This window comes from Taudactylus pleione, unplaced genomic scaffold (assembly GCF_031769625.1).
Source record: "Taudactylus pleione unplaced genomic scaffold, aTauple2 ptg000012l, whole genome shotgun sequence".
Lineage (NCBI taxonomy): Eukaryota > Metazoa > Chordata > Amphibia > Anura > Myobatrachidae > Taudactylus > Taudactylus pleione.
In genome coordinates, this window is record NW_028284415.1 from 19,802,574 (window position 1) to 19,874,662 (window position 72,089).

At 42.3% G+C, this 72,089-nt stretch overlaps 1 protein-coding gene across 1 annotated transcript; it reads left to right on the plus strand.

The window, feature by feature from the left end:
• The first annotated feature begins 23,098 nt into the window (after positions 1 to 23,098).
• On the plus strand, positions 23,099 to 46,753 carry RNF222 (ring finger protein 222). The gene is made up of 3 exons (XM_088468478.1): positions 23,099 to 23,146; positions 42,171 to 42,239; positions 43,955 to 46,753. Exon 3 carries the CDS (start codon positions 43,974 to 43,976, stop codon positions 44,604 to 44,606), a length of 633 nt encoding a protein of 210 aa, XP_088324604.1. The 5' UTR covers positions 23,099 to 23,146; positions 42,171 to 42,239; positions 43,955 to 43,973; the 3' UTR covers positions 44,607 to 46,753.
• The last annotated feature ends 25,336 nt before the right edge of the window (positions 46,754 to 72,089 follow it).

Below are 72,089 nucleotides of genomic sequence, written 5' to 3' on the forward strand. Positions count from 1 at the left end.
GGTTACATTCCCTGGGGCAAAATAGCAGCTTCATGATACAACAGAGATATTAAAAATTCCACGCCCCTCTCTTCCAACAATTGCTGTCATTTATCATATGGATCACTCAATGTTACCTTTTCAGCACACATTGTGTAACCTCAGCCTAATCTTGCCATATTTGTATACAAGCTGTACACGTGCCGACCTTGGCTGGGTCAACAGAAACAGGGCTGAATTTGACCTCAGATCAAGTTAAACCAGTTTAAGGAACAGGTTTAAAGTGTATTAGAAACCAGTGTGTAGAGGATTCATTGTAAAGATATAAAGCCAAATGCCAGTTTATTGTAGCATGCTAAAATGACAATGTAACTGCAGCCTGCCCATCTTAGCTCTTCTATCCCTTAGTAACAAGCATTTTTCTTTTTTTAATACTTATACCACCAGCATATTAAACATTAATCATGCTTATCAGTGCCACTGGCAGAAATCAGAGGAGTGTGAGGGCTTCTTTTAGACTAGGTTGCTGCCCAAATTTACAGCTGCAACATTGTGGCTTAATGTGGATTTAGAGTTGCATGTACACTGTAAATATGTGACTGGAGTAAACATGATAATGATGACTGCTGCTTTAAAAATAGAATAAATAATTACATTTATAAATACTACAGGTGCGCGGTTCGGTTTTGCTGAAAACCGAACACATCCGAACTTTTCCGAGTCAAACTGAGTCCCGGCTCAGATCACTTTGGGGTCCTAAGTAGAGCCAAATCCCGACTCGGGTCTTCTCGCAAGCTCAGAACTCATCTAAAAATTGGATCTTGCATATTTTAGATTGCATTCTAGATAAGCTTATCTTACCATCCCTTTAAACTGGGACACTCATGGATTACACAGGTTCTGTGGTCATTAAAACCAGGTGAAATCCATGTTTGAAGTCAGCCAACCACAGAGAATCGGTATGGACGGAATGCCGGCTATCAGTACACTGACAGCGGCATCCCGATGGTTCAAATCCCGATAGGAGAACGGTGAGTAATGTTCCCCTGTCCTATTTACCCCCTAACCCTCCTTTCCTGCCACCCTTATACTAACCTTCACTACCCCGCACCCTAACCCTCCCCCCTTAGTGCCTAAACCTAACTCTCCCCCTTAGTGCCTAACCCTAACCCTCCCCCCTTAGTGCCTAACCCTAACTCTCCCCCCATAGTGCCTAACCCTAACCTCCCCCTGGTGGTGCCTGACCTAACCCCCCCAGTCTAGAGCCTAACTCTACCCCCCCCCCCCCCGCAGCCTTACCCTAAGTACCCCAGGGGTGCCTAAACCTACCCCCCCCACGGCTGATACTTACATTTCCTCGGCCTCCTTACGATCGGGATGCCGTCTGCCAGGATCCCGGCATCGGCATCCCCAGTCATGTCAGGGATTCCGTCACCGGTGTTCTCTCGGTGATCGGGATTCCAGTGTCGGGGTTCCAGCAGACGGCATCCCGGTTGTTGGGATCTTAACCGCATCCCAGCCACAGAATCTGTAAGCCTAATTTTAGTCCTTCCCTCGTGATTTCAGGTGCTGTGAGGTTGTCAATGTTATTGGGCTAGTTGGATGGCCTCATGATTCTATTCTTCATGCAGACCACTGGTGGCAGTAGAGGGAGTCTAATGGTGCAGAAAGGTATCCACGACCAGAGTCAAGAGGAGTGGGCCAAGGGACAGAACTGAGGTAAGATTCAGGCTTACAGGATAGCCTATACTTGGCAGTTGCAGATTTGCAGGATCTGCCTGTTGGAATATTGAAAAGTACTGGTTTTCAGGATTTGCCAGTTAGATTGAATATTATGCAAATGCAGGTTTTCATGATTTGCCTGTTTGCAAGATTATTAGGCAAGTGCAGGGTTTTCAGGATTTACCCATTTGCTTGATTAGGTAAGTGAAGGATTTCAGGACTTGCCTGTTTGCAGGAATATTAGACAGGCATTCAGGGTATGCCAGAATGCTGAGAAGCTGAAACAGAATGCAGGAAGGAACTGGAACAGAATGCTGGGGAGCAATACAGAACCAGGAGCAGGGTACTAGGTCCTCTAGATGAGAAGTTGTACTGGCAATGTTCTGCCAGCACTTCCTGCTTTAAACAGGGCATCATATAACCTGATTGGCTTAGTGAATCATGCGACCAGGACCTGCTGAATTTTGATTGCCCGAATGATTAGGTGACATCATTCCAAAATAGCGGTACTCCGGAATTGCAGGAACCTCCAGGAGGAGGAAACCAGCCATGTTTCAGATAAGTGACTTTGGGACTTGAGAGCACTGCATGTGGTCAGCAGGGGCACAAATGGAGACTAAGGGGTAAATTTACTAAGAATCGAGAATGGTCGAGTTTAGTTTTTTTTTATCTCGATTTGCATCGCCGAATCACGGGTGATTTTCCCGTTTTTCTACTCGCAAATTTACTAGGAAATGAGTTTAGCTGCAAGTGAGATTGCCGATGGTGATGCAGATCGAGATATCTCCCCCGAGTTGCAAGTGAAGATGAGATTACTCACCCGAGATTGCAGTGTTTTCTCTCTGCAAATCTCTCCTGAGCTAGCAGCCTGCACATATCAGTGAGATATGTGTATGCTGCTTGTGTTGTACCTGTAAAAAAACAGGTTAATTTAAAAAAAAAAATTAAGTGAGGTCCCCCCCAAAAGACTAACCAGCCCCGGACTTACCAGTCAGCCCTGGTCCTTAAAATGAGAGGGAAAAAAATGTGTAGGGTTCCATTGTAATTTAAGAACCAGCACCAGGCAGCAGGGACAGAACTGGTTTTAAATATACAGAGAAAAAAATTGGCGTGAGGTTCCCCGTATATTTAAAACCAACCGTGGACCCTTTCTAGTGGGGGATTGATGCCACAGCCAGGGGTGCCCTTTCACTGGGCCCCCCAGCTGCAGCATCAGCCCTGACCGCTAGTCAGCCCAGGCCAGGGATCCCTGGGGAGTTGGGGACCCCTGCAATAAAGAGGTCCCCCTCTCCAGGGTACCCCTGGCCTAGGCTCATAGACCGGGGCTATCCCCGCCATCCCTTGGCGGTGGGTGACGGGTTGGTAGTGTAGATGTAGTGTAAAACAAATGGTTAAATATTGTCTTTAGTTGTGGAACTACACATACCAGCAAGCCTCCCCGCATGCTGGTATTTGGAGAACCACAAATACAAGCATGCGGGGCATTATGGGCCCACTGGTACTTGTAGTTCCACAACCAGAGCAATACAAAAAAAACACGACATAAACTGTGAAAGTAAAAAATTTTTTATAACATACATGCACACTCACACTCACCATCGCACATACTCACCTAGTGTCCGAAGTAATCCATAGGGGTGCCTATAAAAAAATCTAAACTCACCTCATCTATGCGTAGTTCACGTCTTCTTCTCCAAGTAGGCATCCATGGGGTTAAAACAAAAAAACGGGTGCTCCCGAATCCAAACAGACTGAGTAAAGGTATGTGTTTCCACATACCTTTACTCAGCCCAAATGACCAGGGCACACATGTGCCCCATCATTGAAGGAGCCGCCAGCCAATCAGCGGGCATCTCCGTCGAAGCAGCTCGCTGTTTGGCTGTGTGCGGTCAGCCTGTCTCCCACATAGACTTCAATGGAGAGAAATCTCCATTGAAGTCTATGCTGGGAACTGCTACATTGTATCATTGATGTAACCACAAGGTTACTTGAGGTTACATCAATGATACAATGTAGTGGTTCCCACCATAGACTTCGATGGAGATTTCTCTCCATTGAAGTCTATAGGGGAGACAGGCTGACCGCACACAGCCAATAGCGAGCTGCTCCGACGGAGATGCCCGCTGATTGGCTGGCAGCTCCTTCAATGATGGGGCACACGTGCACCCTGGTCATTCGCGGGGAGTAAAGGTATGTGGAAACACATACCTTTACTCAGTACGGCTTGGATTCAGGAGCACCCATTTTTTTTTTAACCCCATGGATGCCTACTTGGAGAAAAGGACATGAACTATGCATAGGTGAGGTAAGTATGGATTTTTTTTATAGGTACCCCTATGGATACTAGGTGAGTATGTGTGATAGTGAGTGTGCCTGCCCTGCATCACCGCCAGCAGGTTGCTTAGGATACCTAAGTTTTTTCCTTGCAGCCCTAGTTGCGGGAGAAAATGAAGAAGGAGCTGTTGACGTGTCACGTTCCACTTCAGCTGACAGTGTTTTCACCAGCAGGTCTTTGCACCTCTGCAAACTTGTGTCGGCCAGAAAGAGAGGCACCACATAGGCTTTAAACCTAGGATTGAGCACGGTGGCCAAAATGTAGTGGTCTGATTTCAACAGATTGACCACCCTGGAATCCTTGCAAAGCGAATGAAGGGCTTCATCCACAAGTCCCACATGTCGAGCGGAATCGCTCCGTCTTAGCTCCTCCTTCACTTTCTCCAGCTGCTTCTGCAAAAGCCTGATGAGGGGAATGACCTAACTCAAGCTGGCAGTGTCTGAACTGACTTCACGTGTGGTAAGTTCGAAGGGTTGGAGAACCTTGCACAACACGGAAATCATTCTCCACTGCGCTTGAGTCAGGTGCATACCCCCTCCTTTGCCTTTGTCATAGGTGATGTATAGGCTTGAATGGCCTTTTGCTGCTCCTCCATCCTCTGAAGCATATAGAGGGTTGAGTTCCACCGCGTCACAACCTCTTGCTTCAGGTGATGGCGGGGCAGGTTCAAGAGTGTTTGCTGGCGCTCCAGTCTTCGGCACGCAGTCGCTGAATGGCGAAAGTGGCCAGAAATTTTTCGGGCCACCCAAGCGTCTCCTGTACGCCCCTGTCGCTTTTCAGAAAATTCTGCACCACCAAGTTTATTGTGTGAGCAAAACATGGGACATAATGGAATTTGCCCAGATGTAATGCCCGCACAATATTGGTGGCGTTGTCAGATATCACAAATCCCCAGGAGAGTCTAAGTGGGGTAAGCCACTGAGCGATGATTTCCCTCAGTTTCTCTAAGAGGTTGTCGGCGGTGTGCCTCTTACTGAAACCGGTGATACACAGCGTAGCCTGCCTTGGAACGAGCTGGCGTTTCTGAGATGCTGCTACTGGTGACGCTGCTGTTGTTGCTGCATAAGGTGATACATCTACCCAGTGGGCTGTCACAGTCATATAGTCCTTAGTCTGCCCTGTTCCACTTGTCCACATGTCCGTGGTTAAGTGGACATTGGGTACAACCGCATTTTTCAGGACACTGAGGACAGGACTTCGCCTGCCTAGTGAAGTGGAATCTAGACGGGATTTGGAACCGGGGACACACTACCTCCATCAATTGTCTAAATCCCACTGCACTAATGGCGGATACCGGACACACGTCTAACACCAACATAGCAGTCAAGGCCTCAGTTATACGTTTTGCTTCAGGATGACTGCTGTCGTACTTCATCCTCCTCGCTAAGGACTGTTGGAGGGTCAATTGTTTAGTAAAAGTAGTGGTGTTTCTACCTCCTCTCTGGGATGATGAACGACTCCCAGCAGCAGCAACAGCGGCAGCAGTATGCGTAGCAATGCAGGATCCTCCGGAGGAATCCCGGATAGGAGAGTCAGTCATGCCAGAGACATGGCCTGCAGGACTACTTCCGATCCTGACTAAGGAGGAAATTGACGAGGAGGGAGTTGACGGTGTGGTTTGCAGGCTCTTGGATACAACAGGACAACGGGATTTAGGTGTCCCTGGACTGCTTACGGTCTTAGCCAAAGTTTCTGAACTTGACAGTAATTTTTTATAAACGCGCTGCAGGTGCCGTATAAGGGAGGATATTCCTATGTAGTTAACGTCCCTACCCCTACTTATTTCACCTTTACATATGGTACATATGGCAAGACAGTTGTTGTGCGGATTTGGATAGAAATATTGCCAGACCAAAGAGGTGGAATGTTTGGTCTTCTGCCCAGGCATGACCGTGATGGGCTTTTTCATCCCACGGACAACAACTGTCTCCCCTGGAGCCTGATTTAAACAAACCACATCACCATCAGAATCCTCCACGCCAACTTCCTCCTCAGCGCCAACTACACCAGTATCCTCATCCTGTTGTACTTCAACAGTGACATCTTCAATTTGCATATCAGCAAGTGGACTGTGGGTGCTCCTTTCAGCACTTGCAGGGGGCGTGCAAATGGTGGAAAGAGCCACCTCTTCCCATCCAGTGCTGGGAAGGTCAGGCATCGCAACCGCCACCACACTTGGACTCTCCTTGGGGATTTGTGATATCTTCTTAGAACGCAGAGTTCTTCACTGTGCTTTTGCCAGCTTAACTCGTTTGATTTTTTTAGTGGGAGGAGGGCTTCCATCGTCATGTGAAGCTGAACCACTAGTCATGAACATAGGGAAAGACCTTAGCCGTTCCTTGCCACTCCATGTCATAAATGGCATATTGGCAAGTTTACGTTTCTCTTCAGATGATTTAAATGTTTTTTTTAAGGTCATTTTCCTGAACTTTGTCATTTGGGATTGTACGTGCCCTCTAGTATGACATTGGGCATCGGCCTTGGCAGACGACGTTGATGGCATGTTATCGTCTATGTCATGACTAGTGGCAGAAGCTTCAGCACTAGGAGGAAGAGGTTCTTGATCTTTCCCTATTTTATTTTTATCGGAGAAAGTTTGGTCCTCCATTTATGTTATATTGATTTGATATATACGTGCGACTAAGGCGCACACAAACACAGAAAATATTTTTTTATCTTTGTTGGAGACTAGTGCACTTTGTGGGTTACACCACGCTTTAAGAAATGAGCCAGCCGGCCCTTTACTTATGGGACACAGGCGCACGCTTGACGCTGCTCCTTTGTTGATGCACGTGCAGCCACAGTGCACACAATTCACAAATACAGAAAATATTTTTTTAGTTTGTTTGGAGTGCCCTTTGGGGCTTACAGCACCCTTTAATGGTCAAGCCAGCTGGCCCTTTACTTATGGGACACAGGCGCACGCTTGGCGCTGCTCCTTTGTTGATGCACGTGCAGCCACAGTGCACACAACTCACAAACACTGAAAATATTTTTTTATTTTGTTTGGAGTGCCCTTTGGGGGTTACAGCACCCTTTAACGGTCAAGCCAGCCGGCCCTTTACTTATGGGACACAGGCGCACGCTTGGCACTGCTCCTTTGTTGATGCACATGCAGCCACAGTGCACACAATTCACAAACACTGAAAATATTTTTTTATTTTGTTTGGAGTGCCCTTTGGGGGTTACAGCACCCTTTAACGGTCAAGCCAGCCGGTCCTTTACTTATGAGACACAGGCGCACGCTTGGCGCTGCTCCTTTGTTGATGCACGTGCAGCCACAGTGCACACAATTCACAAACACAGAAAATATTTTTTTATTTTGTTTGGAGTGTACTTTGGGGGTTACAGCACCCTTTAACGGACAAGCCAGCCTGCCCTTTACTTATGACACAGGCGCACGCTTGGCACTACTTTGTTGATGCACGTGCGGCTACTGCGCACACAATTCACCCCTAAGGGTGGGATATATACTATTAAACCTGGGGGACAGATAAAGCGGAGTCATTGCCCAAAGCAACCAATTAGCTTCTAACTGTGGCACCCCCAGAGAAATAGCTTAGCCTGGCAGTCCTTTCATGCGCACAATGAGTGTTGCTGAGGATTGACTCTAGGGGCCATATTCAATTTGGAGAAAAGCCGTTATTGGCGAATATTTTTCGCCGATGATGTCATTTTAGCCGTTTTCACTTTTCCCCATATTCACTTTCAAAGACTTTTCGCAGGTGCGGAAAGTCTTTGCCAAAAACCAGGGAAAAGTTTTCACCATAGAATAGGTGGAGAAAAAAAGTTCAGAATTTCGGTTTCGGGATACAAACTAAAAAAAAAGTACCCTGCACCCCTTGGACTGTCCCCAAAGGTATTCTGTGTCAAAAACTTTTTTTAAAGCTCCACAGGACACCCCAAAAAATGTATTTTAATTTTGGGGGCGACAAAAAAAAAAGTTGGGGGCAAACTTTAAACTAACGAAATAGACTGTGGGGGAGTCCCCAAGTATGCCACAGGTGTTTTTTTGATTGTGGTTGGTTGCAGCAGGTGGATTTTTAACAATTTTTAAAAGTTCACTTTAGGGACTTAAAGTATGCTTGCACCCATTTTCATGTACCCCAAATTTGATGGGACTAGTTATTTTTCCCAAAAAATGTTGCTCAATGATTTTCTTCACCACTTTGTCAAAGACCCATAAAAGCACCTATTCAGACCGTTTAAAGACCCCAAATACCTTTAGCAGGGCTATTCGGGGATACCAATAGTGATCCCCCATGTCAGTGCATCTTTTGGGGGGTGACAGGCTGATTTCCCCACAAATGACAGGACTATTCACTGATTACCTTTTCGCCAGGTCCCGTTTTTGCCTATTTGAAATTGAATACGGGGATACGCAGGCACACGCCTGATACTTTTTCACCCAGAAAAGCTCTGATGACTGCAAAAAGTCCGGCAACAGATTTTTCATCTCAAATTGAATATGGCTCTAGCACCCAAGAGCAGCCAACAGTGAGCAGCACTGCTGAGCCATGGATTGAAAGTGAAACTAGAGAAGGCAGAGGAGAAGCAGCCAATGTGGAGCATGACAGGAGCAGTGTTGTGTGTGTGCTGATGGAGAGAAGCAACTTCCAGGAGTGTGTGTGTGCTGCACTGAGCCTTGACTGAGAGCACAGAGAGTGGGGATCAGCAGCAGATCAGGGGTAACAGTGGCTGTGAGGAGGAGACCCCCTCCATGTCAGGCAGCAAGACCAGAGAGCTTGAAAGTGCTCAGTTTCACTGAACTTACTACAGCACCAAAGAGAGGAGAGGCTGTGCAGGTCACGTGCTACTGTACATGCTGAAAGTCAAGTGCTGGCACCTGGACAGGTACCCTTTGCATTGTTGTAATAAATGCCAGGTGAAGGACAGCACAATTATAGAGACTGATCTTATAGGAAGTGGATTTTCTGCAAAGACTGTAGCCATTTTGAGTGCAATTTAATACCCGGGTATTCTTAATAATGGGCCCCAACGTGCTGATCAGCCTAGAGTACTGACATTATTCTTGTGCGCACTAGTCAAGGGTTGTGGGTTGTTTATTAGAGTTTCTAAACGTAAATTAATGGTTATGTGTTGTGAAGTAACAATGAAAATGGTAACTATGTAGTATTAATGATAAATGTGAGATTACTTGAATTGTATTTGCACACCATTTTTCCTATCAATGTGATGCTATCGTTATATGACCAACTGTTTGTTATGAATAGTAAAATTGCCAAGTGAATGTACTGAGAAGAATTCTATGTTGCCTAATTATTCACTAATCTCTATGAGTTACAGTCTGTTTATAAATAAACCCGTGCTCTGCGGAAGGAAACCGTTTAAACATACCTTTGTGTGACTCCCATCCTCCTTGCCTCTCCGAGTCCATCTAAAGAACCTGCTACGGGCATCTGGGCTACAAGGTAAACGGTTTAGAATTTATCTGTTGGGTGCGACATAACTGCTATTTCCAACACTGTGCTAGATAAATGACCGAAGCTGATTGGTTGCTTTGGGAAACTTCTCCAGTATCTTTCTCCAAGGCTTGATATATCTCCCCCTAAGTGACACAGCTGGACCCAGTAAGAGAGGCTCAGCCGCCGGCATATTATACCCAACCCGTTCTAATATATGATATGATAATTTCAAAAAATCCTTCTCTGTTATCAGTGGTCATTATTACTGTCATATATATATATTTTTGCCCCAAGTCGCACATTTAAAAACAGCCATAAGTAAAATAAGCATGCTGCATATGGGAGCTGTGGAGTCAGATAGGTTTCATGCAAAGATGCATAGTGTACATTGCACATACTTATAGTAGAGGAAGGGACCCAGATATAGAGGCACAAGGGGAGGTAGGACAAGAAGAGGAAAAAGCAGAAGGCACTACTAAAGGGAAAGCATCTGTTCTCTTCACGTGTTTTGAATAAGGCTGAATTGCAATTGCTCTCTATAAACTTTGCCCTTCTTCAGGCCCCAATTCTTTGAATTATTTATTGAGCTTATAGATAATCAGAGCTTTAGGTCGTAAATGGTACTTTGCTTACAAACATAAGAAAGCCAAAAAGGTGATAGGAGAACCAATCCTTCCAGATGAAGGCGGTTATGAGGTACCTGCACACCTTACTGAGCTTTTAGAAAAAAAATGGGGATCTTGAAGTGTAGGAAGAGCGTACAAGTTTATAATTTCAATAGATCATCTGAAAAACAGCAAATTTAATAAAAATCTATTTTTTTTAATTAAAATTTTTGAACCATTGTATAGACACTTTTTATAAGATTACACTAGATCACTTCAGAGTCTTATGTGATCAAAATATGAAACCAAAATATCATAATCTAAATCCTCAGGAATAGATTGCAGTAAAAGTACTATCAGACGATAAAACAATTATTATGAAGCCAGCTGACAAGTGGGGTGGGGTCATAGTACAAAATAATGTGAGTATGTTACTGAAGCTTATTGCACTTAGTTCCCACCACCCTTACCAGCGGGCTCTCAGAATCACTGACAGATGGGGTTATGTTTTCAGTCACACCCCATAACTCCAATTCATTATCATTTACTAAAAATACATAAAACAGTTGTTCATCCACCAGGTCGGCCTATTATTTCAGATATCGGCAATTTTTTGTCTAATTTGTCTGCCTATATCGATTATTATTTACAACCCTGTGCTGTCTCTTTAAAATCCCATATTCGGAATACTACACATTTTCTCAATATGATTAGAACTGTTCCGTGACATAAAGGCTACCAATTCTTATAAGTGATGTACAATCCTTATATACTACTATCACACATAATGGAGGTATAAAAGTGGTGTATTATTTCATTTTGCAAGAGAAGGGAATAATAGAGAGACAGCACCGACCTAAATTAGAACCTATTCAATTATTTGTTGTTTGATCACAATTGTTTCTGCAGTGGGTTGGAATGGCCATGGGGAGCAGGTTTGCATGGAGCTTTGCCAACCTCTGTCTAGGAGAGTGGAGAAGGAACTCATCTGCGGGATAGACGTCAGGGGCACCTGTTCATGTATGGATGTTATATAGATGACCTTTTCTTTATATGAAATGGTGACAAACTTTTTATACATATATTTGTTTCTCACCTTATTGCAAACCAATACAGTCTCACATTCATAAGCACTCTTCTTTGAGTAATTTCTTGGATATAACCCTTGATGGTTCCATTATGTCATGTAAAACAAGTTGATACCTATAATTACCTTGATTACTGCATTAAACATTATAATAAATGGCTTTCAAGTATTATTCGGGCCAACAGCAATGGGTTAAGCACAATTGCTCCTCCTCATTGGTGTAATGTGGGCGGGGCGAGTGTGGCATGTGCACTGGGCACTGTACCAGACACAGCAGAGGGAGGCACCGCCGGCCAGGGCAGGGAACCCATACCGCCCGCCATTGCGCCGCCGCCCACCACAGAGTCAGACCCACCATTGTGCCACCATAGACCTGTCAAGCACCATTGACCTGCACCTCCCACTTTGCTGCCAGGAGTGTCACATGTCCTGCCTGGAAGAAGAGCCCGGCGCCGGCCTGGTCTCACCATTTGCCGGCTCTTCCAGACAGGTGAGGGCAGCTGAAAGATAACAGGGGAGGGGGGGACACAGAGACACACAATGACTGGAGGGGGCAAAGAAAGAATGACTGGAGGGGGGATTCAGGAAACACAGAGAGAGACACAATGACTGGAGTGGGGAAACAGAGAGAGACACACAATGACAGGGGGGGCGACATAGAGAGAGACACACAATGACTGGGGGGGACACAGAGAGAGACACACAATGAATCGAGGGGGGAAACAGAGAGAGACACACAATGACTGGGGGGGACACAGAGAGAGACACACAATGAATGGAGGGGGGAAACAGAGACAGACACACAATGACAGGGGGGGCGACATAGAGAGAGACACACAATGACTGGGGTGGACACAGAGAGAGACACACAATGAATCGAGGGGGGAAACAGAGAGAGACACACAATGACTGGGGGAGGAACAGAGAGTGACACACAATGAATCGAGGGGGGAAACAGAGAGACACACAATGACTGGGGGGGACACAGAGAGAGACACACCATGACTGAGGGGGACACAGAGAAAGACACACAATGAATGTAGGGGGATACAGAGAGAGACACACAATGACTGGGGGGGGCACAGAGAGAGACACACAATGAATGGAGGGGTGAAACAGAGAGAGACACACAATGAATGGGGGGACACAGAGAGAGACACAATGAATGGAGGGGGGAAACAGAGAGAGACACACAATGACTGTGGGGGACACAGAAAGTGACACACAATGACTGGAGGGGGGAAACAGAGAGAGACACACAATGAATGGAGGGGGGAAACAGTGAGAGACACACAATGACTGGGGGGGACACAGAGAGAGACACAATGAATGGAGGGGGGAAACAGAGAGAGACACACAATGACTGGGGGGGGACAGAGAGTGACACACAATGAATGGAGGGGGGAAACAGAGAGACACACAATGACTGGGGGGGACACAGAGAGAGACACACAATGACTGGGGGGGACACAGAGAGAGACACACAATGAATGGAGGGGGATACAGAGAGAGACACACAATGACTGTGGGGGGCACAGAGAGAGACACACAATGAATGGAGGGGGGAAACAGAGAGAGACACACAATGAATGGGGGGAATAGAGAGAGACACAATGAATGGAGGGGGGAAACAGAGAGAGACACACAGTGACTGGGGGGGACACAGAGAGTGACACACAATGAATGGAGGGGGAAACAGAGAGAGACACACAATGAATGGAGGGGGGAAACAGTGAGAGACACACAATGACTGGGGGGGACACAGAGAGAGACACACAATGAATGGGGGGGGGGAACAGTGAGAGACACAATGACTGGAGGGGGAAACAGAGAGAGACACACACAATGACTGGGGGGGAAACAGAGAGAGACACACAATGACTGGGGGGGACACAGAGAGAGACAAACAATGACTGGGGGGGGACACAGAGAGACACACACAATGACTGGAGGGGGAAATACAGAGAGAGAGAGACAATGAATGGAGGGGAAACAGAGAGAGACACACAATGACTGGGGGGGGAGAACAAGCCAAAGAACTTTGCTCTATTTTTGAAGGCCTTGGCTGCTATGCTCCAATGATCACAAAACCTGCAAAGCCAAAAATCTGAAAAATAATCTGGCCCCAAGCTTTTATGAGTGGAATAAGAAAATACCTATTTGTGGACAAAATACACACTGGCTACATCCTAAAGTCTGTGGGAATTATAAGTGCAACCATTGCAGATGTTTAACATGCAGCAGATATATACAAAACATGGCTCAAAATCAAATTCTGCAGGAAGGAGTCATAACATTTTTTCAATTTATTAACTGCAAAACATCTTTTGTCATCTAATTGCTGCAATGCAGCTGTGGGTTACAATATGTTGGTTGGACAATTCGCCCCCTTAAATAAAGATTTTTGGAATGCTGCAGCAATATATTGAATAATATTATGTCCACATGGTACCCCGCCCCTGTAGAGAGGCTCATGAGGGAGACCCCTCCTACTTGAAACTGTGGGGTGTGGAACACACTGAGACCACCTAGAGTTGGAGAGCGATATAAAAACCGGCTTGGTTTTGCCTTTATTATGATTGCCGCATTGAAAATAACGCAGCGGCTGCAGCCCGCACTCTATTACATAAGTCCCCATGTCTTTTATCATGCAGGCTGGGAGCTGATCAGCAATGGATCAGCAAATAAACAATGTTTATTCTGACAAATGTAAACCCAAAAATAAAAAAACTTTCCAGTAGTTATGATTCATAGGAGACTTTATTATTGTTTGGATGCCAAAAGAGCTGTGGCCTACTAGAGAGAGGCTCCTGGAGAAATTGGCATGGTTTGTGCCGTTACAGGTGATTTGGGCAGATTGATGTTGTGGACTAATTTGTCCTGTTTTTGAAATTGGGAATGGGATGTATGTGGGTCACTGTTCTCATTAGGGTTATATTTCTTGAGAATAACAAGAGGATTAATGTTGCTACCTCTACAGACTCTTATTGTAAACAAAAATAGACCCAGAAGGCCCTCAGCAATACTTGTACTGTACATATTTTATTGTTTTTTGAATCAAGAAAAAACTCCCCAAGAGGAGACATAATCCCACTAAGCCACACGTAAGCAATTGGCACACCTCACTTCTAGTTAGAAAAACAAAGTGATCATAAGAGACCAATCACTACCTTTGTGACGCATGATGTGAAGAAAAAGAAGCTTTCCTAGCCTGTTGTATGATTCTGGTCTAAAGAAGCCGCATGCTGTTATTTTCAGAGCTGCCTTCAATCATAAGTTTTGCCATTGTGTGAAAAGGACAGGGCAGTAACTCCCAAATGTCCTGATATTGGTGGGACCTTGAGAGGACTGACGTTTCACCCGAAAAATGGCATTTGTGTCAGAAAGGATGCGGGGTTAGGGTGGATCAGAGCTGAGATTAGGCAGATCATGTGTTTTAGGACCCTATTTACTTTAATCCACATTTAAAATGCGGTTGTAGTGTGATATTTTTTACTAAATTCACATTGCGATATCCAGGGCCGCCAAGAGCCGCGCCAGGCCTGGGTGACAGGGGGCGTGGCCTAATCAAGGGAGGCATGACCACGCCCCCTTAGGGAAAAAACACAGGAGAAAAAACACATTTTAGCAGCGCTGTGAGTCACTCAGCCCATATGGGAAATGTGACCTGCTTACTAAAAATATCCGAATAGAAGGGATTGGAGTAATTTTTCACAGAAACTACTCCAATTGCACTTTAATAAATTAATGTGATACTAAAATAATGTGAAAAGTGAGTGAAAACACCAGTTTTCACATTATATTAGTAAAAATAATGTTAATAAATATGCCTCTTAATGTTGGGAGATATAGCGTGGCTTGGACCAATCTGTGTGGTTGGTGCATATGGAGATGACTTAACTGGTCCCACTTTTCTAATTAACAATGTAAGACAGGTATGCTGGGGTCCAGAATTGTTTGAAATAAGTAACAAACCAGGCGTATGGTGGCTATATAAATCTATAGGCTGCATTGAAGTAATGTAGGTTTGAAAAACACATGTTTAGAAAAAAAGACTCTAGTCCCCCCCCCCCTTTAATATCTACCACAAAGCAGTCTCCATTTTGTGAGGGATTTGCCCCTTCCATATGCAGGTATATCACTACACCCAGTTGCCACAAAGTTATGAATTCCACTCAGCTTTGCAGTGATTACAAACAAAATATTCAGGATACAAGACCCATATACCTAATGTTGCAGATTCTGTGTGGAGTGGGGGTGGGGTCAGTTTGGTAAATAAAAAAATTCTCATTATTTGAACTTTCAGTTTACATAACATCGATATAATCTTTAACATTGTCATTCGAAAATCACACAAATCTCTCATTCCATCTGCAATGTAACCAAACATTAAATAGAACGTTGCTGATATGGCATCAGATAGAGGAATTATAAAACATCTTGTTAAACTGGAGACTGGGACTTGTCATTGTTCTGGGACTTTACTAATTAGTACATGTAATAATATGGAAACATTGCTGGTTTATTAGTTTTCTATGAAAGGTCAAACTAGAGAGTACCGTAAACTTTTTTTGAACTTTGTGGCGATCTATTTTTGTTCTTGTTGGAGTACAGTAAGTTAGAGCTTTCTCCCTAAAAAACTCCATCATGTTTAACATATAAATTACTTCCATATACTAGGCTTGGAGGAGTCAGCCATGACCACAGCAGAGAGATTGTCGTAGGCCCCCCCTTTGTGACTGCTGGGCATTGCTTAAACAGTAAGGACAGTCATGATGGGAAGGTGAGCATGACCTGAAGAAAGGGGGGAGAAGGAGGAGTACTTAAACATCACAGAATTGAGGATGAAGATAAAACAAATATGCGTGGGGCAGTAGGTGATGTCACAAAGTTTATGTCAGAACAGTATGATCATTTAGAGCAGAGATGGGGAACCTCAGGTTTGGGGGCCGTATAACGCCCCGGAATCATTTGGTCTGGCCCTCAGAGCTTTTTCTGCTATCCTCATCTGGCTAGCAGGGTGCCTAGAATGGCACCCTGCAGCCAGAATCTATGCAGCAGTGCCACATGGAGCATCCTTAGGACGGTTCAGACGGTCACACCGCTGCCCTTACAGCTCCCCAAAGCATCCTCAGGATGCTCCAGGTATTGCTGCAATCACCGGTGATTGTGGCCCCGCTCCCGTGTGACATCACACAGAGGGGGCGTGACCTGCACCGAACCCGCAAATAATATTATATATATCAAAATGGTCCTCGGCAGAAAAAAGGTTCCCCACCCCTGATTTAGAGGGAATGAAGGAGGCAGTTGCTTTAGCCACAGTGTGAGGATGAGCATAAAACAAATATGTTTGGGGCAGCAGGTGATGTCACAAAGTTTAGGTCAGAACAGTAAGACCATTTAGAGGGAATGAAGGAGGCATTTGCTTTAGCCACAGTGCGTTACCAGGGTTCTCCTGATTGTATGTGATGGCATTGTATTAGAAGCTTGTATGGGTGGATTGTCATTGCCAGTGCTGGACCATAGGAGAGGAGTGTTAGAACTGTGAATCATGTTTCCGTATAGAGTAGTGGATCCTTTCTCAGCCTTGTTATGTAGACATTGTCACATTGGGGACTGCTATTAATGAACTGGCTGGAACATCTGGTCGGAGGAATGTCAGTAGAGGCAGGGGAAGACAGCTTGGTAGTATTATAATGAGGCATTTAGGCAAAAGAGGACAGTACAGATGGCATTGCAAAAATATGAGTTGTGGCTATCTTTGAAGAGAGGAAAGTAATTGAATTTTTTTAAGGGCCAGATGTTAGTCTTAAATGCACCTGGAAAGTAGCCATGGGAAAGGATGTTGGCTGGGTATTTCATGACGGTCAATGTAAGAGAGGTACAAGATGCAGTTACAGGCAGATCTGCTTGGTGTGCAGTAGTCAGTACCCAGTCCTTTAGTGATTTAAAAAATAATAGAACACTACTGGGTAGAGGGCAGTCCAAGAGTTTTAGAGGAAAGGGCTGTGACACCAGTGTAGGTGTAAATAATGGAGCAATATTTTAAACAGTATGTAGCACACTTACCTAAATCAGGGTTGAGTATGAGTTTACAATTCCAGTGGGGGAGGATTGGGCAGTCCTGCAAGAGACAGAAATATGAGGATGTTAACAAAGGAGCAAGCTCTTGGAAGAATGGCGGGTCTGTTTGACATCCAACATATACAAGGCCTGCGGCTTCTGTCGCTTTGAGTGGCGTTCAAAATAGAGCTAGGGGCTTTCAATATGTCTCTTCACTTTTTGTACAAGGAAGGGAGGTCTAATGATCCTGTTTTGTACATGGTTTGATAGAAAGGGAGCCGAGCACTGCTGGCATAAGCGGACAATCAGCATTCAGTTTACTCCCTATACACCCCTTATGCTTCCACTTACTGGTCTGTAAATTCAATAAAAAATATTTTCTGGATAGATGGTTCTCCATGCTCTGCACTAAGGGCCTGATTCTGAGATTTACGCTATTGTGATCGCAACTGTGATCTCTCACAGATTGCAATTGCTAAAGCTTTCCAAAGCTTACCCGAGCATAGGGACACCCAATGGTGCCTTCTCATATCCATCCGATGATGTACTACAGCGTAAACACCGGTAACATCAATGCACATCAGGCAGCCACACAGCCACTAAATCAAGTCTGACCTGTCTCAAACACTGTGTATCTCCTGACACACTGAGAGCTCTCATACTCTGAAGGAGATCGCAATGGCTAAGTTATGCACGCCCATGAAAGAGCGTTTAAATGGTCAGACACAGCTACATTTTGGTAACGCCCCCCGTTATCTCCCACAAGCACTGACTACCTGTCACTCAACTTGTGAGTGAGCGTAATCAGAATCCAAATGCTGCGCTTGCACAATTGTTAACAGTCGCTCAATTTCCGCAAATATCGGCTTTGTGTAACTCTCGGAATCAGGCCCTATATCTTGTAGGTCATTTGAGGCATTCTGTTACGTTTTAGAGTGGTTGTTTGAGTTGGAAGCTGGTGACAAATACACGTCTTTACTTAGTTGATATCTTATTTGCATGCCCTGTAGGATACAGTGGCATCTTTCAACATGTGGCTAGTAACATTAGAGTGCCATTAGCACCAGAGAAACTGGTAGGCTCCACGATATAACTTTCATGGGTTTTGAATTGATACAGAGCAGCATATAGTGCACTCGCCAGACCAGAAGCTGTACATCAAAGACGGTGTAATTTGATTTGCCAGTTGCAGCTGCAGATGTTTACTGACACATGGTTTTAGGTTGTTACATCTTACATTTGGTTAGTCATTGGGATAGGAAACATCAGGGAACCTGTTGATGGGTATTGTTACCATGACCTCTGAATTTGTGGGTTATCCTCCAGGAAATATGTTGCCTGGCGGACAGTGAGTTGACCTGGTATGCACATCCCCTAAAGTTGGTGAAAAACAGAGCTCTTAAGTAACATTTTCACTCTACTGCTTATTGTTGTGTATATTATTGTGTGAGTGATTGTTGGATGTGTCTTGGGGCAGATAGTATCTCTGTCTGAGTCATGCATATATTGTATAACTGTGGCTGGAGTAAAATCTTTGATCTAGGTAAAAAAAACATGTTACCCTAATTTGCCACTATACTGTACACAAGCAATTTCTGCTGAATAGAATCTAAGGGGTATATTTACTAAAGTGAGAGTTTTTAGTAGTGGAGATGTTGCCCATGGACAGCTGGTTCTTTGTGTGAATTATGCCATTACTTTTGCTAAAAATTCCTAGAAAGAAAACCATATACCTTTTTTTTTTTTAATTATTTATATTATTATACTCACTATTGGATAGACAGATGTCAGGGTTGTGCCTGACTGCCATCGTGCACAGATGCTCCCACTCTACTTAAGCTCAGTGTACAGCACCTTCCTGGGCTCCAAAATCAATGAATCCACCAAAAAAAAAACACAAAGGAGGAAAGGAGCAGTCCTTCCTGAACTCCGGGACTCAAGGGTCTTAAAGATTCAGGTCTTGCCCTTGAACCTGGAAAACGAGGCTGTGGCTGGCTGCCGGCACACAAAAGCAAGCACACCTGATCTCAGGCAACCAGGTCCCTACCTTACTTAAGAGAAACAACATTGTAATTTCTGGAACTGGAACTGGAACTTCTCCAATGGATCTGGAGATCCGTAATCAAGAAATGAGTACAGCATTACAATGTATTGGGCAATAATTGTTTCCAAGTATTCAAAGATCAGAGCAGTGACACAATATTGTTATTTTTATCTGTTTTGCTACAAGAGCTGGATTTGTCTGGTAACAGACCAGATATAGCTGCATTGGTAACATCACAGGGTCAGTTAAATTAGGGTCACTTTCCACCTCTTAAATTTTACTCATCCTCGACTACACATAGTGAAGGCAGTCATTTTGTGGGCTCTATCATTAATCAATCTGTCTATTTAGGCTTTACTGATGTTTACTAGTACATAACTCCACATTTCATGTGGCTCATAGTTGAAAATGATTAACAGGTTCCTCCAGAATAATTATGCTTTCCCCATTACTGATTTATTGCAAATACCTTACAGTATATTGATACTTTCCTATTCTGTGATCTAGAGCTGACTGAGAAATATACCGACACTGTGCACTACTTAGGACCCTGTCCTCGTTCCGTCCGGAAAGCATATGATCTTGGGATATCTGACATGATGGTCCTCATGTAGAGCTCGATGCAATTTACAAATTGTGTCCAGTTAATATAAGCATTTTGCACAGCATGCAGAGCTGCATGATGCACTAATAATACACTTATAGATTATCATAAACTTTAGGCATATCATATGATACATATCAGTCTGGTAGCGGCAACATGTCACATTGTCCAAGTTTTCTGACCTTTGGGAGTCTTCTGGAGCCTCTCATTGAAGAACTTCTAGAGAACTTCAGTAGTGGGACATTTCAGAATCAGTCTAATTAGATCAAGCACCTGCTGGGGAACTGTATTTCTTTATCACTCACTCGTATATATATTAATAGTATGACTGTGAAGTCCCATATTAGCACAGCATGAATACCACTATGTTACATTTTTTCTAACAGGGCATGTTTGGAAATTATCCACTAGACTTCCACTATTTTGCATTTCTGATGTAGTTATAAACCTGCATGGTCAAGAGGTTTTAAACCAGCAGATCATCCTCTGAAAATATCTGATTGACTTTGGACTTACAGTATCGTGGAAAAAAAAGCTGTAGTACACAGGTAATCAAAGAGTTCTTTAACAGACTCTGGAATACCAATGAATCTCAGATTATTTCTCCTGCTCATATTCTCAAGGTCGTCAAGTTTTTCAGACATGAGACTGTATGAGTAAGATTGGGAATTTACTGTGGCCTGAAGTGAATGAATCTTATCTTCTATAATATCACTCAATCTTTGCTCTAAGCCAGAAATTCGGGAAGTGTTAGACTCAACCTTGGCTAACGCTGCATCAAGAGAGGTCTGCATGGCTTCAAATTTCTTCTCAATCTGGGGCATAAGGGCTCTGGACATATTTGCAACCATATTGCCAATGGAGGTAGGGGCAACCACAATTCGCTGATCTGCTTGTGTGGTCTCTGGTGGGAACAAGTAAGTGTCCGAGGGGGTTTGGGATGAAGATGATGATTTACTGACAGTCAGTCTGTTTCTACCCATCTTCCCAGGAGTAGGTTATGAAGATCTCCTGAATATGAAGGTCTATCAAGGAATTTGCTGAATGTTGGATTACATAAGGTTGAATATTTTTATAAAACTTGGAATAAACAATGCACTAACAGTAACAAATACCTACATTTATGCAATGTAAAGAGTTGTAAATAGATTAACCTGGAATAAAAACCCCACTGTGAAGGAAATAGCTTTACATTTGTGTAAAACATATGGTAGAAAAAGAAACAAAAGGTTTTGAAGTATAGAGCTCAAAGGGCAAAGTTGGGAAAAGATATTAGGGAGGTCAGTGCGGCACGGGAAGGAAGGTAAATGGGGAAGGGAAGGAAGACACAAAGAGTAAAATATGAGAGAAAAAATATGGAGAACTCTAACTAATTATTAGTTACAGAAGAGGACCACAGCATTGTCTGAAGGTATATGGTGTTAAGGATTCCAGGCACAATTAAGAGTAATCACAGGGACTGGAACAACTTGATAACAAGAGGTCTAGGCCTAAGTGGGGAACAGTGGCTCCACCAGTGAAAATTTATTCTAATGCCTGTAATTCGCTCACTAAAAGAAGGCTCTGAAGATCCACACAAAGCGGAAAAGAAGAGTTGCAGAAGGGGGAGCAAGGGCTTATGTAAAGGCACCCATCCTGTGAAATCACTGGGAGATGGATAATCGCTGAAGGCGTGGTCGGGCCCCCTTAAAAAAAAAAAAAAAACATTTGCAGCACTGGGGAGGGGGGCGCTGTGTGCCCCTCAGCCCGACGCACAGCCAATGGGCACGATCAGCGTAATCGCTCCCCCCTTTGGCATAGGAGACTGTTCGGGCTGCTGCTTTAGGAGCCTCTTACAGTCTCCCAGTGCAGCTCAGCACACGGCAGCATGGGCGCCGAGAGGGGGGGGAAGCGGGTACAGTTTACATGGGCCCACGCTTGCTAGAAGGGCCTGGCGGGGCCCAAGTCCAGCGTCACCCCCCCCCTCCCTCACGGCAGCTCAGCACACAGCTTGTGCAGGGCTTTAGTATGAGACTGTATATTGTCTGTACACACTGGCCGACGGGGGCACGATATATTGGCCGATCAATTGATCGGCCAATATATCGGCCAGTGTGTACCCAGTTTAAGACCAGGTCACAAATGAGTTCAACAATGAAGATCTTTTTTCAGATCAAGACAGCAGCAGCTCTCCAGATGGGGTGCGAGAACCAAAAGCGATACTAGGGACCAACAATCGGCTGGATAATACCCCACAAGCTTTAATTATCACCCTATTCCGACATCTTGCAGACAAATATCTGCCACACTGCATAAGCAGCACTACTTCCCTTCCAGGATGTAGGCACTTTTACGGTGCTCAAGTTCTTAAGGAGTATCGGCACCGGGACATACCCACTTTAATGATACTAATGAGTAAGTTACACAACCTCATTAACTTTAACAATCATGTGACACACCGGCGTTTTTTGCCGCCACTCCCACAAGCGCTACCTGACTGTCAATCACACTGAGAGTAAAAAGTCACAGCAAACAACTATAGTAATGTACCTTGATGGATGTGCGGTTTACCAATAATCGCTCAAATGTGTAATTATCGGCATTGTGTACATCTCTGAATCAGACCTTTAAACGATTAATCATCTATAGTTATACCGCATCATAGCCAATCCATGTGTAGTGCTGTGCCCTTTCCCCAACTGTGACTATTACCTTTAAAGGTAGCACACTTATAGGCACAGCAGCTCCAACACCACTACCTTTTATAGTGAGCGCTACAATATATTATTTATTATATATGAATGGCTATACAAGAGAATATTTGTGCACAAAGTATCCGCATGAGCTGTTGTGTGTCATGTGAAACCAAATAGGATTTATTTTTACAATTTCTGACTAATAGTATTATGATCCTGTTTTATTTTTGCTTGTATGTTTAAAATATCATAGCATCATTTTTGAAATGCCATTGTATTATGTTGGCCTGTTAAGTCATTATTCATGCACCCTGGCATTTAATCTGTGTGTAGTTCTAGCAAAGTACGTGGTACTTGTCTGACTGGATAACCTGTGGTAGTGATTAATATCATGTATATACAGTGTAGCTACGTAGTTAAGTAGGAAGTGTCTTTTGTAGTCTATAGTGAGAGAGATGCTGTGGTTCCATAAATGTGACCACACCCCTATACATGAGAAGGGTGTGGTCCGAAGGACTAACAAAATCTGAGGATTTGCAAAGAGGTCAGCATTTGGAACTCTGTACTTGGTACCGCAGCCTGACAGAAGCATCTGAGGCCAACCAGGTAAATCATATGTAACTACTTGTGAGAAACATAGATTTAAAGTACAGAAAAGAGCTATATGTTTCACCATACATTTTTTATTATTCTGTTGAAGCTTGTAGAGTGGAAGAAAAAAGTTCCTGCCAATGTTCTGATGTAGTCGAAGATGCAGCCACTTCCATCAGTGTTACTTGTGAACGTAATCTTAATATTACTTAGGTGCACAGATTATTATTATTATATTATTATTATTATTATTATATTATTATTATACAAACACAGGATCCTAATTGGCAACATTTCATAGGACTGAGCATGAACAGGCACTTTTACATGTCCTACAGTTGTAATACAGTGCAACAAATTGATACAGTATGCCGAACTGACATGTAAACTTATAGTAATAGTTATTTGTTACTAAAAGTTTTATACAAACGTAATAACTGAAACCATTTTTACTGACATTGTTGCGTAAGACAAACATTTCTTCAAAGTTGAAAAAGATATTAATAGCATCTAGAGAAAAAGTTTATAAGGCTATAGTGACTCACAATCATTAGTTTGGTACTTACATATGCAGTATAGGCAATTGTGGAAATTGGCAAATTTTTATATTTCTAATTGACTAATGGAAATGTTACAAGATTTGTACAAAAGTTTTAGTAAATTTGGTGAAAATTTGATATCTTTCTGAAAGTATTATACAGGCACCAATTTTACTAAAAGGAGATTAAGGGCCATATTCAATTTGAGGCAAAGTGTCATTTTCGCCTATTTGAATTATCCCCGTATTCAATTTCAAAGACCTTTCGCCGATGCGAAAAGTCTTTGTAAAAAAACGGGGCTAACTTTTCACCATGTTTAACATGGCGAAAAAAAGAGCAGAATTGGGATTTAGGGGTGCAGGCTTGAAAAAATTATCCTGCACCAATGGGAGTATCATTAAAAAAAAACTGTGTCAAAAAAAGTTTGAATTAAAAAAAAGGGACAACCCCAAAAAATGTAATTTAAATTTGGGGGTGAAAAAAAAAATAGGGGAACAGAATGCAAAACTAATGAAATTAATTCTGGTGGGTCCCCAAGTATGCAGCAGGTGTTTTCTTCATTGCACAGAGTAACGGCAGGTGCATTTTTGCAGAATTTTTAAAATTACCTTTAGGGACTTAAAAAATATGCTTACCCCCAATTTCATGTACTCCAAATTTGATAGGAATAACTAATTTAAAAAAAAAAAAAATCTAAGTGCTATTCTTCATCACTTCTTCATAGCCGCAAAAAAACACCTGCCGCGGCTATTTAAAAACCCTAATTACCTTCAGCAGGGAAAAACAGAGGTACCCACAGTGATCTCCCATGTCAGGACATGATTAGGGGGTTCCCACGATGAATTTTCCTAAAAATTCCCATATTTTTCCCGATACTCACCTTTCCGCAGGCTCCTGTTTTTGCCAGCTCCAAATTGAATATGGGGATAAAGCAGGCATGCGCCCGATGCTTTATCCCCAGAAAAGCTCCGATGTGGATCGAAAAGTCCAGCACGGACTTTTTGCTCCCTAATTGAATATGGCCCTAAACTATCTCTAGTGTAATTACTAGTCTCACAGTGGGGGTGATTCAGTGGTGGGCGTTGTTGCAATAGTAGCTGCATCTTTTATTGTAGCCAGTCCTGCGTCTTTATTCTAATGATGCTATTAAGACGTTCACTGGCTGCACACCATTGGCCATACAATCAGACATTGCTCCTGTCCTATGGCAGACACAGAAGGTCTGACTGAACATGGCTGTCGGTATGAGTGCAACTGCGTCTGTAGGAGCAGTCGTTGACACCAACACGCCCGTGTCTGATAGCACCCCCACCCACCCCGGTCACCAACCAAATTGCATGGATCTGCATGCAATTTTTATCTGCGTCTCTGTGCGGTAACTATTGGGAGGCATGCGCAGTACAGCTCAGACTCATGCGCAGAGGGAAACCACTTGGTCACTTGCGCTAGATGGCTTCTCTGCATCCACCACTGAATCACCCCTTTGTCTACCAAGCACAGGATTGAAAGCTGCTTTACCAACCTGGTGTGACTTCTCTGAGAATTGCACTGAAACCAAATTCTCTACATGCTGCCTATACTTTTAATCATTCATTTAATGTAACATAGTAATTTGTCAATAAATAAATGCTTTTTTTAAGTAAATGGTTAAAGGCATGTCTGACGGTTATTTAATTACAAAATCATATATATAAATTATTTTATATTTAATGGATTGACGGCACCTAACAAACTGAAGCTTATAAAATATCCCTTCTAAGAGCAGATTTATTTCTGAGTGATGTCGCCCAGAATTATAGTAAAACTACATTGCTCGTTGACCTGTGCATCCTTTATGGAAGCATTAGGTAAGATGAGTGATGTTGCTATCACGTTTCGCCGCTGTTCTGAGCTTTTTCACACCATTTTGACAGCACATTGCCCATATGGCTTGAAATGAGATGTAAATACTAAAATTTAGTCTACAACTACTAGACTTTTGTATCTATCTAACTGTATGCAAATCCATGTGTATGTTCATATATATTTATATGTATATATAATATATATATATGCAAATCCTTGTGTGTGTACATATATATATATATGTAATAATATATATATGCAAATCCATGTGTATGTACATATATATATATATGCAAATCCATGTATATATATATATATATATATATATATATATAATGTAGTGGATGGGCAGCGGCACTCCTCAATAAGGTACGCTACAAGTCGGGTAATAAACACCAGTAGGTTAAAATTGAAGGACATGCCCCTTTATAATATAAAGGAAATATTGCAGCTGCCAGCCACAATCCAGGCGGCAGAATGTCGGCTAGGGATTCATGACAGGCATTGAGATATATATATATATATATATATATATATAGTGTAACAAAGACTCGGCACTCGTCCCTCAGACTATGATACTGTGGGTGCCCTCTGCAGAGAATATCGATAATGTAGTGGATGGGCAGCGGCACTCCTCAATAAGGTACGTTACAAGTCGGGTATTAAACCACTAGTTTACAAAAAATGTGCTGAAAAACTCGGCTTATACTCGAGTATATACGGGTACATTGCTGTCTGCATGCTATGTTCTTTGCTACAAAAGGTTATTACAGGTTGAGCCTCCCATATCCAAAATGCTTGGGACCAGGGGTATTTTGGATATCAGAATATTCCATATTTTGAAATATTTGCATACCATAATGAAATATCTTGGGAATGGGACCCAAATCTAAACACAAAATGCATTTATATTTTATATACACCTTATACACACAGCCTGCAGATAATTTTATACAATATTTCAATAATTTTGTGGCCCAAACAAAGGTTGTGTACATACTTGAAATTTATTTGTTTCATATACACCTTAAAAACAAAGCCTGCAGGTAAATTTATACAATATTTTTATTAATTGTGTGCTTTAAACAAAGTTTGGGCACATTGAACTATCATAAAAGCAAAGGTTTCACTATTTCAGTCATGCAAAAAATATTCCATATTTTGGAATATTCCATATTTTGGAATATTTGGATATGGGAGACTCAACCTGAATTGTTATTATTATTATTATTATTAATAATAATTATTATGATTATTATATATTAAAATATAAGTGCAATTTGGGCACATGATGGTTTAAGTGAACACAGGGCCGTCTTAACAGCTGTGTAAGCCCTGGGCAAAGCAATGCATTGGGGCCCCTACCCATCCATTAACAGGAATACAAATGTAAATGGTCAATAAAATTAAACCTTTAGATTTATTGGTATTTTCAACAAAATCAATGTTTAAACATAAAAAAAATGTAAAGCGAGAACTACAGACTCCATCTCACTCTTCTCTTCTCCAGCTTGCACTGCAGTTCCTGCTCTGAATTGCAGCTGTGATTAAAGTATGTGGGCCCCTTGAGAGAGGGGGGCTTGTGGGATTGTTCCCCCTGTGCTCCCCCTTCCTCAATATGGCTCTGTGGCTGCAGGGGGGGAGGCAGGTAGAGAATGCTGTCTGGCCACTTTGAATGTGTGTAATTCACAATCAGAGCAGCCAGGGAGCATCTTTTTATTCTTACTCCTCCTATGCACAGAGTGAGCGGTCACACACTCCATGTAGATACCCCCCAGCCCAGCCTGCTCAAAGGCCCCTAGAATTGTAGGGCCCTGGGCAGCTGCCCAGTGTCTCTAATCTATACACTAAGATGGCACTGTGAGCAAGAATAAAGCATTTGAAAGAAGAAAGCACTGCTTGTGAGATTTTACAATCTAAAGAGGAGGGGCAGACAGATGGGTGACATAGAGGGGAGAGACAGTGAGCGAGGAGGATAGAGTGTGGTCAGTATGACAGCTGGAAGGCTTTAAAAATATTGCAGAGAAGAGCATATCTGGGTGAACTTCAAGCAATGTAATAAAATGATTCACACACATTAAATTTGCCAAATTGTACTAATAAGTTAGAAATTAGGCAAAACCAACTACTACTTGTGAGAAACAGAAATGTAAATGCTATTGAAAGGGGCAGTACTAAAGTGGTAGGAGACTGTACTTACAAGTGGACAGTATGGTTGTGTAGTGGTTAGAATTCCTGCCTCACAGCACTACAGTTATGAGTTCATTTCCCAGCCATCGCCTATATGTGTGGAGTTTGTATGTTCTCTCCATGTTTGCATTGGTTTATTTCAGGTGATCAGGTTACCCCCTGATCAGCGTTCGGGATTGCGGTGCCAGGATTTAGTCAGACAACTTCCCGGCCATCGGCATTTCATACCCAACCCCAAAATGTGTTGTCAACTCTTCAGCGTGCTGCTCAGTCAGTTTGGTGTCTATATTCATTCCAGTGATTGTAGCTCTTTTAGGGGACATGTTAGGGGATCTAGCAGTGCTCATATATCCCCCCTAGAACCATTAAAAAACAAAACCATAACTTCTAAAATACATATTACTATTTAACCACATAAAATATAATATGTATTTTAGATTAGGTTAGGGGCTCCTGGGGGTAGCTTAGTGATAGGCCCCCCCAGGGGGAGGTTAGGGTTAGGCAACCCCCTGGGAGGGTAAGGTTTAGGCTGCGGGGCGGGGGGGGTTGGTTTAGGCACTTACGGGGGTGTTAGGGTTAGGCACTAGTGGGAGAGGTTAGGGTTAGGCACCCCTAAGGGAGGGTTAGGGGGGGAGAGGTTTAGTTATACTTACCTTAATTACCTGTCTGGATCTTCACTGCTGCCGGTCCTCCGGCGTCGGGATTTGAACTGCCGGACATAGGTCCGGCGGTCATTTATACTGATCCTTGCAGGTACTAAAACAAACTGAGTTATAAAGTGAATTGGTGAATTCAAATACAGACATGTTCATTAATGCCAAATAATTAAATGATTCACTATACTTTGTACAATATACATTGCTGATTCATTCCTAAGTGATGTCACTGGATTCTGGTGAAATGAGAAACAACATTCACATCACTATTTATTCAGCCTGCAAACTGGCTGTCTCCGTTGGGTGTCATTAGCGTACTGGATGCCTTGGTTTTGTAGCAGTGTGTTTGGATTGTGTGCCCAGAGCACATTAAAGGTTCATGCCTGGGTTCAATAGCTCGATTCACCAGTTTGGCCAGTTTGTAAGCTGTACACACCAATAGGCCGCTCGATGTGCCTGGGCTGACATCACAGCTGGGCGGGCATTTAAATTTGCCCACCCAGTTTAAATGTCAATGTTACTGCTCTCTGCAGCAAGTGTACTAGTGATCGGTGGGTCGCTCATACACACAGCCAGATGCACCCTTATATCTTTCAGATATAACAGCATCGGCTGTGCTGCAGTACCGACCTACTATGTCTGTGAACTACGTCGTTCACAGACATATTGGGTGTACACACCAGCTGATGCACTTGCGATATATTGTTTGTCAATCGAATAATATATAAACAAGTGTGTAGGCAATGTTTTTCTTGTTTAGTGTAGTGTACCGAGGGGCCTATTTATCAAATCATATTAGAGGGATATACCTGCAAATATAAAGGAGCCCCTGAATGTATCTTCAGATGGCGTTAGCCACTGTAGCCTATGGACTATTAACCGCAATTTTTCTGTAGGATCCCTTCCTGGTGATGTCCGCTTGCAGACGTGCACTGGTTTGGAGCCCCCCTCGAGGGGCAGAAGGAGGAAGTAAAGTGATTGCTTATGCCATCACATTACTTATTACTGATTGCGGGATGGGGTCTGTGTCTAATGCAAACAAAATAATGCAAAAAATTATAAATATAGGTATAATGCAAAAAAATTATAAATATGCCCTATAATGTTATATGTTTTTATTAATTTCTTGAAGAAGAATTCCATTTTGAAGATAGTTTTCCTTTAAGATTTCATATTTTTCCAGTGTTGATGTCATCTGCAAATACACTAATGACACATTAACAGATGCATAAGCTAAATACTTCCGTCCCGTTTGTCGGCTCAGTTCAGGTCGCTGACACTGTACAAAGATCTGGTGATGATTGCATTTACCAAAGTGTGGTTCAGCGCACACAGTCTGGGAAGCAATCCGCTTACAGATAAACAGCAAGGGTGCTTCACATATTTACAGAAACATATTTGTTCATTAGTAATGTGAACTGTCAGTATAAAGCTGTAATTAGAATTGAAGTCTGCATAGAGAATATACTATGCAGTAAAACCCCACAGACTGAATTCTTATCAGTGAGTTAAGAATCTGGTTCCTCATTTGAATTATAGCTCTGTCCAGAGCCGGATTTGACCTCATGGGGTCTTAGGCAAGATACCAGTTTGGGGCCCCTCTCCCTCATATAATACATAGCACTATACCTTGGCGTGTGTGCGCAGTGCGATCACAGTGCGTGCACACTCTATCAATAATCGCTCAGCCCATCGGCAAATCAGAACGAAAAATCGGATTTGCACGGGGTCGCATGCGATATCGTGTGATTGGCCGTGATTATGAATCATCCGATGGTCTATGGCCATCCCTAAGCTGGAGCAGCTGGGGCTGGACGGCGGATCCGGTGACTCTCCTCCTTCCCCCTGGTATGCACAGTCACTCTGAGCCTGTGACAGTGACCTGTGCAGACAGCGGGACTCTCTGGAAATGTAGGCAGGACCGTGTGACATCATGTCGTCATGCTGTACTCGCGCAGTGCTCCTCTGGGAGCATTTTGACCGGCCGGATTACTTGGGGCAAAGGGGCCTGTCCACAGGCTCCAAGGGTCCCGCCAAGCTCTAGGCGAGCACCTAGGTTCAGAAAATGATAAAAATAGCGCACCTGAAAATCTATAGCTGCTTCTATGTTTTCTATTTTTTAATAGGAAGAATCTGTTACAATATAAGAAGCGCTGACTTAAAATTAATGAACGTGCATGTGGCTGTCTAATGTATTGTAAAGGAATGTGAGATATTAATTTAACATGTAATAATGTGGAACAAATAGATGAATCTGCGAACCACTTGAAAACGAAAAATAAGTAAAATATAACAAATGAAAAATTAAATTTGATATAAACATAAATAAAATTGAAAATAAAAATAAATCTAAAATGAAAATATAAATAAAATGAAAATGAATAACAGTCTGAATGAAAATATATATATAGATCGAAATAGATCAGTGCAGATAATGTTTAAGCTCTTTCAGGGGTTGAGTGGGTGCCCGCTGCTGTACTGCAGTCCCACCTACTGTAGGTTGCCTAGAGGGAAATCAGGTCCTGGCTCCACCTCCCATGATCTTCAGGTTTACAGATTTTGGCAGATTATGTTCACACACTTGGTAGAGTATTTTCACACTGACAGCTACCCCTGAGGAGGAGATGAATCAAATCTGCAAGAGAGATATAGTGGAGAAGTACCACATAGCAACCAATCAGCTTTTATCTGACATTTTAAAGACTGTACTAAATAAATATCTAAAAGCTGAATGGTTGCTATGGGCAACGTCTCCACTTTATGTCTCTTGAAGGTGTGGTACATCTCCCTTGGAGACTGCAATCTAAGTAGAGCGCACCTGTCTCACTCATTGGAGCCCATTGTTTTGTAAATTACATGAGAATTCATAACCGATAACAGCCTCAATGATCTCATTACAGTTTAGGGGTCTATTTACTAAGCAGTGTTAGGAGACAGAGTGAAAAGTGATAAGGTGCCAACCAATCAGCTCCTAACTGCCATCTCACAGGCTGTGTTTGAAAAATGACAATTGGGAGTGGATTGGCTGGCACCTTATCAATTTTCACTCTGTCTCCTAACACTGCTTAGTAAATAGACCCCTAAATTTGGTCAAACAGGGTGTGGCTTACCAGAACTATGGGTGCGACTTTGCACAACATGACTGTGGTTAGGGTGGATCTGGGCAATATGGTCATTGCCTAATTTGTCCCAAATTCCAACTGGATAATTTTGTCAGGTATGGGAGTGAAGCCTAGTCACTAGAAATCTGGTGTAGAGCCCACATAAGATTTCAACATCACTAATAAAATTGGGACTCAGGGTAGTTTCCTGAGGAAGCAAGAGGCATCTTGTGAAACACGTACAAGTGAAGTGACAGCTGAAAGGAGCTTATGCAGCAGTAGTCACTATCATGTATAACGCCATTATTATATGGAACTTTGTAAGTGTATTCCCCTTGTCAGCTAATATGTATACTGATGGTATTACACTATGAAATGTTTTTACTTATTGGAGAAAATATAAAAGAATTGTTAATTTATCATGAAGGTCTAAAGCTGCTTAAATGAAAAACAAAACAAAAACATCTGAAACACTTTTAGTTGATGAGTGGAACCTTTTATTTACACAGGTTTAATTTGTGGTCACACATTACACTATGAAATGTATTTGTATGTTTCATTGAGCACCACAAAGCACAACAAAGGTCACGTTCACTTTGGGATTGTTGAAATCTGACACAGTTTCAAATTTTCACGCACGACTCACCTGGTAAAAGGTTAGGAATCTTGCTGCACATTATTCTCTACGCACAGAGTACACTATTGTGTTATTTTATGCTTTTATTTTACATGTACACATGGAACTGATGTTCCTTCAACACAGTGGGAAAGAATAATATATTTTTAAAGCTTTGAATAATATATATATATACTCAATCAAAGGACTGGCACTCAGGTCAATCAAATCATCCTTGCCAGGTTTTTTTTTGGAGGGTGTAACCCATCCATTACCGCAACCCATATAGTAACCCCTATAGTAAGAAACAATGAATTTGAAGTACAAAAATGTTTACATTGCTCATAGGTCTCATATAATAACCCAAACCCATCCAAAGGGAACTCCGGTATGGCCTAGTCATAATATAGATCTATTACACATATGAGTATTATGAGGATATTATAAGAATATCAAAAATCAAAAATCAACACCCCTCACAACAACTACTAATTCAACCATTGTCAAAAAATGATCAACCCAGACCCAACAATGATAAATGATCATTGAGTCCTTTAGGTTGTAAAACATCAAGTTTCACAATCCACTGTGCTTCCCGTTTTAACAAGACTTTATCACGATCACCCCCACGGGGAAGTGGCAAAACCTGGTCGATCATTCTGTATCTCAATGATACTAACGGATGATTATTTTCCTGAAAATGTCGGGCCACGGGTTGGTCACTCATTCCACTCTGTAAAGCAGCTTTGATGGCGGATCGATGCACAGCCATTCGTTCTTTAAACTTCCTTTTAGTTTTTCCTATATAGGAAAGCCCACAGGGGCATAAGATTTGATAAACCACATACATACTATTAAAAGTAAGATGAAATTTAATTGGAATCTTTCTTCCAGTATGTGGGTGGCAAAACGAGTTGCCAGGTATTAAAAATTTACAGGTAACACGTGCATCTGAAACAACCCAACTGCTTCACAGACAGAAAATGTGATGAAGAGGATATTTCTTTGGAAGAATAGTTTGTTTTAACTAATAAATCTCTTACATTTTTCCCCCTTGAATAACAGGGCATAAGATTACAGTTATTAAGCCCCAATTCTGGGTCCGTAGTAATCAAAGGCCAGAGATTTTTTGACACTACATTAATACTAGAGGAATGAGTGTTATATTTCATGACCCAGGGTAATCTGTTATCCTGATTTTTTCTAGGTTTTTTACATAATAAATCCTCTCTTCTCATAGACAACACTTTTTGTTTGGTCACTAACAATTGCTGTTTATCGTATCCCCTCACTACGAATCTCTCACCCATATCATCAAGTTGTTTTAAGGCTCTTTCCCTATCATTATTGGTTCTAAGAACCCTAATCATCTGTGAAAAAGGTAACCCAGCTTTCAATTTTTTAGGGTGACAACTCTGGTATTGTAGTAGAGTATTCCTGTCAGTGGGTTTTGAATAAAGAGTTGTAGTTAATTTATTACCCTCCCTGATCAATCTAATGTCCAAAAAATCGATTGTATCCTGATTCAAAACATATGTGAACTTCACTGGACTAGAAGTAGCATTGTGACCTTCAATAAGGTTTGCAAATTTTTCTTTGGTGCCTTTCCACAAAATGAATAAATCATCGATGAAGCGTGTATAACACAGTCTATCAGACCCAATATCACTGTTCTGAAAAAACACTTCTTTCTCAATCATAAACATATAAATGTTTGCATACGCCGGAGCGACCGCAGAGCCCATGGCGCAGCCCGTAATTTGTTGAAAGTAAACATTATCAAACATAAAGAAGTTTTTAGTCAGAATCAGTTCAAGTAGAAGTGTATAAATCCTCACCTGTATGTCACTAAAAATTTTGCTTTCACATAACAATTGGCGCACCGCACTTATCCCATCCACATGTGGGATGCTAGTATATAAACTTGCTACATCAATAGTTATAAACCATACATTGTCAGGCAAAGGGTCAAAATTTTTAAGCTTATTCAAAAAAGACGTGCTATCAAGCAAGAAATTCTCATGCTTCTGTACCAAGGGTTGCAAAATAGAATCCAACCACACAGATGAGGGCTGAAAAAGTGATCCCCTGGCCGCTATAATCGGTCTGCCAGGCGGAGGGAATATCCCTTTGTGCATTTTTGGTAATGTGTATATTACCGGCATGATCGGAAATTCCGGCAACAACACATTCAATAAAGCGTCGTTAATAACAGAAGTATCCCTCGCAAATATCAATAAATCAAGTAGTTCCTGTTTAAATAATGATGTGGGATCACCACTCAATCTACGGTAAGTTTTCTGATCGCTAAATTGCCTCACAACTTCTCGTACATATTCCACAGTATCTTGCAGGACAATAGATCCGCCTTTATCGGCTGGTCGAATTGTAAGATTAACATTCCGTGATAATGAATGTAAGGCTTGTCTCTCCAGTTTAGATAAATTCGGGTGCACTGGGGGACAGTTATCCATCGCAGTTGAAACATTTTGATTTAAAGTACTTATAAACGTTTTTATTGATGGATTGTATGAAATTGGATCAAACTTCGATTTCTCCTTAAATTGTAACAACTTTGTAGGTCTGTCCTCATCATTTGGCATATTGCCGGATTTTTGGGGGGTTTTGAAGAAAAATTCTTTCAATCTCAACTGTCTCTGTAATTGGTATTTTTCAACCTGCCAGTCATATTCAAATAAAGGATTATCAGGGATAAATGAAAGACCCTTCTTTAGTAAACTAATCTTGCTGCTGGATAAATTGTGTGAAGAGAGATTAAAAATTACATTCTCCGTGGAACTGGGTTTTTTTTGCCACGACTTTCCCCTCTTATTCTGTCCACCGCGTCTGGTAAAACGCCTGGAACGAGATTTTGTTGTGTACGAGTTGTCACCCCTAAAGGGCCTGAAGGCTTTCTTCTTGATGTGTTTTTAGGCAAATCAGTATCACTAGCAGTGCTATAAAAATCCTGTGATGAATCCATATCAAAAGCTATGTGCTGCGGTTTCTGTTTTCTAAAAAAGGGTTTCCTTTTTACCATATTCCTGTTGGCCCCCTGACAGCCATCGGTAAACTTGATGTCTCTCATAATCAAGTTCCACTTTACGTAATTTTTCTTTTTTGAATTTAATCAAATCCCGTTTATAAATACTGAGTTGGTTAGATAATTTCTCCGCCCAATCCAGCTCTTTATCAGCTTGCAAAATCGGTAAATTAATTAATTCAAATCTGCTAATTTTCTCCCCGATAGTTGTTAATTCCTTTTTTGATTGATCAATCACTAATAGGATGAGATCATAGGAGCACCTGTTCAAAATCCCAATCCATTTTTTACAAAATACAGGGTCGTTCCGTCCAATAGTGGGACAGTTTCTTACTCTGAATCCCCGTGGTATTTTCTTAGTTTTGAAGTAATCACTTAGTGAAATGCCATGAAGTTTAAAATCCACCTCTTTCTTCTTTAGGCGTAATAAGTCCCGAAAAATAGCAGTCTATTGTGTCTATATGTCCGTGAGTGCCGCACCCCGTGAATTTATATATATATATATATATATATATATACCAGTCCTGTAAACCCGGCACTCCTTGCTTGAAAAATAAGTAACTGCTCCAGTGCCATCCTTTAAGGAATAAATCACAGATACAAGGAGTAGACGAAAGGCAGCACTCACAAGGCTTGTCTTCAATCACCAATATTTATTTGTAACCTAACATATGTTTCGGGCAGAAGCCCGTCATCAGGGATTAACATACATCTCACAAAGAGTACTTTTATGTAGCCAAGAACTCCCTCCCACATCCAATTAATTGTGTGCACTTGTGAAGGGTAATCAATGTCATTCACCTGCAAACAATTAAATGCCAGCTTGTAACATCCACTGATAACCCAGACATTAAAATTGAAAGCTGTTATATAAGTGAAATACCATAATAATATATATCTTAATTCACCAAGACATAAAATTATACCATAGTGTTACATACATATACAAGTGATTAAAAACATTTTGAAACAATTTGTAGCAACATGTTCAAACAACTTTGATTGCAAATATAAACTCCACACATAATTTTTGCTTCTTACATCCATATTTGAGATATTTAACTTTTATCTTACCATCTAAAACCTGAGTTGTTATATTCCATGTTTGTACTATCATATCAGGTATTTAAATCAATCTTTCACTATTATTTTTAGAGAAAACAATATAGGCCTAAAGTTTCATTCAAACAAGTATAAACTCCACACATAAGTTTTGCTATTTTCAACCAAATTATAGATTTTTAACACTTATCTTACCATCTAGGACCTAAATTATTTAATTCTATGTTTGTACTATAATATCTGGTATTTAGATAAGGCTTACATTATTCTTTTTAAAGTTATTTTTAAAGGAAACATTGCATGCCTAAGGTGTCCAGTTTGGGTATCCACCTGCTCTCTAATTGTAGCAGGCGTTTACCTCTATTGTCTCCTCTCCTAGATTGGGGTACTTGATCAATAATTTTTGACTGTATACTAGATGCATTATGACCTGCCTCCAAACAGTGTTTAGCCACTGGTTGTTCTGCCACTCCTTTTTGGAAGGCTGCCATAATCGCTGTGCAATGATTTGGCACTCTGTTTTGCCCACATAGTGTTTACCACATGGGCAAGACAAAGCATATACGTACCACAAATCGCGATGTACATGTTAAAGGGTATTTTATTAAGAATTTTTTACCGGTGAGTTGGTGCATACACACGGTATGATTTTCTCCCCAAACGAAATCGACAGGGGTGTGCTCAGTGTTGTTAACAACACTGAGCACAAACACTGGATGAAATCAATAAAGATTTTGTTCAGTGCCGGGCTCCCTCCCTTATCCCTGTTCAACCTGACAATATCGTTAGGTAGGACAGGAGGTTCGGGCGATGAATGGCAACTACCAACTGCAAACGGGAGCATGCATTGGTAGTTATCGTTCATTGTTTTGTGGCAGAAACTGGACGATTTTTTGGACGATTGAGTGATAACGACATCGTTATCATTCAGTCGTCAAAAAAATCGACCCGTGTGTACGCACCTTAAGGGTGGCTAATAGTGTTCCCTAGAATAAGCAAGCAACAAAAGTGTTCACCAATTGTAGGTTCTTCAGGTCAGTAATATCATATTTGACCATTAAATCTTTAAAATTTCTTCCTTTCTTATAGGCTGTCATTACTCGGATATTGTTTAATAATGGCAGATATCTATCAGTTTTTATTGATGTTATCACTGGCATTAGTATAACAATTTACCCATGGTATTGGATGTTTATCAGTCTTATTTTTTACTTTAGACCTAAAAGTATCACTGCGAGGCATCTGCATTACCTTTTGTTTAAGCTTTTTCAAGTGGGTTATTTTACAACCCCGCTCTTGAAATTTAGAAACCATTGCATCAAGTGCAACTTCCACCTTTGATGGATCACTGGTCTACACCTTATATATATATATATATATATATATATATATATATATTTATATATATATATATATATATATATAAGGAATCGATGTTTCAAGATCCTAAGACCTTTTCCTCAGGACTGTACATTAACAAAGCAAAAAAACTTCATTTTCTTCTGTACCCATGATTTTGTGCATTTAAATGCTTTTTTTACCATTTTGGGCTTGAGAGTGCTGCCTCATTTTTTCCTTATATTTGTGGTGCTGCTATGCACTGCTATAGGAATTTCTACTCTACATTACAATAGGAAGGCACCCCTGTTTGCTCAGCTCATCCTGAGCGCCGAACATGTAAGACTAAATATATATATATACAGGTTGAGTCTCCCATATCCAAATATTCTGAAATACGGAATATTCCAAAATATGGAAATATTTTGGCATAACTGAGATAATGAAACCTTTGATTTTTGATGGTTCAATGTACACAAACTTTGTCTAAGGCACAAATTATTAAATATATTGTCTAAAATTACCTTCAGGCTGTGTGTATAAGGTAGAAAAAAAAAAATATATATATAGTCGTGCCACAACCTAACTGTGCACAAGCAGCCCAAAGGTATTCCCCTGAGTTCTTAAGGATATCACCTACTCCTCTAATACACAATAAACACAATAAAATGAACACAAGGGTATAGGGTTAGGCGCTAGTAAATGTAAAAAATAAAATATACATTCCTTAAAGGGTTGTAGTTTGTAGGATTTCTGGTATCTTTAAAATGGATCCGAAGAGTCAAAGCATATGCAGTTTTCTCATTCAACGCAGATGAATATAAAAGAGAAAAACATAGCCAATGTTTCACATGCTTTTAGATATATATTTATGATGCAAAAACAGGGAGGGGGGTGTGTTTGAAAAACACCACTGAATTGATGAAAGTGCATACCCCACTCACAAGAAAGAGTGATTAGTTGCTCCCATAAAGGTTTCTTTTAGGGGTCCACCAATACTTAATATGACGTATAAGAAACTCCCAAAAGGTGCCTTTATGTATTTCGTCTATACTCTGCCTATGTGAGTTTTGGTACGCACCTTTTGGGAGTTTCTTATACGTCATATTAAGTGTTGGTGGACCCCTAAAAGAAACCTTTATGGGAGCAACTAATCACTCTTTCTTGTGAGTGGGGTATGCACTTTCATTAATTCAGTGGTGTCTTTCAAACACACCCCCCTCCCTGTTTTTGCATCATAAATATATATCTAAAAGCATGTGAAACATTGGCTATGTTTTTCTCTTTTATATTCATCTGCGTTGAATGAGAAAACTGCATATGCTTTGACTCTTCGGATCCATTTTAAAGATACCAGAAATCCTACAAACTACAACCCTTTAAGGAATGTATATTTTATTTTTTACATTTACTAGCGCCTAACCCTATACCCTTGTGTTCATTTTATTGTGTTTATTGTGTGTATAAGGTGTATATGAAACATAAATAAATTTCATTTCTGTACACAAACTTTGCTTGAGCCACAAAATTATTGAAAATGTTGTATAAAATTACCTGCAGGCTGTGTGTATAAGGTATATATATCACATAAATGCATTCTGTGTGTATATTTGGGTCCCATTCCCAAGATATTTAATTATGATATGCAAATATTCCAAAATGCAGAATATTCCGTTATCCAAAGTACCCCTGGTCCCAAGCATTTTGGATATGGGAGACTCAACCTGTATATATAGCTATAGAATGATATGGGTGAGTGTATCTATAACACACTGTATTCTGACACAATGTTTGGTTTTTATTGGCTTTAGAGTGTATTGTGTCAAGTGTACACTCTATAGCCCATAAAATCCAAACATTGCATTAAAATACAGTACCACGACATCACACATTTTCCTGCCCACCTCTAAGGAGTCAAAGGAAAATTGATGATGTTGCTGATTGAGAAGTGCCACTGTTCCAACCATTCTGACAGTACTATTAAGTTCAAATACTCCTTATATATATTTTTCTTTTGTGTCTTTTGCACTAGGTTACGCTTGGGAAAAACAAGTAATTAATAGTGCAGAAAGAAAAGGGGCCTAATTCTGAGTTGCACACTATGTTGATGCTGGACGTAGTTGTGCGATTGTGATTTACTGCACATGCTTTCTGATGTGTTCGTACAGAGGGCCTGATTCAGAGATGGACGTAATTGCAGCAGTGTAATTTCGTTCATCTCAAATGCAAACGCAGTAGGACATGTTTGCAGGAAACACACACCTCCTCGCAGGGCTGCCATCAGAAATCGTGGGGCACGGGACTGCCTATTTTGTCAGTCCCGGCCCCCCCACCACCTTATCAATAAAAATAAAATAAAAAATTGTCAAATGTTTTGGGCAAAAATTATTAAGCCCTTTCCCCACTTCACCCCCCCTCCTGCCGTTTATTAAATCCAATATGTGCCATGATCTGCCCCGCTCTTTCCCCACTTCCTTCCCCCCCTCCCCCGTTTATTAAGTCCAGTCTCACCCTGTTTGTTAAATCCAGTCGGTGCCTTGCCCAGCTCTTTTTTCCAAACCACTCCCCCCCCGTCCTGTTTATTATTCTTAAATCCATCTCCTCCTCTAGTTACTTAATGGCACCGGAACCAGGTTGGAAGCGGCGGGTGGTAGCTAGCAGTGACTGGTGGCGGGCAGTAGCAGTGGCCACGCCCCCCCCGTTCAGCCAGGGTCCGGGCCGAGGACTGCAGTTCTGCTAGACCCCCCCTGATGCCGACCCTGCCTCCTCACTGCATCTGTGATCCCATCGCTGTAACCGAGGTCGCAGCCTAGGGCCGCCATCGCAATGCGACTCAGAATCAGCCCCTGGAGGTGGATATGCCAGTATTTGTCTTTTTCCAGGGAAGGTTGCAACCCTAAGTCCACAAAATGGCTGCCTCATGCCAGTAATTATGTGTGCTTTGATTGACTTGTTTATCCTGATTATTAGTGCAGCCTAAATAAAACCTGCAACTACTGCATCTGCCTATTGTCAGTAACTCCTACTGAATTGTTAGAATAGAGTGAATCAGCCAGTGAATAAACATTTTCAGGTTTAATACAGTAATCTTACATTTTAGTGCACACAATCTTCGATTAGATCTACTGATTATGTTTTATTGATGTAATTCATATTATTCATTTACTGGGCTTGTCTGTGTATGTGCTAGCATTGTGCGTTCATTCACTGGTAATTCCTACGCCTCTCCTGTTTTTAGTTGTAAAATTCTAACTATTACATCAATCTTTAAACCAAAAATGTATTTTAAAAGTATACATATAATCATGGCACGTCTCAAACTAGTTTTTATGTTGTATCTTTTACATACACCATCCCCTTAAATATGAAAATTTCCTTAACCGTTTATTCACTGGACAATTCAACCTACAGTATATTCTTATTTTAAAAATTTGCTCAGTACAGAAAATTACTGCCTCCTTGTTAATGACAGATGCAATTTATTGTCTCTTTAATTACTTGTGACAAGTAGGTTGCTAGATTCCCTTGCTGTGTTTTTTTTTTTTCGTTAAAGTGAACTGTTGGCCCTATTCAGGTTGGTTCGCACGCACCCGCTCACTGTGAAAATATGCTACTGAATGCAATCGCACGACAACCGCAGCTCTATACCAAGACGCCCACTACTGTATAAAGCCGCCCACTTCCCATGACATGCATCCGCAAGTCAGCGAAAACATCGGTAACATCGGAACCATCTGCACAGTTGTGGTTGACCCGACCCTACCGCACAATCTGCTAAACTTCCTGTCGCTATCTAGACCTCTGCCCGCATCTGCAATCGCAGGTGCTTAATTATGCACACCCCTGTAACGGTTTTTAAACGCCCAAGCACGCCAGCGTTTCTCTGACCAACCCCCTATCACTACCCTCAAAAGGTCAATTCCTGTCAATCACTGTGTGAAGACCCTGCGTGCTCACAGCAAATGCAGTGGCTGGTTCGCGCACGTGCACTGTGTCTTATACGCATGCAGAATGCAAACATTGGCTGGCTGCGTGTGAACGCATCTTTGCGATCCAACCTGAATCAGGCCCTGTGTCCTCTGTATTGCACACGTATCCAAGAAAGACCTTACGCAGCATTATAGATCACTAAAAATCAAATGCACTGGTTAATAAAAATATCATCGTTTTTGGGGATTCTTTCCGAATTGCCAGGTCCTCCTTCTTTAGAGGCTTCTGTGACATCATTCCGTCAAATTTCCCAGTCTGCGGGATGCCATTACTTGTCTATTCCATAAAATCTCCTACCTCCAGTCCATTATGTGCCCTGTAGGATACTCAGCAAGTTATAAGCTTTTAGTCCAGGTGTGTAGTTCTTTGCTGAACAAACAATGATGGGCTGGCTGCCAGCCCACCCAAAAAAAAAACAACCAATACAAATTTATACCAGGCCAGCCACGTTACTTTTCAGCTGGTGACTTGGAAAGATGGGTAGGCTCCTAGCTTAATGCCAAGCCCAGTAGGCAAAAAAAAAAAACAGGTTAAGCAGCATTCAGTGATTCACGTCAGTCCTGAGAATCTCTGCATTGGATGATCATGATTGTCCCTTTTGCACAACACAGAAAACACCCTGATCTTGTTTAAAACCTCACTATGTTTTCTTGTTTCAGATTATTCATACAATACACCTGAAGAGGACAGACCTTTGACTGTAGAGCTCCACAACAAATGTTATCAATGTAAGTATTACCAATGCACTATTATGTACTGACAAATGTGTAACTAGGTGCAGAACTGTCATCTAATATAATACATTTAGAAGGGGGAGTTTTATTTAGTTGATGTGCATTGTTTAACCTTATTTTATGCTTGTTATGTTACATATGACAGACTTTGTTGCAAGCACTGTACTTTAATTTACTTAGATAGCTGGTGTTCATCTTCTCTATAGGCAGAATATTTGTTTTCTTTCTGTTGCTTAAATTTGATAAATGTTTCTACACCAAGTTTTTTACGACAAGTTAATGTATGCTACAGTACTTATTTTTACGAGCATTTATGAGATTTGTTATTAATATTATTAGTAGTATATCAGAAGTAGTAGTATTATTAATATCATTAGTATTATTCTATAGAAAATATACTGTCATGTATTTAGCATAGCCTGTAGGCTAGTTTAGGGGGGTCTATGTATCTATTATTTCAGTACACTCCATGTGGAATACATTTTATATGTTTTTAGCATATACAAGTCTTTTTTGTAACTGGTATGACTTCCTTTTATAGTATAGTGGAATAAACATATTTTTATTTCATGTTCCTTATATAGAGGAAAAAGTGCAAAATAATTTACAATAATTCTTCCCCAAGCTAGGTTTCTGTGAATAGTACTACCCTAAATATTTATCTTAAAATGTAGTAAGCTAGTTCTCCTGATTATCAGAGTATACAAGCTCTGATATTGTTATTGGCTGAGGGATAATTGTATTTATTTTCATTTTATTTGTACCCGACTCACACTATGCTGCTGCTAAAGTGGGTATGATTATGTACCCATGGGAGGAAGAACTAGGAGGGTACATAGTGGGGAAAGACAGCCACTGATAAATATTAGGGGGTCCACACATGTTTGTGAATGCAGCTTAAATTCAAACTACAATTAGATCTACATAACACAAAATCCAATAGTGCTGGGAAAAGATATTACCTGGACCTCTCTCCATGGGGTAGATTCAGCCTCACATGATGTCACACACATATTTCCAGATATTATGGTACAGCACTTTTGAGGTACAAGGAAAAATAAGTGATGGTTAATAACCCCCGGAGACACATTACACAAGGCTCCAATGAGAACTCGCACTTAATTGAATCTGCTTCCATATCTGATGAAATTTCAGTGACTGGTTTTCCCCACAGCCTTCTTGCACAGAATGTGGAAGTGCTCAGTGAGTTACACATTTAGAAGATAGCCCCTGCCGTGATCACAGAGTATTCAGGATATTGAGAGCATAGGAACAGAATCAGTCGATTGATGCACACTCACTGGAAAGTCTGTCACTGCCATTAACCTACATTGACATAGAATAATGCACAAGGATGGGTGCTTCTTTACAGACCACAGAAATCTGAAGTGGCTTCTAATAACCATTATATTTTACTCCAAGGGAAGGGATGTGTTGTTGCTTATAATACAAAGACTTTCCAAAAGAACCGTAAAACAATGACACCAGAATTCAACATTATACAAATAATATTAAGAGGCATTTATACATATATAACCATAACCTGCAATATTAACAAAAGGGGACCATTTGTTCTTAGGAGATCTTAGGAGATCTAAAACAATTAAGATCCAAGTATTAGACAGCATAACATTATTTAAATGTTATTTGGAATAATAGTTTTGGAACAATTAATGAAGCTTCTTGAAACAAATTTTCTTGGTTTTCAGAAAGCTGTGGTAATACGCCATGTCCAGTGAAGACACCAGCAAAGAGACCCCATCGAATGAGTGCCCCGTGTGTTACGAGCATCTGCAGAACCCCAGTATTTCTGAGAGAAGGTTGAGCTGTGGTCATTCCTTCTGCCATGACTGCCTGGTGAAGTATCTAATGACTGCCAAAAAGGAGGGTTCCATAAAGAAGAATATAATTTGTCCTCTATGCCGCTATGTGACATTTCTTAGCAAAAGGGGCCTTATTTTGCCACCAAAAACTGGAGAGCTCAATCAGATCTTAGAGGTTCCTTTCACTCCATCATGCTTAAGGCACTCTGCAATTATAGGAAACCCCAACACATTAGTTATCCCCATCCAGGAGACAACTGGGTCTAACAGTCTTCAAGACCTCTCAAGATGCACATGTCCTGGTGATACCAACACAGATCTAACAAGCCACACATGTGGCTCCCAAGTCTTTGTCATCAGTGACCAAGGACAGCCAATGGACAGTGAGGATGTTGTCACCATTGCGCAAACACATCACGTGGACGCCAGAGTCAACTGCTGCCGATCACCATCTTTAATCATGATTCTCTTGTTGATATTTCTTGTGGCGGTCTTGGCTGCAGTACTTCCATGGATACTGTTGGTAAAAAAAACGTGAAGAGGACAGTCTTGAACCATAAGCAGAATGTGACTAGCACTAATCTAGTGTATTCTTACTAACAAACAGATATCTCGTATGAGGTGGTCATCATGAATAGGTGCATCTTGCCTACTCTGGTATACAATTCCACACAAGACAAATTTCAGCATGAGTTCTGGAGAAGTAAGTGCGGTATGTCAATATGTATGGACAGAGCACACATGGAAAACAAGACAGACAGTAGATACTAAAAACAATGTGGCAGCTTATGTATTTACTTGTCAGACAAAGAAAGAACATTTCAACCGTTCAATCATGTAAACTATGACAAATGTGTCATGTCATCAGGTATTTAACTAATGACCTAGTTCTGTTGTGATTAAAAACTTAAATTCTATTGCCAATAATGTGGCGTTAGACGTCATTCTAAAATTGTGTGCCTTTGAGAATACAGGTGATTAAAATGTATATTAAATATACATTAAATGAAGGGTTTATAAGAGTTTACTTTACAGATGTATGTAGAAACAGACTTTTTGTCACAGATATAATAATTTTAGATCATCAAAGAGAATGTGTTTAGCATGGTATCACTTTAATAAAAAAACATTTGAATTGTCCAGTTGGCCTGATTCAGAGGTGGAGGCTAATGCAGCCGCGACTTCATCGTTTTCCGAAGAGCGGCTGCGTTTTTATGCTAATGTTGCAGCCAATGGGACAGAGAAGCCCATCGGCTGCAACGATAATATGCCGCTTTCAGTATATCAACTGCACGTCATCGCACCATCATACATTGGACCTGCCCCATGGAGGCACAGAATGGCCGTCTGAACATGGCCGCCGAAGTCAGTGCAACTGCGACAAAAGACGCAGTCACTGACTGCGACACACCCGCGTTTGGCTATCCACCCCTGTTACCATCCAGAAACGTGCAGTGAATTTGCCCCTCTCTGCATCCAAATTAATTTTGTGGCTTTCGGCGGTAACCATCGGAACGCATGTGCAGTGCGACTCGGACGCATGCATAGACTTAAAGCATCAGTCGCTTGTATCAGACATCAACACTCTGTCCACCTCTGAATAAGGCCCAGAATGTCTATTATTGTTCTAGTTATCAAACTGTATATTTATGTACAAGCGTTTGTGCAGTCACTGTATAAAAGCAATATTGTATGTTTCAGTAAAAGGACTCCAAGAGTCATAACACATGAAGGTTATAAAGCTGTGAAAATGAATGACTGTGTACTGATTTCATTAGTGTGTGCTGCAATGTTTGCAGGAACTGAGTTTTCTCAAAGTGTATCCTCCAACATGGGTAGACAGCGATATTGTGGGCTGAACCAGTTTTCAGTCTAACGCAGTGGTTTCCAAACTAGGGTGCCTCGGACTCTTGCAGGGGTGCCTCGGACTCTTGCAGGGGTGCCTCGGACTCTTGCAGGGTACCTCAGGTTGGTGGCTCAGCACCAAATCAAATTATTTATGGTCAATGTAATGTAAATATGTGGACAAACAGAAGTACAAACCTGTCCACCACCATATAACCAAACCGAAGGATGACAGGTAAGCACAATTTACTTCACTTTAATACTTTACTAAATTCTTTTCTGAATTTCTCAATAACAAACTTTTGGCTTAAGGGTGCAGTGAAAAAACAATGCTGTTACTCTAGGGCGCCGTGATTCAAAAAAGTTTGGGAATCACTGATCTAACGATTTACCTGAAACACTGAGGAACGGTTCTACTCACATTATGTCTGCCTCTGTTTTGAGTAGCTGCCTGGTACACTAAACGTCTTATGTGAGTGTATTCTTATCAAAGCGAGGTATACACTTGCCTGGACCTGGCTGCTGGAACAGGCAGGGCAGATATAATTTGACAGGGGTGGTGCAGTTTTGCCTTGGTTATATTACACAACTGATGATTGATTTAATTCACACTTCAAGAAAGGAATCTGAAAAGATAAAACACTAATTACATAGCTATATTAGCGGCATGCTGGGTACATTGTGCACCTTTCACAACCTTGTTGTTTTCCACCTTTATGTATATTTTAAACACAGGGTTCATAACTTGTGGGACATGACTCAAAACCAATGTCCATATATATATAAGAGGGGATCTTCATGCAATTCCATGTTACAAAACTGTTGTGTACCTCCATGATTTTAGTAATAATAAATCATAGCATATTATTATTTTTACTGTTTCCTTGGTCCTAAAAGTAACATTTGAATACAAATGATGTACTACATTAGACTTATAATCATCAGTATCGTAATGAATTAGTAAATTATTTTATGTTAATTTAAATTTACTGCTTTTCTATTAATTTTCTCTCATTACTTTATGCCTGTTACCAAACACCTATCATATTTTTAGTTTAAAAAAAAAAAAACCAGAAGAAAAGAATGAGTCTGATTCTAAGTTGAAAGCAAAGAAAACAAAAAGCAAGTAACTTTAACCTTGCCAAAACCTTGTTGCACTGCAGGTGGGGGGCAGATTAAAAATGTGCAGAGAGATATAGGGGCCTATGTATTAATAACTACGGCACTACACGAGAGCAGCCCAGAGAGGAGATGCAGATGACCACTTCGGGGAATGAGGCCGGGCTCTCATGTCATTAGGTCTCTCACCTACAAAATCAGCAAATTGCGTTTCTGTGGGGAAGGGCAAAGCTAAAATGATACGATTCACAACATCTTAGCCCTGCCTCCTGCCTACTGACTCAGCGATTCCCGATATTACCTCCCCATCCTGCCCATTTTACTAGAAAGTGGGCGGGATACAGGAGATCCACCTAGTCTTCCAGGGGTCCAAGGGACTATCCGAAAAATCAGGAGCCTCCCGCCCACCTTCAGGTAGAGTAGGTAAGTATGATTTGCACCCCTTGCATTGCAACATGATTTGTCTAGGTGTAAAGTTACTCTCTGGCTAATATCCACTAACTCTCCTTCTTTTGTGGCTGACTAATGAGCTTTTTGTGGGTAAACTCATCCAGTATCCCCCATAATAGCACCCACCTGGTATATATTATTATATGTTTTGAGCATTGTGTTGGTTACTGTGTATAGTAAGCTGTGTTTGATTGTAATATGCATCAGAAAATGTTGAGACACATGTAATAAAGTGTATTTTTTATAAGACTGAGTGATACAATATAGTTTATTACTCGATTTAAGGTATATTTTCTTCACTAGATAAATTCATAGACATGGAATGGGAGACAGAGAGATTTGGGTACAAAAGAGGATCTGCCACTTTATAGACAGCATACTGGGAGACATGGAATCAGTAAGGTTGTTCTTCACCAGATGCACTTATAAGATAAGTGGCGTATTGCCGAAGGCACAACCATCCATTTGGTACTCTAGGAAGATGGAGCATGCGTATAAGTTAGAGAATACCCTGGTACTTACAGTCTTTACTATGACATGTGCCAGCATAGTCATTCTGAATATATCACACAACAGCAAAATATAGGAGGGAGCCCCGCTGTAGGCATAACGGTGTAGGTGCAGGGTATGCAGTGTGGGGCCCACATTGTAGATAGGCCAATGTATAAGATAGCACATGAGATTTATTTAATTAACATGATGAAAGTAAAACTAGTGCAGAGATCCATAGCAACCAATCAGTGGCTATAGGGTCACCACTGCTTGGTGTGCTATTACACATACATACCAAAGGAGTGAGCTTATATATATATACGACAAGAGACACAGTGGGGCTCATGGCAGAATGGAGAAAATGTATTGTTTGTGTAGTGCTGATTTCTTTAGCTTATCAAGTAATACAGCTCCATCTGTATATGCAATGCTATAACATACAGTATATGTACATACCACTGGGCATAAAGGAAATATCTCAGCAGGATCCTACCTGTAACAGTATAGTATGATTACTATCCAGCCATCAGGTTAAACCCAGAGGAATTGTATAAGGTGGACAAGACAAGATTAAAAGAGTGAAATGGAATTCAGTGAAGATTTCATGAAAGTTAAAAGAAACAGACTGAGGGGGGAATTCAATTAGCCGCAGGATATACCCCACAGCTAATTGATCACGCCAAGTGAGGAATAGCGATTCAATTAATTAACCTTTTCCCCGCGTGGTAAACACTGGGTTAAGGCGCGCTAAACCCATTAATTCCGCATAGAATACAGAATCAAGGAGTTTCCCTGATCCTTAGGCTGCGAGGAAAAATCCTGTCTCTGGTAATTGTCGCATGGGGTTCCCGCAGTTGTTTGAATTGGGCAGCACAATCAATTAGCTGCGGGGTAAACCCCATGTGTAACTGAATTCCCACCACATGTGGGTAACCTCTGTAGGGTAGGTCAATAATATACTAGGGTTCAAATCCAGAGCACAGGACACCCCCAAATTAGCCCAGCTAAGCCACCCCAAGGCCCCGCTGTAATAAGAAAAGTGAAGTGTAAAGGAAATAGTTAAGAGCAGCCGCAGCTGCATATAATGAATAAAAATAAAAAATTTAAATACATATATAAAAGCGTTAAAATGTGTTATAAAGGAAAATGTGTTATATAATGTGGTGCCCTGAAGCAGATCAACCAAAGAAATCCAGGGGGGCCCACGCCTCACAAATGAACCAAAGCTGCACTACACAGTCTAAATATTTGCAGGACTTACCTATATTGTGCCTCTGACTGGTGTGCATATTACAATGCCAGACTCCATGCTCTAAACCAATGTGGTAGGGGTGCTAGTCTGAGTAGAAAGTGTCTCATGCTTTCAGGTGTATATAATTGGATATGCTGCCTGTGGAGACCATTGATATATACTCAAAAAGAAGAAATACAAGTGCACAAGTCCAAATTAACTGATTATAAATAAATAAATACATTTTGCAGTAAATAGAGGTTTATTCTACCCCCTAACCCTAACCCTCCATTAGGGGTGCCTAACCCTAACCTCCCCCCCAAGTGCCTAACCCCCCTCTAAGTGCCTAAACCTAACCCCCCCTTCCCCGCAGCCTATCCCTAAGTCTCCCGGGGGTGGGTGCCTAACCCTAACCTCCCCTAGGGGGTGCCTATCCGTAACCTCCCCTCAGGGGTGCCTAACCCTAACCCCCCCTTCCACTAGCCTAACCTTAACTTCCCGGGGGAGTGCCAAACCCTAAGCCCTCCCCGGGAACCCCCTAACCTAACCCTCCCCTCCCCGCGGTTGTGCGTGCCCGGCGCCCAGCTTACCTTCGATTGGTAAGCCGGGTGTCAGGTTCCCAGCATAGGTCTAACGACAGGCGTCGGGATTTAGACCGTCGGCTTCTTGACTACATCCCCTTTTTTCCGCCATTTAAAAACAAATTAGAAAGTTTTAGTTAACACATCATGGCTACATATGGACAGTTTCCAAAGGGGAATAATGTCTCTGACAGGTGGAGACCGAGGGTTAGGGGCACACTTGTTATTGTGATCAGTGGTCAAATGAGGACTGTATTTGTATACACCAATGATTTTCAACCTTTTTCAACTCACGGCACACCAAACAAGATTTTAACATTGCTAAAGCACACTATCAGTCCCCCATGGGGGAAAAAAACAGACACATTGTCCAGGGACGTATTAAGAGAGAAGCGTGTCGTGTTCACTCCCCATACTGGGCCCCCTCATCTCTCCCCGGCTGCCATCAGCGAACTGACAGCAGCAGTAGACTCTGGGCACTAGAGTGTCCCTGGAGTCTACTGCACATGCGCAGTTCATCAGGAAAATGGCGCAGCAGCCATTTTCCCGATTTCCTACTCCGCATGCACAAGACATTGGGAAAATGGCTGCATTTTCCAGACATTTTCTGTAGCGTTACTCCGTGGGAAATTGGAGAGGTATGAAAAAAAAACATATGGGTGCAGCGTGTGCGGTGCAGGCCCTGCACCCATTATAAATATGCCCCTGACATTGTACCCAAAGATAAAAAGCACACACACTGTCCCACATGGGAGAAAACACACACATATTGGGCCCCACAAAAACAATAACACACATTGGCCCCCACTGAAAAACAAACACACATTAATGAATGCCCTTGCCCTCCCCCTCAAAAAGAAGACTTACCTGACCTGTCAGAAGAGACAGGACCCCACAATCCATCCCTGAATTGGGATAGGAGGTCAGGGACTGGGATGGAGCGGGGGAAGGGCAGCAGACTGGGAGTTGAGGTAATAGGACTGGAAGAAGGAGGTACAGCAGGCCGGGAGTAGGCGGACTGGAAGCAGGGGTGCTGGGACTAGTATGGAAAGGACAGCAGACTGGGAGATGGGGTTCTGGGACTGGAAAGTGGAGGAACAACAGACTGGGGTGCTGGGGAGGGGAAGGGACAGCAGCAGAGAGAAAAGATGCTGGGACTGAAAAAGGGGAGGACCAGTAGACTGGGAGCAGGGGTGCTGGGACTAGGAAGGAAAAAAACAGCAGTTTAAAAGATGGGGTGCTGGGACCAGGGCCGCCATCAGAAATTATGGGGCCCGGTACTGACAAAATAGTCAGCCCCCCCCCCCCCCCGGGATGTGGGACAGGGGTGGGTGGAGCTCTGTATAATGTGGGTGGAGCTAATTTGGGGGTGGGGCATTAATTTGTCAATAAACAAGTGTAAAGATTTGGGCTGTGGGGGTAGCAGTTATTATAACATGTCAATCTATCAACTGCTGCAAATCCACACAAAGAAAATCAGAATCTCGACAAAATATATAGGGAGAGTAACATAGATAGACAGGTATTAGATAGATAGAAAGATAGAATATATATATATATATATATATATATATATATGCATGCACACAATAGATCCAGCACTCTCAGTTTTAAATGCATTATTAATTGTACAGTTGCCCTCCTCAAGAGCAAAACACCCCACATGTAGTAATAGTAGAAAGGAGGCACTATAAGTCTCTCAATGCAGTGAAAAACTGTGTACTTCACTCAACATTTCGGGGAGAGACTTCCCTTCCTTAGGACACACAGGCACTGATTCAGAACCGGACGCTTTGACAGAGCTCTCACTCTGAATCAGGGCCGTCCCTCTGAATTTAAGAGCGGCCTCCCGGCCGCTCGCATAGCTGTGGGTAACCACCCACAGCTATAGCGAGCAGCCAAAATGATGGTCGCGATGGTCAAGACCATCGCGACCATCGGGCTTGCGACGAGACCCTTGTGGTAGGGTCTCGTTGCCGCAAGCCCTGGAGTGCTTTTAGCTCTATCAGAGCCAAAAGTACTCCCACTGACATCACTAGTGATGTCAGTGGGGCCGGCCCCAGACGGTAGGCGTTCCCATGGGAACGCCTCCGTCTGGGCAGCCACGCCCCCGGCACGCCCACAAAAGGGGGCGTGCTGTCAATCACCATCGACAGCACGCCCCCTTTGGTGCGAGACCCATAACGACGGCTTGGCCTTCGTTATTCGGGTCTCGCGCATGCGCACTTGGCCAACATCGACCCACTTGCGAGCGCTCAGCGCTCGCGAGCGGGTCTGAATTAGGTCACAGTCTCCGGAGATCTCTCCTAAAGGACACCATTTGTTCAAAATAAACTCCACATGTGAATTATGCAAGGAGATGCCAGTAGCGGCATGCTTGCAGGGGTGACCATCACAAGCTGCAACCTGAATCTTAGGGTCTGATTCAGAGCCGGACGCTATTAGCGCTCGCTCGTTCAGAAAAAGGGGGTGGCTATTCAAATGAACCGTTCGCTCTTTGCGGTCTGTTGACGCCTCTATGTCTGAACGAGCGAACAAAACATGCAGTCGTTTTTTTGAAAAATACGCCCCCTGGCCGCTCGCATCATACGTCATGTCCGCTATTTAATAGATTAATCGAGTACATCGAACAGCGTATGAACTGCTCGCTATTCTTGTGGCTGGTTTTTCCTACCGCTATATTGCGAGCAGTTCTGACTTTAAAACAACCAAGTGACTTGGTCAGTGACGCTGCTGTATTAATTATGCACACCAATAAAACGCCCGTTTTGACCTTTAAGCACGCCTGCGTTCTGAATTCCACTCCCTGTTTTTAAGCACCTTCCCCTGTTACCACCCACATACGCCTCCTCCTGTCACTGAAATTAGCAGGCATTCGCTATATAGTGAACAAACGATTTTCGGCCGCACTGACTGGTTCACGCATGCATATTACAAACCGTACGCATGCGCAGATGTGCGAACATCGCTCGGAACGAGCTAACGGCCGCTTACAAGCGGCTCTGAATGAGACCCTTATTCTCCAACCTTCAACTGCTACACTGATTATCACAAACTACAGGGAGAGAGTATTCAGTTTACCAGCGCAATACAACATGTAATTAAATCAGGGCTAATTCAACGTACCAGGAGAATTACTGCATGTAAAACACTGACATACTATAAAAAACTAGAGGATCACCCTTCCTCCTCCATAACATAACATCCAGAGAGAGACGGGGGCCCGGGTTGCTGCGGCAGTGGTGCGGATTGCACCGGGCACTGGCATCTATGTAGAAACAGCAACCGCGTCATTGCGAAGACGGAGCCAGCTGCAAGCCAATCCACAGCTCATGGACCGGCACCAATCAGGAGCGGGGGCTCCTGATTGGCTGCCGTCCCGCGAGCTCTGATTGGCTCGCGGCCAGTGAACTATTTGAAGTGCTGCCAATGCTGTTTCTACTGAATGCTGACCGCACCGCTGCCGCAGCCACCCACGCCCCCCTCTCTCCGGGCCTGGGACTGGAGTCCCGGCAGTCACACCCTGATGGCGGCCCTGGCTGGGACTGGGAGCAGGGGTTTTAGGACTGAGAGGGGAATAGATAACAGACTGGGAGACTGTATGCTTGGACTGGGAGCAGGAGCAGTGGGACTAGGAGAAAGGAAAAGCAACTTGGAGAGGGGGCGCTGGGAGGGGACACACATTAGCAGACTGTGAGCAATACTATACTCACAAGAAGCTAGGGATGGCCATCGACTATCGATGATTCATAATCATTGATGTTTATGGGGCCTATTCATGATGTTAATTATCGGGGTAATTAAACCTGATAATTACCATTCTGTCTCGTCGCGGCTACCGGAGCAATTTGCCATCTGCAGATGGCGAATGCTCCCGCAGTCAAGCTCCATAAATATTATATTTTCGGAGCTTGATGAATTCTGTCCCCATACAAGTGTATGGGGACAGCGGGCCATTCCACAAAAGGAAGGTAAGTAGGAGATATCTGTGATATACCCTGCTTTACCTTTTTGATGAATGGCCCGATAACTTAATTTTTACAATTGCAGGTGAAAATGTGTATTTTCACCTGCTTTTGTGAAAATGAAGTGATGATGAATAGGCCCCTATGGCTGATGTCGAATGCTTTTACCATCGATGAGGAGAACCAGATGGTTTCCCATCATCGATGGCATAGCATAACTGAATTTTTTTTTCTCACAAGGTGCTGGGACACTGAGCATAGTTCCGCTCAAGATACCCCTGAAGCCCCGCCCCAGGTTCTGACGTCTCTCCCATCACCCACTGCGGGAGTCGGAAGGCGGAGCTCATGAGTGAGCTCCAGCCCGGCTCTGGCCGTGGGTGCAGCAGCCAATGAGAGTCTGTCTGACTCTCATTGGCTGTTAAAACAAACACACTGCCACCGTGTAGTACGAATGTACTACCCTGCACCGGCGTTTGTTACTGTGTAGTGCGGACTGCGCACTACACTGACTTGAAACCACTGTGCTGGACCCTCCATGACGCCGGTCCGGCGGCGCCCAGGACACATGCCCTGCTCGACCCCCTCCAGTTACGCTACTGGTACCGAAGCCAGTGGCTGCATCCTTGGACACAGCTTCAGCCTCCTTGGAAGCAGATTTACCTGGACATCCTCTGTAACCTGAGCATTACTCAGATGTCCGATTTCACGCAATTGATTCGATGCTGCATCTTTGGAAACAGCAGAGGATCGCAGAAGCCGACATTGGGCATATTTTAACTCAAAATGCCTCCTGCAGCTTTTGCATATTTTGGCAGCGGCAGTGCTAACTGCGTCCATCTCTGAATCAAGCCCATAGCTTCATTTTATAAATTCATTACATTAACCAAAGCTAGGTACACACTATATAAGATGATCTATCCAATCTGGCTGGTTGGAACAAAAATCTGGTAATGTATGTGATCAAAAGACAATCAGGAAAACAGACAAAAATGGTCGTTCAGACATATTGGTTCAATCCAATTTAACCAATTTGCTCAAACAACCTTTTTTGTCCATTTACCAGTGTTTGGGAGCAAATGGACGATTGCCATTTTTCATTCCAACCAGCCAGATTGGACAGATAATCTTATAGTGTGTAAAGAGCAAAAACAACATATGTACTATACAGAAAGTGCTTCATTATCACTTGGCTAATCCATAACTGCATAAAAAAAATCCATATATATGGAACTAATGATTAAAACACAAAACATTATTAAAGTCATCACTTTATTATAGTCTGAGAAGTAGGCCACTTACTTAGTCACAGTGGTGGTAGCCATTTTGTGTGCAAAAACGCAGGCGGATTGAGACCATTTTCAGGGTGTGTAGCATCCTGCACATGTGATCCTGGGCACAATAAAAATGGCTTCGGCTTCTCAGTACATGAAGCCATTCTATGCAATTATTATAGGAACACTTAGAAGGCAGACTATCGAAGGATCTGTGACCGATGCTGCATCTTTGTGTGCAGTTGCTTGTCTTTACAAAGGCGCCGGTGGGCGTCTCTATACAAATTTAGACATATGCAACATTTGCATTTCACACAGCCACTACGTACAAATTGGCAGCTGTGATGGCATTAGTGTATATACATTCACTTGGAAATTTGAATATCACTGCTAAGGCCAGGGACAAACTGAAAGAAAAGCTTTATTGACTGTTAGCTGTCATTATAGTCTCTGTAGAAGTGTTGGGTGAGGTGCAGCATATGCAGAGACAAGAGCGCGATCTTCCATAGTTGCACTATTGTTCATATGTGTTAATGCCATCACACAGCCACTACGTACAAATTGGCAGCTGTGATGGCATTAGTGTATATACATTCACTTGGAAATTTGAATATCACTGCTAAGGCCAGGGACAAACTGAAAGAAAAGCTTTATTGACTGTTAGCTGTCATTATAGTCTCTGTAGAAGTGTTGGGTGAGGTGCAGCATATGCAGAGACAAGAGCGCGATCTTCCATAGTTGCACTATTGTTCATATGTGTTAATAATTAAACAGGAACATTAAGTGGCTGGTTATTGGGCTATGAATTGTCATTTCAAGTCGGGCATTTCATAATATTTAATCATGTTTTTTGACCTGTGTCCAATCCCTAGTCACTTCCCCTCTTAAAGAAATTGCAGGATCACAAGGAGGCATAGCCCCTAACCATGGTGTCAGACTGGGGGCTTACAAGAGACAAGGGGCATGTTTTGAAAAGGGAAAAGGCAGGCAACCATGTAATACAACTCTGGACAATGAAATACATGTGTGTAGATGTTATTATTTTGGGATTTAGGGACCTTTAGCTACACCATTGCTGCATGCCTTGATGTCAGTCATATAGGTCTCCATTATTTTATTTGACGTCATCTATATAATAAAATTGACTGCTGGTAAAAATTGTCATCACTTTGGTATGTAATGACAGTTGGTATGACCGCTGAAACCTCCAATTAATAGAGAGAGATATTAGTGGAGAGAGAAGAAGAGATGGGGATAAAGGGGTCTATATACTAAGCAGTGTTAGGAGACAGAGTGAAAAGTGATAAGGTGCCAGCCTATCAGCTCCCAACTGTCATTTTTCAAACACAGTCTGTGAGATGGCAGTTAAGAGCTGATTGGCTGGCACCTTATCGCGTTCTTATCACTTTTCACTCTGTCAACTAACACTGCTTAGTAAATAGACCCCTAAGACTCCACATATCGTGGAGTTAATGCCACTCCTGCTTCGCCTTCTTCGCCTGCTACCGCTGCATAGCAGGAGCTGACTAACGCAGCTGTTACTAAAAATAGACCAGCCGAGGAGGGTGAACGTTAAGTCACCCTCTCGGTGGTAACAGCTAATGGAGCATACACACGGTCAGATTTGTCAGATTTGTCAGATCTGTCAGATGAACAATTTGAACGATTTGAACGATTTTACCAAAGATTTGAATGATTTGAACGATTTTTGACTGCATTAAATGAATGGAATCGTCCAAGTCTGACTGCAAACACATCAGATGTCAGATATCGTTATCTGACCATCGGGAACGCGCATATGAACGATTGAACGATATTTTAAATCGTTATCGTTCGGATCTGAAGAAAACTCTGACCGTGTGTATGCACGGTCAGAGTCCTTTCCCCTGACAGCCCTGTGTGACTCACCATCTCCGGCCAGCAGCATGAGCAGCAGCATGAGCAGCAGCAGTGACTTTTTTTTTTTCTTCCAACAAACTTTATTACCAAACGGCCAACCTGACACAGCTCAAGTCCTGCTTCTCCAGTGAGGAGAAACAGATACCGGCAGCTACAGGAAGCGATATCAGCGCTGGAGAAGACACCCGACAGTAAGTGCCCTCTCCCCTTAGTAATACCTGGGACACTTAGCGCTGCCATAGGTGTCTATGGCAGCGCTAAGTGCCCCAGGTGCAGTGCGATATTGTAGCCTGGACTTAGCGCTGGCAGGCTGCAGGCAGAGAAAATCCCTTTAGTTCATACTGAGAAGAGGTATGTACAGGGATTGTCTCTGCCTTTAGCGTTTTTCCCCCTTTTCTCCCATTAGTAAATAGATCCCAAAGTGTTGGGATGGTGAAGAGAGAAGAGAGTTAGTAGATGTGTGTGTTATTGCAACTTTCAGGGGAAATGCTTATGCTGTCTTGGTTGCCTCCTTCTGGAGTTTCTTCATTTCATGTCGGATGATCTTGTTCCTCATTTTCTTTGCCTTCATGACTCAGAGAAAGAGTCAGGGAGTAAGAGAAAGAGAGAAATGTAGAGAACAGAGGGGACGCGCTAGAAGAGACAGAGATAAAAAAATAAATATAAGTGAAGCAATGTTGAGCATTACAGCTAGTCTATAAAAAAATGAATAATATCTACTGCTGATAACTATTATGTCATCACATTGGCATTTAATGACAGTTGGTATGAACTCTGACCCCTCGCACCAGTGTCTGTGATGTCACTCTCAGGGAGTTGCAGCATAAAACACCTGTTATTTTCCATACATACTCATCACATACCATCTCGTGATGAAAACGCTCCTGAAAATCAACCAGTAACAACATTACAACATTATCTACGACTACAACAAAAATGTATAACAGTATAGAAGACAGGAATAAGGCACACAGGGGTGCACAGGTGGCATACAGAGAAGAAAACATGAGGATGTCACAAAAAGTACAGTAGAAAAGATGAAAACAAAAAAGGTAATACTAAGGATAATCTTTATAATAAAATCAAGTGCTGATAAAAATGTCATCATGCAGGTGCGCACATGTGCATAGCACTGACTACCGCCAAGTCTTATTGCAAAAATAAAAAAAACCTTACACCCTTTGAGCACCCCTCGACCCTACCCTGCCCCTCCACTAAGCAAATACAAAATAATGACACTAACCCAGACGCAGTGACGTATGCAGCAGCCAGTGTCTGGTTGTCATAACAATTAAAGTAATAGAAGGCGGGCTGGCGGAAGAGGGAGATAGAGGGGAGAGCTTGAAACAGAGGGGCAGGAGTGCAACAGAGACACAGACACAGAGATGCAGGAGAGCAATAGGGGGAAAGACAAGGGAGGTGTGAAGCGATAGAAAAAACAAGAGAGCGATAGAGTAACGGGAGAGAAGAACAAAGAGAAAAAAGGGAGAGAAAGAGGGGGAAGAGTGTCAGAGCGATAAAGAGAAATAAAGGAGGAAGTGATGGGGAAGAGAGAGATGAAGTGAGGGGGGTAGATAGATAGAGGAGAAGAAAAAGAGTGGGAGCGCCGAAGAAAGACATTAGAAAAGAGGGAGACAGGAGGAGATAGAGAGAGAAAAAGGACCCCGGCCAGTACGGGAAGAATAGCTACTGTAGTTTCCCCTTATGCCATAACATTTACCATATCCCTGGCAAAGCATAATCTCAATTTAGTGTCCTATATGACATTATCTCATGCAGTTCTGGTGTAGCTAAAAGCCACTAGATCCCGATATATGAATTGATAAATACTAATTATGGGGTGATTTTTCCATTCAGCATAATGCATTTAATTATACTTTGCCATGAGGTTACTGGAAAAGTTTCCGTGTGTTATTTAGGTTTCATCCAGGTGATCATTAGATATTGCATTGTCATACTGTACAATTGTATCAACACAGTAAAATGAATCACTTCTAAACTATTTTGCAACAATGACAACAACAGTAGGATTGCTATGACATCACTGTAGCCAACTAGACAACTCTGCAAATCCCCAGCTGTACAGGTGTGGGGAGACGTTCCTGAATGCCTCTATAATCTGCCTCTCTCAAATCCTCACATGAGGATTAAACCCTCATTGTATTGAGAATTGTGTAGCATGCTATTCTATATTAAACAAGCTTCAATTGTATATTGTTTACGTCGGACCACTTCTGTGACTGACTTTACATTATTATTATTATCCTTTATTATGTGCACTACAAGGGGTCCGTATCGCCTTACACATAAGTACATAAACAGAAATAGTATGAACAAAACAAGAAAAGCATGATTTACAGCACAAAACATTGCAGGACATGGACAAGGTTTATAGACATTGCTGGATCAGCGGTCATTACACCCAAATACGCAGCATGGCTGCCGAACCCAAAGGTTTGGTGTTGTTGGCACATGATGGAAGAGGGCCCTGCTTGTGAGGGCTTACAATCTAAAGGACAAGAATACCCTTTAGACACTACTACTCACAATTACAAATGTGTGTGCACTATAATAATATTAATGCACAATATAATATCTGAAATAAACATGAGGTTCCTAGTATACAATTTGAACAAATTGTAACGAAACAGGATAAGGACCTTTATATACCCCTGCCTAGACCTTCTAAAATCCTTCCTATAAACCTCTAAGAATAACACTAATTTGCGTACGCAGTCTGACCGCAAATAAAGACAGGAGTGGAATCTGTGGTTCCAACGCACAAGTATTATTCAGGTAAAACTACAGTCAGTTACACGCAATTGATACATACACAATTTAGGCGTAAAAGGAAATTATACAGACCCCAAGTACAGTATACATACGCTGCGCCTCCGGACCCAGAGATAGACCTCAGACTAGAGACCCTCAGTACATACAGCATTCAGCATGGACTAACTAACCAGTATTCGGGCACATGTATTTATCCCCCCCAGACTAAAACAGGACAAAGGGGAAATTTCCTGCTGATGTCATTGGTTCCCAGAGGAGAAACATATGTTACCGCACATTTAACAGGCTGGTTCAAATAGACTCCCCCTGCCTCTAACATCAGGGGAATCTTTCTAATAACGCCTCCTGTAACATTCCAACAGCTAAACATTTTGTTGCTTGTAAGTTCTGCGATCCGTAACTTGAGTTTGCATGATGCGATCTCTCCACCGATAACACCGGGATGCTGTAAAAAATGTACGCATCAGAACAAGACCAAACACACCTTGCTTATCATGTATAATACCTTAGTTATCAAAAACCTTTATTTCTCAGCTTTTAAACTAACTAAACCAACTTGAATCATACATTTGATGCTTATTGAACCTTATGAGTGAATATGAAATGTGTGGGTGTTCAGGGTTTGGTATAAGGACGCTAGTTAACTTGGGACAGATGCGTGCACATAAAGCTACTTTTTCAGCGGTTTCATATAAAGTCTTATGCATTCGCTAATATGCGACTAGTTAATAGCACTCTTGTGAGTATTATTGTGTGTATGAGAAATGATGAAAGAAGCGATCGCATTGTGCTAATATAAATATCGCCACATGTACTATATCGTGAGTTCACCTAAAATAGCGCTTAGGCGGCCATTTGCAAAATGGCATCTTGCAATCGCATTTCTAAAATGGAGTCTTGCGGCCATTCGCAAGATGGCGTCGCTGCGATTAAATTTGAAACTGAACTTGTCTCAGCCAATTATTCAGCTTCGACAGTCCACCATTTGATAGCAAACAACATGCTATCACAATTTGCTATTTAAATTTATTTTAGGCTTACATTTACATATTATTTAGTGTTATTCTGGGATGGCACAAGGTGGTTCTTAATCCATCAATAATGTGTCCCTGGGTGGGGACATAAAACTACTATTATACGCACACCGCAGATCTTAGGAGATCATGTGACAGGTGTGGGGATGCACCAGTCTTATAACAGTAGTCTTGAAGGGGAATTTGAGACTTTACATTGTCTGAGGTGTTCTATAAATAACATTTCAATAATATCTTCTATGCATGTCTAAATATTATACATTTAAATTATGGTACTTCCTAGCTCAGGGTTGTAATGCAGTTCTGTATCTACCTCGGTATACATATTGTCATTTCTGACCACCATCATAGTTTCATTCTTTCGTTTCACTCTGTTTTTACCTTTTCCACACTTCAACACAATAGGAACACACCAGACGCATATGCCAATTACTATGATGACAATCAGTATAAGGATCAAGAATTTGCCTATGCTGGCGATCACTTTCAGGACCCATTCCCCTAGACCTGAGAACCATTTCACTGGGTTCAGCCATGACACCCATCCTTCTATCTTTTCCCCTGCTTCAGCCACTGATGTGTTATGGTTCTTACGAAATTCCCACTTTAGCTGCAGAATCTCATCCATCTTCTGGTCTATCACCTCCTTAGGGTCGCTGGTATCATTGGTGACATAAGTGCAACATTTTACTCCAAATTGGGTGGCTAACGTTACGCAATACCCTCCAGTAACAGCAGTTAAATAATTCAACACTAGCCTGTGTTGCACTAGTTCTTTCTTGTATGCTTGCAATTCTCTCCCTGTGTACCTGAATGTGTCATCGTACATCTCGGTGATATTATCTATTAATTTAGCAAGTTACTGGATATATCTAAAATTTAATGTACCCCTAGCAATTCTGGTGGGATCCAGGGCGACTAAAACTTGGAAGCCAGTTGTCTCACTGATTAACTGAGCGGCTTTATGCATATCACCAGGTATCATATTTCTCTTGCCTCTGTGTTCAGATTGTGTGTGAAGATATGGTGACGGTGTGTTTTTATATATTCCCAACATTTCAACATGTGTGAGGGTCATAACTTCTGGGACTACTCTTCCCAGATAACACAAACCTTCGGAACTCGGGGAGAGCCATTTATACGCTTTTCTTCCACATATAAAATATACATTATCAGGGAGAACATAAGGAATGGTATACATCATTATCATTAAACACATTTCTCTTGCAAACAATCCTATCTCAGGCTCTTCCATCTGGTATATGCAAGTTTCTGGTTGTATTATTTTAGCACAATAACCATCTGGTACTTTACCAATCATTTCTTTGGTGGAACTCAATGTATACCGATACCTAAAATGTTTCCCACTTGATTTAATTGAGCGTAAAAGATCATAGTTTATGGACTCATTATCAGCTCTTTGTGAGAAGGTCATCGTCTGATTATTCCCCGTCACTTCCCAACCTCCGGGTTTATTGGGATTGGTTATGTTTAAACACAAAAGTGATCTATCTACTTGGAATTGATAGAGTTTGAAATGAGGTGGTTTGGATGAGAGGAATTTTCCATCCAATGTTTTCCCTTTTTGTAATTCTAAAATTTCCGTGGTATTCAGCGGAAATGGCACCAACCCTACATTATGCTGTCACTGTGGCACATGTGAACACACCCAGCAATCAGTTTGATTTAACACTTTGCCTACCATGCTATGATACCCACCCCAGTACGGATTATATTTAGGTTGGCACCGTTGGATACAGTTCTCATCAACTAGGGACCCACAAAGCTCACAAATACAGGAATCTTCAGACGATAACCCTCCACACCTTCCCCGGTAATCCGGAATGACAGCTCTTTTAACAATAACAGTACTAAGATTGGAAAGACACTCCCCTGATTGGCATTGCACTCCTCCTTTCTCCACTCCATTAGCACTGCCATCAGCTCCTGTTTCCTCAATCAGTCCCCCATAACAGAAACTGGATATTCCCGAACCGACCAGGATGGTGAACAGTCTAAAAGAGAATATGAGAATGAACACAGCAGGCCCGTCCATTTTAACAACAAATCCTGCAAAAATTTCTCTCGTTTCAGGTATCTCACTACGACCTTTTCAATCCTCCCGGAACAAGCTCGCGAGCGACAGGTCCACACTATCAGCCTTGTCTCCGCCTTGTTTCTCCACCGGTTGATTGACCTTTTTGCAGTGAGTGGAATGGACCCAGGTATCTCCCTCAGCCACCTTCAAAGATGTAGTACTCGTCAGCAGCACCTGGTATGGACCTTCCCACCGATCAGTCAAACAACCTGAACGCAAGAAATTTCTGATCATTACATATTTTCCTGGTTCAACATCATGACAGTTAGTTTCAGGCATATCATTAGACAACAATTTCAGTTTCTGCTGCTGTTGCTTTAACTGCCTACTCATTGATATAAGATACTTTACAGTTACCTCGTTGTTACCCTTCAAGTCTTCCTGGGGACTTATAATCAAATGAGGTTGTCTGCCGAATAGTATTTCAAATGGGGACAGATTCAGAGGAGGTCTAGGAGTGGTCCTTATGCTATGTAGGACCAAAGGTAACGCTTCTGGCCATCCTAGTCCAGTTTCTGCCATAATTTTACTTAATTTATTTTTAATAGTCTTGTTCATTCTCTCCACCTTGGCACTGGCTTGCGGTCGGTAGGGGGTATGAAGTCGGCTATTAATACCCATCAGCTTACACATATTTTGAAAAACATCACCTGTGAAATGGGTACCCCTATCACTCTCGATGATTCTAGGGATACCGTACCTGCATACAAATTCCTGAACTATTTTCTTGGCAGTAAACCCAGCAGTATTAGTGGCCACTGGGTAGGCCTCAACCCAATTGGAAAATACGTCTGTGCACACTAATACATACTTAAGGTTCCTGCAGGGTGGTAATTGGATGAAATCAATTTGTATCACCTGGAAAGGTCCATCAGTCGGTGGAATGTGGGACGGTTCGGTAGGGATCGCTTTCCCTATGTTCTTTCTCAAGCAGGTCAGACAGAACATTGCTATCTTCTCTGCTTGTGAAGAAAAACCTGGTGCGCACCAGTATGCCCTCACCAACTTGCACATACCCTGTTTTCCTAGGTGAGTTAGACCATGTGCTGCCTCAGCCAGGCTGGGGTAATATGCCTTGGGGCTACTGGCTTACCATGTCCGTCCCTCCAGAGCCCAGAGGACTCTTGCCCACACCCCTTGGACTTCCAAATGGATTTTTCCTGAATTGAACACAAATTTTGCATCTCAATTAATTTCAGCATATCAATGGTTTGGAATTACATAATTGTTTCAAGGGGAAGACATTTTTAACCCTGCTGCCGATTTTGCAGCTTCATCGGCTCTGTTGTTGCCCAGTGACACCGGGTCATCCTCACATGTGTGGGCTTTGCATTTAATTACTGCCACTGCTTTGGGCAGTTGGATTGCTTCTAAGAGATGTTTTATGTGTCAGGAATGTGCAACTGGTGTGCCTGCTGCTGTCATAAAATTTCTCAGACGCCATAGAGCCCCAAAATCGTGCACCACCCCGAACGCGTACCACGAGTCAGTGTAAATATTAGCAGATTTGCCTGCTGCCAGTTCACATGCTCTATTCAGTGCTTCTAACTCTGCCACCTGGGCTGAGTGAGGAGGACCGAGAGGTTTAGCTTCCATGATGTCTGTGTCATTTACAACAGCATAACCTGTACATAATTCACCTGTGTCTGTTTGTCTATGACAACTCCCATCCGTATAGAAAATTACATCCACATTCTCTAAAGGTGTGTCATGTATGTCAGGTCTAGCAGTAAAGGTCTGATTCAGATATGTCATACAATCGTGAGTATCATGATGTCTGCCGAACTCACCTCCCGCCAGCAACTCTTCTCCTTCCACCCTTTGTACATCATGTTGTACATATGGTAGGTATGTTGCTGGATTCAGCGTACTGCAACGTTTGACAGTAATATTTGCAGGAGCGATTAGAGCTAGTTCCCATTTGGTGAACCTAGCCGAGGAGACGTGTCTGGTTTGAGCTGAGTTCAACAGAGCAGATACAGCATGGGGAGTGTAGACAATCATATCATGGCCCAATACTACGTCCTCACTTTTACTCACCAATAAAGCGGTAGCTGCTACACTTCTCAAACAGGTGGGAAGTGATCTTGCTACCGTGTCCAATTGGGCACTGTAGTATGCTACGGGCCTACTGGCATCACCATGTTTTTGTGTAACTACACCTGCAGCACAACCATCTGCTTCCGTACAATATAAATCAAAAGGTTTTTCATAATCGGGTATTCCCAATGCAGGAGCTTTTGTCAGACTATCCTTAAGATTAAGAAAAGCCTGTTTTGATTCCTCAGTGTGTATGACGCGATCGGGCTTTGAGGAAGAGACTAGTTCCTGTAAAGGCAAGGCCAAAATAGAAAAACCTGGGATCCACATTCGGCAATATCCACACATTCCCAAGAAGGTACGAATTTGCTGTTGATTCTGCGGCAGTGTCATGTTTTGTATGGCCTGGATTCTATCATTTGTGAGATGTCGTAACCCCTGGGTTAGGCAGTGTCCCAAATATTTTACTCTGGGCTGGCACGGCTGTAACTTGTCCTTAGCCACTTTGTGTCCTGTATGCGAGAGATGAAGTAACAAAAGTTTAGTATCATTCACACATGACATAAAAGAGTCAGAACATAGCAATAAATCGTCCACATATTGAATTAGAACTGATCCATTGGCAGGTTGAAAAGCTTGTAAACAGTCATGCAATGCCTGGGAGAAAATACTGGGGTTGTCTATGAAACCTTGGGGCAATCGTGTCCATGTATATTGCACACCTCTGTATGTGAATGCGAATAGATACTGACAGTCAGGGTGGAGAGGCACAGAGAAGAAAGCAGAACAGAGGTCAATGACAGTGAAATGGGTTGCATTTGGTGGGATCTGCATCAGGATGACAGCTGGATTTGGCACTACAGGGAATTGGCTCTCTACTACCTTATTAACACCTCTAAGGTCTTGCACCAGCCTATAACCCCTCCCACCACTCTTCACTGGAAAGATGGGACTGTTGGCTACACTAGCTGTACGAACTAAAATTCCCTGTTGCAATAATCGCTCAATTATTGGAAACACCCCTAGTTCTACTTCCTGTTTTAGTGGGTACTGGGGAATTTTTGGAGCTTGCCTACTGCCTTTTAAGTTTACCATTACTGGGCTTACGTTTGCCATTAATCCAGTGTCCTGTCCATCTTTTGTCCAAAGGGAATCTGAAATTTGGGACAACATTTCATCTACTTGTGATGGATTTTCTTTTAAAACGGTAGAGTGATACATTATCCTTTGAGGAGTGTCTAACATATCCCACACCTCGTATACCATTCTCTCTGGGAAATATACACCATCAGGGGTGCAATATATGACACATCCCATTTTACATAACAAGTCTCTGCCCAGCAGGTTAGTAGGAGCCGCGGCAGCCAGGAGAAAAGAATGTCTGGTATGCAATGGCCCAATACTAACCTCTGCAGACTTTGTTAAAGGATAACGTTCCACTTTACCTGTCACACCCATTGTTGGTATTGTCTCGTTGGTCACCTGTAAATTAACGGGAGATTTCATAACTGACTTGGTCGCCACTGTGTCTACAAGAAAAGGATCTTCAGTACAAGCTACATCAACCATCAAGACCGGTTCTTCCCTAGTACTTCCTGTTAACCTGACTATCTGTAGACTACAGGTATGACCTGATCCCTAGCGTTGGCTACCATTCTCCAATAAAGCATTTACGTCTACAATTGGAGCTGGTGCTTGCTGAACATTTGCTGGCCTCTGTGCATATCCCTTATGGGGATATCTAGGTTTGCCCTGATGTGGGGTGCATACTCTTTTTACTGTGCAGTTTCTACTTAAGTGTCCTGTTTGTTTGCAATTAAAACATGTCCGTGATTCAGGTGAAAGCATGTGTTGTTGTGAAGTTTGAGCAGAGGGTAAAGGTGGTGGATATGGGTAAGGATAGGGAGGGTAAGGATATTGTGGGGGATAAGAAGTAGGTTGATATCCTGGGACCTGTATTTGCATTGGGTTAATGGGATAGAGTTGTGTTTGTTGTTGAGTGGGGTTAGTGAGAGCAACTTGTTCTGACATGAGTGTGTGTGCAAGTGCAAGCGTGTCTGTTGGCTGTGATGTTACCGTCATTCCCTCCAGAGCTTGTATACTGACAGCCATTAATTTTCCGCTCTGGGTCTCCCTCTTTTTTGAGATGTTTTTGTCATGTTCTATGGCAGACTATATGAGGTTATTTATTTATTTATTTATTAACAGTTTCTTATATAGCGCAGCATATTCCGTTGCGCTCTATTGTAAGTCCCCTCCAGCCAGGCTGTGAGGTCTGAACCCGAGTTTTTAAATTCTCTTTTAAACCGTCCATCAATATCGTGACTATCATTCCCCTGTGGTGAATGCTATCTTTAATATCTTCTATCCCAGTGTACTGGGCGATAGCCTGCAGAGCCCTGTCGCTATAGTCTTCTGCAGTTTCACTCTCCTTTTGTTTGATTGTGAAGATCTTGTTCCAGTTAACTACTACTGGAAAATATACACCCAATTGAGTCACAATGCGGGAAATGTTACCTTGGTTTACTTGGTCTGTTAAGGAAACGTCGCCATCCAATACACAATCCGTAATAAATTTTGTCACGTCGGTATTGCGCGATAGACAGGCCCTTAACACCACATGCCAATCTTTATTAGTGGGCTCATGAGAACTACCCAAATTTCTCAAAAATCTTTGACATTTGGCTAATTCCTTTTTTGGATGAGGGAAATCATTTATGATGGAATTTAGTTCTGCCCTTGTCCATGGACAATGCATTACTACTTCCCTCGTGGGCACTACACCGTTTGCATCCGCATTTCCATTCGGAACAATTATTGTCCGAATGGGATGCAGACCGGCAGCGTTGCTACCTCTGACCTGGTTACCTGGCTGGGGGTTTAATCTGCTGCTGCTACGTATGGTATTAACAACTTCCTCAATGTGTGCAGAGTGTATTAACACTTCCCTTGCTGTTACCGATGGAGATGGCGGCACCACCCGTGATTGTGGTGATGCAGCATCTATCATTTGCACAGCATGGGAAATGGCAGACATTACAATAGGCTCATCATCTACATCATAAACATTTTCTTTATGGTTACTTAAGAGGGGGTACAAATTACGTGTTACATTTTTATGGGTATTTTTGGTAACTGTACTTGCACCTCCATCCACATAAGGTGGGGGAGGTGAGCGTGAACTGCTGGCAATACTCTCCATGACGCTACCTTGCCGCATGTGCGCGACAATTTGCGGCTCGCCCGTATTGCAACTCAGCGTCGCGGACGTATTTTCTGGCAATGCGCTCTCAACGCTAGTTTGCGTCATTTGCACATTCTTAAGCCAAGCATCCCCTTCATGCTGCCATAGTTTTAAACATTCAAAATACTTAATCTTTTTCTCTCGGGATCGCACCATACTGATGTGATCCTGGACATTGTCTAACACACTTTTGTCAAAACTACCAATTCTGGGAAACGGTCTAACACTCTTCCTCGTCATATTAAACCATAAATCACAATACCTTATTGCATAAGTACCGTACTTAGTATGCATAATACGACGGGCTGATCCAATCGGAGCCTCCATTAGCAGCACATCATTGCCTAACATCTCTACTGTTTGCGTGGCTCCCATTCTGAGACAACTCCTATGCTTTTCAATAAAAATTGAAACTGGTGAAAGACAATCAAGATACTTTCACTTACCTGTGGACGATTTAAGTCGGCGGCGTCCACACACCTGGATAAGATTTAGTAAGGCAACTTCCACACCTGGATAAGATTTGAAACAGGCAACTTCCACACCCGGATAAGCTTTAGTAAGGTAACTTCCAGACCTATGAGAGTTTATATGTCGGCCACTCTCACGCACCTCTATACAACAAAGACAACATGTACACCTGCTACTGTGTATAGAACGGTAAAGCTGCTTACCGAGCGGCTAGGCTAACCCTTGCACCTAGCCCTTAAGGATCATACGATACCCTTAACTTTGTTCAACAAGTATTCACTGTTACACACTTTTTTCCTGCGCAGAAAAATACACGTTTAACCCAGATATTGGTAATAGAAAAAAATGTAAACCTCAATGGCTTTGTTCAAACACGTGGCAGCAGAACCGGAAGTGCGTATACGCTATTGTGCGACCAGCCGCATACACAATTATGCGACTACCACACAACCGTATAATGACTTTTTAACTGCGTACGCAAAAATGCATTTTAGCCGCATACGCAATACTGCGGCACCCCTCTAAACGCAAGGTTCTATCAACAGAGGAAAACAAACTTTTTCCTCTCTTGTCCCTGAATTCTAGTCAGCTTCCTTAGTTCATACGAAGACGGATAGCGATCTTTCAGCACAAAGTGGTTGCAGGCAAACCCTGCATGTGGCCACTCCACCCTTTGCTGAAATATCGATGACCGTATGTACCGTGTGAGCAGGTAAGTTACTTCTTTATGAGCCCCCACCTAACGAAACTGGATCAGAACCTTTATATACCCCTGCCTATACCTTCTAAAATCCTTCCTATAAACCTCTAAGAATAACGCTAATTTGCGTACGCAGTCTGACCGCAAATAAAGACAGGGGTGGAATCTGTGGTTCCAACGCACAAGTATTATTCAGGTAAAAGTACAGTCAGTTACACGCAATTGATAAATACACAATTTAGGCGTAAAAGGAAATTATACAGACCCCAAGTACAGTATACATACGCTGCGCCTCCGGACCCAGAGATAGACCTCAGACTAGAGACCCTCAGTACATACAGCATTCAGCATGGACTAACTAACCAGTATTCGGGCACATGTATTTATCCCCCCCAGACTAAAACAGGACAAAGGGGAAATTTCCTGCTGATGTCATTGGTTCCCAGAGAGAAACATATGTTACCGCACATTTAACAGGCTGGTTCAAATAGACTCCCCCTGCCTCTAACAGCAGGGGAATCTTTCTAATAACGCCTCCTGTAACATTCCAACAGCTAAACATTTTGTTGCTTGTAAGTTCTGCGATCCGTAACTTGAGTTTGCATGATGCGATCTCTCCACCGATAACACCGGGATGCTGTAAAAAATGTACGCATCAGAACAAGACCAAACACACCTTGCTTATCATGTATAATACCTTAGTTATCAAAAACCTTTATTTCTCAGCATTTAAACTAACTAAACCAACTTGAATCATACATTTGATGCGTATTGAACCTTATGAGTGAATATGAAATGTGTGGGTGTTCAGGGTTTGGTATAAGGATGCTAGTTAACTTGGGACAGATGCGTGCGCATAAAGCTACTTTTTCAGCGGTTTCATATAAAGTCTTATGCATTCGCTAATATGCGACTAGTTAATAGCGCTCTTGTGAGTATTATTGTGTGTATGAGAAATGATGAAAGAAGCGATCGCATTGTGCTAATATAAATATCGCCACATGTACTATATCGTGAGTTCACCTAAAATGGCGCTTAGGCGGCCATTTGCAAAATGGTGTTTTGCGATCGCATTTCTAAAATGGAGTCTTGCGGCCATTCGCAAGATGGCGTCGCTGCGATTAAATTTTAAACTGAACTTGTCTCAGCCAATTATTTAGCTTCGACAATTGTGAATGCCCATCTAACATGAAAAGGTTACATAGAGCGAAGGGCCCTAGATTGCACACCCTAAGCACAATGTGAAGTGGTGGTAATTGCTGAGACTTGTAGTGCTGAAAACTAAAAAAAAAGAGAGATGCAAGTGCATACTCTAACTATGCTGAACCTAATAATAATACTGCTAAATTGCATCCAAGAGGTTCTTAGCATAATAAGGTCCATAATTATGGGCCTGCCCACCACGTCCTCCCACCTTGATTAGCACCCCTCTCACTTGTTCCTGGGTGTTTTTAATTAGCAAGGAGTCCTTGCACTCCAAGACTGCACATCTTATGAGGCACACTGTGGGTAAGACCTATTATACATATGCTGTGTGTCAGTTTTGGGACTGGTATTGGGTGCAATTTAGCAGTATTATTATTAGGTTCAGCATAGTTAGAGTGTGCACTTGCATCTGTCTTTTTTTTTTGCTTGCAACACGAAAAGGTTACCCCATTCAACTATCTCTCTCTCTCTCTCTCTCTGTCTGTCTGTCTGTCTGTCTGTCTGTCTGTCTGTCTGTCTGTCTGTCTGTCTATCTATCTATCTATCTATCTATCTATCAATATTGGCTCTCCATAGTCCTATGATTCTGTGGTAATAAAATGAGTGGATAAGGCTGGATTCATGGAACCCCTGCTATCCTGCTATCCTGTGTCCTGGCCAGTTTGCCCATCAGCCTCTATTTTAGGGTTGCACATCGGACATCGATCTATACCAAACATTGCTTGAAGTTCAATAAGTTATGATTTTCGAATGGATGAAGGGAGTCCGCTATATTGTCTCTATTAATGGTTTTGCTCATAGTTGATGCCAATGTTATTTATTTCCCTGGCTCACATATTGACCAAAAGCTGGCTAATAGTAAGATATTAAGCCCTAATCATAAGTGCCTTCCAGACTACTGAGCTTCCCACATTACTGCTTATGTAAAGCTGAGTTCTGCTGGCAGCGATACTGGAGGAGGAGAAGGAGGAAGAAGAGAGAGTTCTGCCTGTGTGAGACAAGTGCAGAATATGGCTGTATAGTGTGACAGCTGACCCCCAAAAGCAGCCCAGTGACTTACAGTCCGATTCAATGAACTAATGGGGATCTGGGGACTGAGCACTGGGAATCCTAACCATCTTCAAACCATCCCTTCCCCTCAGAGCATTCTGCCCCTTTCCCACTCACCACCACTCCTCATCTTCTTCCACCTAGATAGAATGAAGAAGAGGGCCTAATTATCACCTGCCATCAGTGGGTAAGTGTTAGGGATGGTCATCAACTATTGCCGGTAAACAATAATTGATGGTTTGTCATTGATGATCAATGGTTTTGCCATAAATGGTGGAGATCTGATGATTCTCTGCATCAATGGTAGACAGGACACCAATTATTTTTTTTTTACCTGACAGAGGGTGGCACCAAGCTTAGACCTGCCCTGTGTCACTAAGTCCCACCCTGAATGGCTTCATTAAATCTACCCCCTTCCCCACGGACCTGATTGGTCCACAGCCTGCTGTGCTCTCCAGCCAGGATAGCCATCTATGGGTGCAAACCATCAATGGTTCCATGTCATCCATGTTCATCACTGGTGGCACCATCG

Coding starts and splice junctions, on each gene's coding strand:
- RNF222 (XM_088468478.1), top strand. CDS start 43,974: ATGTCCAGTGAAGACACCAGCAAAGAGACCCCATCGAATGAGTGCCCC.